Source organism: Hibiscus syriacus, unplaced genomic scaffold (assembly GCF_006381635.1).
Source record: "Hibiscus syriacus cultivar Baekdansim isolate YM2019G1 unplaced genomic scaffold, ASM638163v2 tig00016066_pilon, whole genome shotgun sequence".
Classification (NCBI taxonomy): Eukaryota; Viridiplantae; Streptophyta; class Magnoliopsida; order Malvales; family Malvaceae; genus Hibiscus; species Hibiscus syriacus.
The window spans coordinates 411,196-483,284 of record NW_024062381.1 but is presented as its reverse complement, the minus strand read 5'-3'; the positions used below and the strand labels follow the sequence as shown (position 1 = coordinate 483,284).

General features: G+C 34.8%; 1 protein-coding gene across 1 annotated transcript; it reads right to left on the bottom strand.

Annotated features, from left to right (window-relative positions):
* Positions 1 to 30,204: 30,204 nt before the first annotated feature.
* On the bottom strand, positions 30,205 to 30,663 carry LOC120208233. Its single transcript, XM_039207553.1, has one exon. The coding sequence runs from the start codon at positions 30,661 to 30,663 to the stop codon at positions 30,205 to 30,207; it is 459 nt and encodes a 152-aa protein (XP_039063484.1).
* Positions 30,664 to 72,089: the final 41,426 nt, after the last annotated feature.

The following is a 72,089-nucleotide window of genomic DNA, read 5'->3' as shown; positions in this document are numbered from 1 at the left end:
TTATAACACTAAAACATTTAATCTACCATGAAAACAACTCAACATACTTCAACACAACTCTTAAGCTAATGTTGCATTTCTAATGACCCACAAAGGGTATGAAAGAGTTGTATATGTGTTACCTTGTGTCTTAGCTGCTGAAATTTCTCCCGAAATCAACCAATGGTTAATTTCTCATTTCCTCTAGCTTTAGAGCTTTTCCCCACCCTCCTTCTCTAATCAAGAAAAGAAATGAATTACCAACTAAACTAGGTGCTTGGATTTAAAATAAAAACACTCTCTATAACACAAATCCATAAAAAATTGCTAGAATCACTTGATTATCACAACTTTTCCTAAAACCCATTTTGTGAAACTATGAGTAAAACTTGACATATAAGGCTTAAATTGAAGCTTGATGGGTAGGGATTAATATTCTTACCTTGCTTAAGCCAACTAAACTTGAAATCCTTAAAGCTTCTACCTTTTCCCCTTAAACTTCAGAGAATAAAAAGAGAGAAAGATGAAGAGAAAGAAAGAGTGTTTGATAAGCTTAAGGCAATGGTTCACGTGAAAATCTCCTAAAATAAGGGGTTTTCATCCTTTGACTTGTGCAATGGGGTAATTGCACTTTTGGTTTCTCTTCTTATGTCTCATATTAAAATCATCATCAAACTCAAATTCTTGAGCCCAACACAAGCCCAATCCAAACACAATTTGGTGCAAACTATTCAAAGATGTCTATTGGGCTCGACTTATGGGTCTCGAGTTGACCCAAACTACTGACCGGGTTCGTGCGTTACAACTCTCCCACCTAATAAGAAATTTCATCCTCAAAATTTACCTAGATATAAGATATGCAGATACTGCAGTTTCATGTCTTTCTCAGTTTCCCATGTAGCTTCCTCTACTCCATAGTTCTTCCACAAAACCTTCTCTAGTGGAATCCTCTTATTCCTTAACTCCATCACATCCTTGGCTAAGATTTGGATATGCTCCTCCTCATAGGTCATATATGGGCTCAACTCAACTTGCTCTAAGGGTATGACGTGCTAAGGGTTGGAACGATGCCTCTTAAGTAAGGATACGAGAAATACACATTAGATGCGCTCAAACTCTAGGGTAAGGCTAAGCGATAGGCTACGGGTTTGATTATTTTAAGCACTTCATATGAACATATGAAATACGGGGCCAAATTTTCTATACACCCAAAATATAGTACTTTCTTCCACGAGGACACCCTGATAAATACATTGTCGCCCACTGCCAGCTTGTTACCCTTGAGTTACAAGTTCTCATATGATCTCAATCTTTTCGATGCCTATTTGAATCAACTTGATCTTCTTATCTGTTTCCTTAATCAAAACTGGGCCCACTAACTTCTCCTCACCAAGCTTGGTCCAACAAGGAGGAATCCCATACTTGCTCCCATATAAAGCTTCATACGGGGCCATATGGATACTCGATTGATAACTATTCTTGTATGCGAACTCTACTTAAGGTGGATAATCTTCCCAAATACCCTGAAGGTCCAAAATGTCACACCTAAGCATGTCCTCAATAACCCAAATGAAGCGCTTAGACTGACCATCGGTCTGAGGATAAAACGCGGTGATAAAATTGAGCTTAGTGACTAAAGATTCATAGAGAGCTTTCTAAAATCGGGAGGTGAATCTAGGGTTTCTGTCTAAAATGATTGAAGTTGAGACTCCATGCAACCTCAATATCTCGCAAATGTAGAGTTGTAATAACCTCTCTAAGGTAAATTCCATCCTGACAAGCAAGAAGGGAGAGGACTTGGTCTACCTATCTACTATTTTTGAAACTGAATCATGCTTGTATCTTGTCATCGGTAACTCTGTTACAAAATCCATAGTCACTCTGTCCAACTTCCCCTATAGTATCTTAATCGAATGAAGTAGTCCTGAAAGAACTTGGTGTTCCGCCTTGACTTGCTTATAAACTAGGCATTTTGCACAACTCAAACACCTATCTCTTCATGCTTCACCAAAAGTATATGGGTCTAAGCTTGCAGTACATCTTATTGCTACCCGGATGGACTGAAAGTGTGATGCAATGGGCTTCATGAAGGATTTCACTACACAAGTTCTAGATTACTATTACACATAAATGTCCCCTAAAGAACAACACGTCTCCATTTCGCATCTCAAACCTAGGGCCTCACCTCGGTGGACCTACTCCACGTGATCCTTCAAAAGATTGTCTAAACCTTGTAATATCTTAACCTCACTCACTAACTCAAGTTCTACACTGAGTTCAGCCAATAATCCTTCATCTCTAGAAAGACTTATGTGATCTAATAAGGCTCTCAGCTCTGACATCCACTTTTGGCTCAATGCATCAGCAACAACGTTTGTTTTCCTTGGATAATAGTCGATCAAAAAATTGTAGTCCTTTAAAAATTCAATCCATCTACGTTGCCTCAGTTCAACTCTTTATGCATCTGTCGATAATTTAAGCTCTTGTAGTCAGTAAATATGTGACATTTGTTACCAAACAGGTAGTGCCTCCAAATCTTGAGCGTAAAAACTATGACTGCAAGCTCTAGATCGTGAGTAAGATAATTACCCTCACGAGGCTTAAGTTGGTAGGATGCATAGGCTACCACTTTTCCTTCTTGCATCAACACACACCCAAGGCCAATTAGCAAGGCATCGCTTAACACGGTGAACTCTTTTCCCCACTCAAGTTAGGTTAAGATTGGGGCTTGAATCAAAAGGGTTTTCAATTGCTCAAAGCTAATATAATGTTCTCTCCCCACATAAATGATACTCCCTTTTGAAGCAACTTAGTCATCAGGCTACTATCATCGAGAAACCCTTTACGAAATAATGATAAAAGCCATCAAGACCTAAGAAACTATGCACCTCAGTTACGCTCTTTGGTGACTCCTACTAAAGAATTGCTTATATTTTTTGATGATTAACTCGGATGCTATCCACTTCCATGACATGCCTAAAAATAAAACCTCTGAAAATGAAAACTCATACTTTCTAAACTTGGCAAACAATTACCTGTCTCTGAGAGTTTGAAGAACTATGTGGAGGTACTGGTTGTACCCTTCCTCTGATCGCGAGTTCACCAAAATATCGTCTATGAACACTACCATGTACTGATCCAAGTATGGGTGGAACACTCGGTTCTTAAGGTCCATGAATGTCAATGGGTGTTAGTGAGTTCAAACGACATTACAAGGAACTCAAAATGGCCATATCTTGTTTTGTATGTTGTTTTTACTATATCTGTATTTTTAACCTTTAAATGGTATTAACCGGATCGCAGATCTATCTTGGAAAATACGCACGCTCCCTTGAGTTGGTCAAAGAGGTCATCAATCCTAGGGAGGGTATAACTATTCTGGATGGTCAAATTGTTAGACTAGCGGTAATCGATGCATAACCAAATCGATCCATCCTTTTTCCTAACGAAGATAATTGATGCTCCACAAGGAGAAATACTTGGTCGGATGAAGTCTCTATCCAACAACTCTTGAATCTGAGCCTTAAACTCTTTTAATTTCGTTGGTGCTTTTCGGTAAGAAGTAATGGACTCTAGAGCGGATCCTGGCATTACCTCTATGCTGAAATCTAGTACTCAATCCGGCAATAGTCCTGTCAACTCTTCTGGGAAAACATATGGAAAGTCTCTAGCGGTATGGATGTCTTCTAATATCGAAATTTTGACTCTAGAGTCGACTACGTGGGCCAAAAAGGCTTTAAAACCTAGCTCCAATATCTTTTACGCCCCAACGGCTGACACAATCCTTGAACCCTTGGCTTATCACCAAATATCACAATCTTGATTCTATCTTCTTTCCTAAGTTTAAGGATTTAAAGCTTATATCTAAAAATCTCATCATGCCCAGTTAACTAATCCATACCCAAAATCAAATGAAACACTCTAAAAGGTAACTCCATGAGATCGTCCGTAAAGGTCTCACCTCGATTTTTACTGGGCATCTACGATGGACCTTGTCCACCAGAACATATAATCCTAGGGGTTAAACACTCGAACCCCTTTCTTAAGATCATCGGCTGGGATATCTATCTTGTTGCATGATTTGAGTGCTTCACAGTTGGTGCAAGTATACACATCACAAGTTATAAGTTATATTATAGAATAGATATCGTCTCCACAGAGATTGGTGTAACTCTGTGTTCTAGGTCCATGCACTGTAAGAAGGAATAAATCGATGATAATAGAAGTTGAATTAACGAGTAAAATAAATATGCAAGTAAATAAAAGAAGATTATGATCAAATAAAAGAGCAAGCCGAGCTATCATGAGTTGTGATGTGTTGACTGTATCAATAGTTTGAGCACTTGATTACCGAGGCAACTCTTTTGCTGTGACAATGATTCAGTCGTTGTAGAAACTGTGTTCCTCCCTTTAAAGCTCAACGAAGCATTTTTCAATGCCTTTTCGTTTTCCCTAACCTGAAGAGCTGATTAATGCATGCCTTGGTGATACATCCATGTGTTAACCATGGGTGAACAACAACCTCTCCTAATTCACTCGAAAATCAAATTAAGAACCAAGAATGAACAATCTTTGAGTTAAAACTGCAATCAATGAACTTAAACAAATCCAATTGTTTTCACAACCATAAAAACCCAGTAACTCAAGCCAATTTAGTTTATTTCATGGATGGGTGCAAAAGAAACATAAGAATAAAATTCCTAGACATGAATTGAAAAGAAAACAAGGAAGAATACGTATGATCAATTCTTAGATTTTCTCTCTAGTCGACCACCTCTTGTAGATTAAGATTTGATTGATATTTATAGGAGATGATTAGGTCAAATTGGTTGTTGATGAGGATGAGTTTTATACACTTAACACACCCCCAAACTTAAAATATTTCTTGTCCTCAATACAATAAGAAATCTCTCAAATCAACCTTAGCAATTTTCTGCCAATCACCTTTAAACCTCAAGACAACAAGAAATGACTCAAATCAACCTATGATGCTTGTGTAAGTGTGTGCTCTTAGTCGAGAATGTTCACCATCATGTGTATTTGCATAGAATATCATAATTATCAAATTAATTCATAAGGAAAACTGTAACACCCATTTCTCGTATACGTTTCCATACACAAGTCACAGATGTCACATAACTTTTAAAACATTCAAATTTTGGAAAACCGGAAAAATTTTGTTTCTATTCATAAAACATTTAAATTTATTAACAATAAAATGTTCATTAACTTTTAGTATGTAAACAAATCTTAAAGTTCGAACATATTAAATATTACATCATCATAAGTCAAACACTTTTCACAGTATTATCATAAGTTTATTACATTCCAACTAATAACATCAAAAGTAGACATAGTTTTCGTACAGTTACTGATGAGGTGACCCTTGATTAATGATGTCAGTTGTACTTCTTGCTCCATTTGTACTAATACCTACGCATGAAATCAACAAAAGCTACGCAATCACTCAGTGAGGCATAATAATAATGAGGTGAAATTAAAACTTAAGTATACCATAACTATCAAAATACGAATTAAATATTTCAATTCATTATAAATTTTATGGTTTTCGCACATATAGTGTCGATACGGTAATTCATAAACTCATTTTGAATTACGTGGCTTGCACACATGGTGCCAATAAGGTAATTCACAAACTTATTATGAATTATGTGGGTTGCACACATAGGCCGATACGGTAATTCACAAACTCATTATAAATTACGTGGGTTGCACACATAGTGTCGATACGGTAATTCACAAATTTATTATGAATTACATGGCTTGCATATATAGTGTTGATACAGTAATTCACAAACTGATTATAAATTACGTGGGTTGCACACATAGTGTCGATACGATAATTCACAAACTTATTATGAATTACATGGCTTGCATATATAGTGTTGATACAGTAATTCACAAACTCATTATAAATTACGTGGGTTGCACACATAGTGCCAATACGGTAATTCACAAACTCATTAAGAATTATGTGGGTTGAACACATAGTGCCGACACTATAATTCACAAACTCATTATGAATTACGTGGGTTGCACACATAGTGCACATACGATAATTCACTAACTCATTATGAATTACGTGAGTTACACACATAGTGCCGATACGGTAAATCACAAACTCATTATGAATTACATGGGTTGTACACATAGTGCCGATACGGTAATTCACGAACTCATTATGAATTTCGTGGATTACACATATAGTGCCCATACGGTAATTCACAAACTCATTATGAATTACGTGGGTTTCACACATAGTGCCGATACGATAATTCACAAACTCATTATGAATTATGTGGGTTGCACACGTAGTGCCCATATGGTAATTCACAAACTCAGTATGAATTATGTGGGTTGCACACATAGTGCCAATACGGTAATTCACAAATTCATTATGAATTACGTGGGTTGCACACATAGTGCCGATACGGTAATTCACAAACTCTTTATGAATTACGTGGGTTGCATATATAGTGACGATATGATAATTCACAAACTCATTATGAATTACATGGGTTGCACACATAGTGCCGATACGGTAATTCATGAACTTATTATGAATTATGTGGGTTGCACACGTAGTGCCCATATGGTAATTCACAAACTCATTATGAATTATGTGGGTTGCACACATAGTGCCAATACGGTAATTTACTAACTCATTATGAATTACGTGGGTTACACACATAGTGTCGAAACGGTACTTCACAAACTCATTAAGAATTACGTGGGTTGCACACATAGTGCATATACGGTAATTCACAAACTCATTATGAATTACGTGGGTTGCACACATATTGCCCATACGGTAATTCACAAACTTATTATTAATTACGTGGGTTGCACACATAGTGTCGATACGGTAAAATTTTGTTTCCGTACATAAGTCACATATGTCACAAAACTTTTAAAACATTCCGTTTTTGGAAAACCAGTAAAATTTTGTTTCTATTCATCAAACATTTTAATTTAATAACGTTAAAATGTTCACTAACTTTTTATATGTAGAAAAATCTTAAATTTCGAACATATTAAATATTACATCATCATAAGTCAAATACTTTTCAGAGCATTATCATAAGTCTATTACATGCCAGCTAATAACATCAAAAGTAGACATAGCTATCTTACAGTTACTGATGAGGCGACCCTTAATTGACAATGTCAGCTGCACTCCTTACTCCACTCGCTCTAATACCTACCCGTGTAATCAACACACGCTAAGTAATCAATTATTGAGGCATAATAATAATGAGGTGAAATTAAAACATAAGTGTATCATAACTATCAAAATACGAATTGAATATTTCAACTCATTATAAATTTCATGGTTTTTGCACACATAATGCTGATAAGGTAATTCACAAACTCATTATGATTACGTGGGTTGCACACATATTGTCGTTACGGTAATTCACAAACTCATTATGAATTATGTGGGTTGCACACATAGTGCCGCTACGATAATTCACAAACACATTATGAATTATGGGGATTGAACACATAGTGCCGATACGGTAATTCACAAACTCATTACTAATTATGTGGGTTACACATATAGGGTCGATACGGTAAGTAGTGAACTCATTATAAATTTCGTGGATTACACAATAGTGCACATACTGTAATTCAAAAACTCATTATAAATTACGTGGGTTGCACACATAGTGTCGATATGGTAATTCACAAACTCATTATGAATTACCTGGGTTGTACACATAGTGCCGACACGGTAATTCAGAAACTCATTATGAATTACGTGGGTTGCACACGTAGTGCCCATACGGTAATTCACAAACTCATTATGAATTATGTGGGTTGTACACATAGTATCAATACGGTAATTCACAAACTCATTATGAATTACGTGGCTTGCACACATAGTGCTGATATAGTAATTCACAAACTCATTATGAATTACGTGGGTTGCACACATAGTGCAGATACGATAATTCACAAACTCATTATAAATTACGTGGGTTGCACACATAATACCCATACGGTAATTCAAAAACTTATTATTAATTTTATGGGTTGCACACATAGTATCGATACGGTAATTCACAAACTCATTATGAATTACATGGGTTGCACACGTAGTGCCGATGCGGTAATTCATGAACTCATTATGAATTTCGTGGATTGCACACATAGTGCCCATACGGTAATTCAAAAACTCATTATAAATTGTGTGGGTTGCACACGTAGTGCTGATACAGTAATTCACAAACTCATTATGAATTATGTAGGTTGCACACATATTGCCGATACAATAATTCATAAACTCATTATGAATTACGTGGGTTGCACACATAGTGTCGATATGGTAATTCCCAAACTCATTATGAATTACGTGGGTTCCACACATAGTGTAGATACGGTAATTCACAAACTCATTATGAATTATATGGGTTGCACACATAGTGCCGATATGGTAATTCATAAACTCATTATGAATTACGTGGGTTGCACACATAGTGCCGATATGGTAATTCACAAACTCATTATGAATTACGTGGGTTGCACATATAGTGTCGATATGGTAATTCACAAACTCATTATGAATTATGTGGGTTGCACACATGTGCATTAAACAAAATAAATCTATAACTATCATAACATATAAATACATAAAAAATGCACTCACCTGGTTTGCCTCATTATTATGCCCAAAATGTAATCCGATTATTCGGTGACTTTATCCTTGCCTTTCTGCTTGCTTGACTCAGGAGCTTGATTACGATCTACACAAGTATCCATAATCACACATTCAAATATGATGTTAGTATACTTACTAATATTTATCGAAAGTAATAATACTCAAAAGTACTATAAATTTTGAATTCTATTAAAATTCACCCTAACTTGACATTTCAGTCTGAGTAGTATCGATACCCCTCCTATGATATCAATTCTTCTCTTCTATGGTACCGATACCCACTTCGGTATCGATAACATTTTAGCATTCTAGAATTTCATTTATGATTACGGTATCGATACCTTTCTCTTGGTATCGATACCTACACCTCAGTATCGATACTTTTTTAAATTGGTATCGATATTGTTCATCCTAATCCTCTAATTTAACATTATAGTATTGGTACTGTTCTTCTAGTACTGATACCCTTGCCCAGATTTTACCTCTTTTACTTCAAATTTTATACCAATTTCACCTAAATCTCTTACTCTTATCTCTAACCATACCATTAAACTCATTATCACTTGTCCCAACTAACTTACTTTAATAAATCTCTTTATAACATCCAAAATATCCAAAGAACACTCAAAACTAAGAATCACACCCAAATTTCAAACATGTATTCAAATACTTCTAAGGCTCCAAATCTGTTATTTACCTCTTTGACAAGTCAAATATGCCTTTAAACTTAACTGGCCCTATTTCATCAAATCACTTAAAACCCATTTTATTAAATCTTTAATAAATCACTAATCTCTTAGTTTTATTCACATTTAAACTTTCCTTAAGCTTTTATATCACTTAAGGTTTCAAAAGCAAACCATAACCGAAAGGAAAAAACCAACTTGAAGGAAATCTTATCTTTGCTATGGAAGGCACGGGGATGACAAAAAGATGAAGAAGATCAAAGAACCCATTTTTTTAGGTTTTCCCTTTTTAACCCTTAATAAATATCCCAAATAAAATGAATATTAAATTATTTTCCTTCTAAAAGATCATAATGTCCATGTATTCTTTTATTCTTACAAATAAGTCTTAAACACAATCTCTTAAATAAATCCTTGTACTTTTCATTTTATTCAAATTAACCCACTAAATTTTAAATCCTTTCACTATAGTAACTGACCTGATGATTGGGGTATAAAAATTCTACCCGTTAAGAAAATTCATCTTTGAATTTTAAAACGTACCTGATGTAAAGAGGTGTGGATACTGCATCTTCATGTCCTTCTCTCTTTCCCAAGTAATTTCCTCTTCTTTATGATTTTGCTAAAGTACTTTAACTAGAGGAATATTCTTGTTACGTAGTTTTTTTTATTTCTTTAGCCAAAATCAGCACTGGTTATTCTTCATAAGTCAATTCTGGTTGGATCTCTATTTCCTCTAGTGTGATGATATGTGATGGATTGATCGGTACTTCCTGATTATCGAAATGTGAAAAATATTGTAGATCTTGTCCATATCGAGAGGCAAAACTAACTGATAAGCTACTGGTCTGACCCTTTTTAAAATCTCATCAGGTCCAATAAATCTCAGACTCAGCTTTCCTTTGCACCCAAACCGCAATACTTTCTTCCAAGGCGATACTTTCAGAAATACCTTATCTCCCACTTGATATTCAATCTCTTTTCCCTTTAAATCAACATAAGACTTTTATCGATCGGAAGTTATCTTAAGATTATCTTGGATAACTTTCACTTTATCTTCCATTTCTTTTATTAAATCATGGCAAACTAGATCTCGATCTTTTAGCTCAAACCAATTTAATGGTGTTTTGCACTTCCTCGCATACAAGGCTTCATACGAGGCCATCTTAATACTCTATTAGTAACTGTTATTATAAGCAAATTCTGCTAAAGCTAAATATCATTCCCATGATCCTTTGAATTCTATCACACATTCCCTTAGCATATCCTCCAAAACCTGAATAGTTCGCTCTGACTGCTCATTTGTATGCGGATGAAAAGCCATGCTGAAATTCAATCGAGTACCTAATGCCTCGTGTAAGGACTTCCAGAATCTTAAAGTAAACCTTGGGTCTCGGTCAGATACTATTGATACAGGTTCTTCATGCAGTCGAATTATCTCTTTTATATGCAACTTCGCATATTTATCCATCGAGTAATCTACCCAAACTAGAATAAAGTGAGTTGTCTTTGTCAATTTGTCCATAATTACCCATATTGAGTCTTTTTTACTGTGTTAAATGTAGCCCTGAAACAAAATCCATAGTAATTTGTTCCCACTTCCACTTATGAATGAATATCGGTTGTAGTAATCCGGAAGACACTTATGTTAGAGTATGTCCAAAGACCAATCATATGATGATTGTAATAATACTTTCATTTACCGATTTTATTGAATAAAGGCATTGTCGCTATTATTTTTAGTTATATATATATGTGTTTAACATAAAATGGAAGATAATAATATCTATATAATGACATAATTGTTATTATTAAAAGATCCCTAGTCATGTATTATTATGGGGATGGACAATAATAATACTCTTAAGACTAACATGTTATTGATTGATGACAACGAGTTGTCATTGACATAGAGATGTCAGAATTGATACATGATTACATTGTTAGAGAACAATGTATTGGATTGACCCACTATAAGCATGTCTTGGATTATTATGTGACAGTCATAACATTGCTCATACTGATGACTATATGTATGATCCTCAAACTTGAGATCAATACTATCCCAACATATATTGTTGTATGTTTTGATACAGCTAAACAAGCTCCGTAACAAGTTTCTCTATAAAGACTATTATTGAATATATCTCAATATATGTAGCGGGTGTGTATGATTAAGATATGATTTGGCCTTCATGCATAATAGGAAATATATCACAGGCCACTTGATTGAGTGAGACTAAAAATGCATGTCCATTCTCGAATAAGTTGATATGAGATATCACAAACTATTCATTAATTAAAGTCTACTCTAGATATCAAGAAATAATAGATGGACTATACAAGTGTGACTATTCCAAGACTTGTGCCCATTCTAGATATAAAGGACATAAGGATGTAATATATAAAAGAGTTAATCACAAAGATGATATGTTGAATCATATTTTCTTGTAACTTAGGTGACAATGATATATTGCTAGATGTCACTTATTGTTTGTAATATTAGAATTGTTCTAATAATTACTACTAACATTACAAGAACCTACAAGGTCACACCCTAGGATTGAAACGAGCAAAGATGTATAATTGTTGTACGTTACTGAAATATATCTAGAGTTAATATATGTATGTTTGATATACATATGTTTTAATAATCCTGAATATTTAATTCCAATTAATTAAATAAAGATTTAATTAATTTAAAATAATAAAAATCCCTAATATGATTAGGGTAACTCGAATATAAAGGATGTGTTAGGTCTAGCAGTTGTTTAGAACACACAAAATCTTCAGCCGTTTTTCTCAAAAATAGTTTTGGGGAAACAAATATTGCTCTCAATCGGGTGAACTGAGTAGAGGTTGAGACGTGATTTCATGGTGGCTTATGATTCGAACCGATCGATGCCGCTGCTATCCTTGCTGTTTTTCAAGGAACCCACTGTAAGTATTCGTATCCCTTTCTCCCGATTTCGATTTTACGTACTTGGATCGCTGGTGAGACCATCGAGTTTTGTTTCCGCTACGCCGTGGGGTGCGCCGACGGTTCCAATAACTTGATGTTCAACTTTCACTTGCTGACATGTCAGGCATTTTGCAACAAACTCTGATATAGATTTTTTCATGCCAGGCCACCAATAACGACTCTTTATATCCTGATACATCTTATTTATGCCTGGATGCATAGTCAAAGGACTATAATGTGCCTTGGAGAGAATATCTTTCCTCAATTCTTCATTTTTTGGAATACAAAGTCTTCCACGATAATATAAACATCCATCGGTCCTGATTTCGAAATCTTTGGTCTCACCTTTTTCTACTTGTGTAATTCTTTCCAAACATTTTACATCTTTTCCTTACAATTTTTTATCTGATCCAATAGCATCAGCTTCAACTTAAGCTCAAAAATCAAGGCTCCATCTTTCTTTAATGATATACGTGCATCCAAAGCTCATAAAACTACAAAAGTCTTTCGGGTAAGTGCATCAACTACCACATTAGCCTTCCCTAAATGATCATTGATGATCACATCATAATCTTTTAAAATTTCGATCCATCTTCTCTACCTCAAGTTTAGTTATTTTTGAGTCAACAAGTACTTTAGACTTTTGTGATCTGTATAAATATGACATCGCTCACAGTACAAATAATGACGCCAAATGTTTAAAGCAAACACGATCTCTGCCAATTTTAAGTCATCTGTCGGGTAATTTCTCTCATTAGTCTTCACCTGTCTCAAGGCATAGGACACAACTTTCCCTTCTTGCATAAGCACACATCCCAAACCATTATGAGATGCATCACTAAAAACTACATAATCTTTACCCGACTCTGGTTGTACAAGAACTGGTGCCTCTATTACAATCCTCTTTAACATTTCAAAACTTTCTTGACATTTCTCTAACCAAGCAAAAGGCACATCTTTCCTCAACAATTTAGTTAGCGGTGAAGCTAACATCGAAAAATTCTTCACGAACCTTCGATAATAGCCAGCAAGCCCCAAGAAACTCTGAACTTCATAAACATTCATTGGGGTTTTCCAATCCACTATAGCCTGAATCTTTTTGGGATCTACTCTTATGCCTTCTTCAAAGACTATATGGCCAAGAAAATCAATCTCTGCTATCCAGAATTCACATTTGGATAGTTTTCCATACAACTTCTCCTCTCGAAGAGTCTGAAGAACAATATGAAGATAAGCATCATGCTCCTTTCTTGACTTTGAATACACCAAAATATCATCGATAAATACCACCACAAATTGATCAAAGTAGGGTTGGAATACTCGGTTCATCAAATCCATAAATGTCGCATGAGCATTAGTCAATCCGAATGGCATCACCAAAAATTCGTAATGTCTATACCAAGTCCAAAAAGCCATCTTTGAAATATTCTCCTCTTTAATCATTAATTGTTCGTATCTTGACCGAAGGTCCATCTTAGAGAACACTACTGAGCCTTTTAATTGATCAAACAGATAATCAATCCTTGAAATAGGATATTTATTCTTTATTGTTACTATATTTAACTGTCGATAATCTATGCAAAATCGAATAGATCCATCCTTATTTTTCACAAAAAGCACTGGTGCTCCCCAAGGTGAAACATTGGGTTTGATAAATCCCTTATAAAGCAGCTCCTGCAATTGGGCCTTTAATTCTCTTAACTCAGTTGAAGCCATTCGATACGGAGCCATAGAAAAAGGTTCAGTACCCTGGTAAACTTCAATTTGAAATTCAACCTCACGATCTTGAGGTAAACCCGATAATTCTTCTAGAAAAACATCTGGAAACTCTCGAACTATTGGGATATCACCTAATCTCACTTCCAATATTTGAGTGTCTATGACATTAGCCAGAAAAGTTATATACCCTTTTGACAACATTTTCCTTGCAGTCATTGTTGAAATCAAATTGGATGGTGATTTCGTTTTTTTCACCGATTACTATGACTTCTTACAGACTAGGCAAGTTTAAAGCCAACATCATCTCTTTCAACTTAGGCCTCAAACCCTTGATGAACCAATCACGTCGAGCCTTATCATTAGGAACTACCTTAATATCAAAATGAATCAGCTTGTTATACTCAGCCTCGTATTCATGTACTACTCGATCACCTTGTTTCAGATTAAGAAACTTCAGCAGCATCGCCCGTATAAAATGCTCATCGATGTACTTTTTCTTAAATTCAACCTAAAAGAACTGTCATGTCACTTACTCAGATGGTGCATACATCATAGTGTTTGTCCACCACATTCGAGCTGATCCTCGAAGTAAAGATACAGTTCCTCCCAACTTTTCAGAATCTGAGCATTGAAGACTTTCCAGCATCATCATAACATCTTTTAACCATAAATCAGCATCCATAGGACCTTAATCCTCTTCTCCCCGAAACTCAAGAGCTCCCAAACTTTTCAATTCTTTTGGGATTAACATCTGTGGTGTTAAAGGAGTATAGGGAGGCGTTGGAGGTTGACATTGAGTCAATATTGCATCGAGAGCCTGCATAAAAGCTCCAAACTCTGGTACTGGCATACCCTGATATACCAGTGCACTAGCATTTTCAGACGGAATCGGATGCTTACTATTAGCTTCATAGCTCTCGCTACCCGACCCTTCTCTATCTTCTTGATTAGTCACTCTACGCAAATTCGTAGATTCCGGCATCTAATAGAGCATACATAATAATAACAACTCAAGTTAGTAAGGAGTGACATCAATCATATTCTAACGACACCATATCAGTAACCTTGACATCTTAATGGCATTTAAACCCATTTTAAAAGTAAAATACACTCAGTTTTGACCGCAAAACGGTTAAACCTGTAGCTCTGATACCAATAAATGTAACACCTATTTCCCATATATGTTTACGTACATAAGTCACAGATGTCACATAACTTTTAAAACATTCCGCTTTTGGAAAACCAGTAAAATTTGTTTCTATTCATAAAACATTTTAATTTAATAACGTTAAAATGTTCAATAACTTTTAGTATGTAGAAAAATCTTAAAGCTCGAACATATTAAATATTACATCATCATAAGTAAAATACTTTTTAGAGCATTATCATAAGTCTATTACATGCCAGCTAATAACATAAAAAGTACACATAGTTGTCGTACAGTTACTGATGAGGCGACCCTTGATTGACGATGTCAGCTTCACTCCTTACTCCACTCACACTAATACCTACCCGTGAAATCAACACACGCTAAGTAATCACTTAGTGAGACATAATAATAACGAGGTGAAATTAAAACATATGTATATCATAACTATCAAAATACGAATTGAATATTTCAACTCATTCTAAATTTCATGGTTTTTACACACATAGTGTTGATAAGGTAATTCACAATCTCATTATGAATTACGTGGGTTGCACATATATTGTCAATACGGTAATTCACAAACTTATTATGAATTATGTGGGTTGCACACATAGTGTCGATATGGTAATTCATAAACTCATTATAAATTACGTGGGTTGAACACATAGTACCGATACGGTAATTCACAAACTCATTATTAATTACGTGGGTTGCATACATAGTGCCGATACGGTAATTCACGACTCATTATGAATTTGTGGATTGTACACATAGTGCCCATACGGTAATTCACAAACTCATTATGAATTACGTGGGTTGCACACATAGTGCCGATATGGTAATTCACAAACTCATTATGATTTACGTGGGTTGCATACATGGAGCCGATACGGTAATTCACAAACTCATTATGAATTATGTGGGTTGCACACATAGTGTCGATACGGTAAATCACAAACTCATGAAATACGTGGGTTGCACACATAGTGACGATATGGTAATTCACAAACTCATTATGAATTATGTGGGTTGCACACATATACATTAAACAAAATACATCTATGACTATCATAACATATAAATACATAAAAAATGAACTTACCTGGTTTGCCTCATTATTATGCCCAAAATGTAGTCCGATTATTCGTCGACTTTATCCTTGTATTTCTGCTTGTTTGACTCAAGAACTTGATTACGATCTACACAAGCATTCATAATCAGACATTCAAATATGATGTTAGTATACTTACTAACATTTATCCAATGTAATAATACTCAAAAGTACTATAAATTTTGAATTCTATTAAAATTCACCCTAAATTAATATTTCAGATTGAATAGTATCGATACCCCTCCTATGATATCGATACTTCTCTTCTATGGTATCGATACCCACTTCAGTGTCAATACCATTTTAGCATTCTAGAATTTCATTTATGATTACGATATCGATACCTTCATCTTGGTATTGATACATACACCTCAATATCGATACTTTTTTAAATCGGTATCGATATTGTTCATCCTAATCCTCCAATTTAACCTTATAGTATCGGTACTATTCTTCCAGTATCGATACCCTTGCCCAGATTTTACCTCTTTTACTTCAAATTTTACACCAATTTCACCTAAATCTCTTACTCCTATCTCCAACAATACGTTTAAACTCACTATCACTTGTCCCAACTAACTTACTTTCATAAATCTCTTTATAACATCCAAAATCTCCAAAGAACACTCAAAACTAAGAATCACACCCAAATTTCAAATATTTTTTCAAACACTTCTAAGGCTCCAAATCTCTTATTTACCTCTTTGACAAGTTAACTATGCCTTTAAACTCCAATAACTGGCCCTATTTTATTAAATCACTTAAAACCCCATTTTATTAAATCTCTAATAAACCAATAATCTTTTAGTTTTATTCACTTTTAAGCTTTCCTTAAGCTTCTATATCACTTATGGTTTTAAAACCAAACCATAACCGAAATAAAAAACCAACTTGAAGGAAATCTTACCTTTCTTATGAGGGCACAGGGACGACGGGAAGAAAAAGAATAGAGAACCCATTTTTTTATGCTTTTTCCCCTTTTTAACCCTTAATAAATATCCCAAATAAAATGAATATGAAATTCATTGCCTTCTAAAGGACCATAATACCCCTTCATTCTTCTATTTTTACGAATAAGTCTTAAACATAATTTCTTAAATAAATCCTTGTGCTTTTCAATTTATTCAAATTAACACACTAAATTTTAAATCCTTTCACTATAGTCATTGACTCGATGATTGGGGTATGAAAAAAAAAGATGCCACATCAATTACTATGTATCTTAATTAGAGCTTCAGCTTATCACAACTACCTGCGAGTCTTGAGTAGTAAGATGATGTCAACAACGAACCCCCAGCCTTTTAGGTAGAGTTATCCCGTGAAGGCTTTCATTAACTCATGATATTCACAACTATCTTTCCTACTTATTATTCACTAAGCATATCGAATTTGGTTTAGTAGCAGAGTGTTCTAGATCTGAAAAATTCTTTTGGTAATTTATTCGGCTAGAGCCAGTTGGGTACCTCTAGCAATTCATATATAATTTAACTAAAAACATGCAGGATAATTAAGTATTCACTAAAGTTCCCACAAGTCAACCAAACACGACATTTGATAAATAGTTATAGCATTACAAGAATCATTAAGGCAATTTTAAAATAATCTCTAAGTCCAAAGATTCTCGACATTAAAATTTTATCGACAATTATCTCATTATAGGTAAATACAAAGTCTCGGTAATTGTTTGTATGTCTAATTGTCATGAAAAACAAATGTCATGGGAAACTTCATTAAACAACATTAATAATGCAAACATAGAGCATAACATAGCAAATGCAATATGACAAAATAAATAACAACCACCTAAACTCAAGATGCAACTATATTAGATGACTAAATAAATGCAACTAATTATAAAACAACCCCCAAACTCGAGATGAGCATTTTCTTCAATACATGCAAAGTGAATGGGTTAATCAGAAAGGTCGTCACCTTGATTGATGAGTGTCCTTCGAGCCATGTGCTTGATTCGTTTTCTAGCTCGTGGTGGAAGGAAGTGTATTGATGGTGTTGCATTCCGAACACTTATGTCCTCAATCTCATCACTTGTTGCATTCTCTTGTTCGGCCTCCTCGATGGTCGAATCTTTTTGCTTTGCTAGTGCGATCGGTTGCGATGTCATTATTTCAGAGATAAACTGGTTCGAATATGATGATCCATGGAAAGATTTAGTTTGAGTGGGTTCAGTCATAGGTGCTTTGGCTTTGTGCTGCACAACAGTTGCAGTGGCATCTTCAGACGTCGAGGCAAGTAATTTCGCAGGGAAAATCGAAATGGGTACCATACTATTGGGGGAATTTTGTAACATAACCCGTGTGATGGATGCATTGTGATCCTTCATATACCGCATTGTGATCCATGGAAAGATTTAGTTTGAGTGGGCTCCAAATGTTGCGAAAGAGGGTGAAGTAGTTCTGCTATTTGATCCATTCTAGTAGAAGCATATTCACTGGCTGGGGTATTGGAACATGCCGTAACATTTTTATTTGTCGGGGCAATTGCTGGATTAGGGGATTTCTTTGACAGAGTTGGTTCTTTTGCTGGCACTTCACGCATTATCCGCAAGTATTGAGTCTGATTCCATCTCTTCTTTTCAGGCATTGTCGCATATGTAGCTTCACTGGGCACGCGTTGGTTCTCGCATAATCATGATATCAAGTTCGGGAAGAAAAGTGCCCCTACATCTTTTTTACTACAAGCAAAGATCTCATCACATATAATCTATCCAATATTTATAGCCCTCTTGTTCAAAATAGAGTGAAAATAAGAGATAAGAGTAAGAAATTGTGGTGTTGTGAGTAGTGGGCATTAAACAAGTTTTAATGAATTGGTTCCACAATTTAGCCTCAAATGTTACATAATTCGATTTACCATTCCCTTCAAAGCTCCTTGGTTCCACTCGGATCCTTGAATCGTGAGACTCTTCAATACTGTTTCAACTTCGGCTAAGATGTTCTCAAAAAAAAGCTTTATGCTCATTGTTCTCCAAGATACATTGTCGGGCTTCGGTTGTTGGCAAAGAGTTTTCCATTTGTAATGTTCGATAAGTTGAAAGATTGAAGCATTGAGGCCAAAATTCTTACGGGAGATGTTGTAATCGGATCCTTGTTCTCCCCATACCTTCTAGCTCACCATTTTTTTGAGATATTGTTTTTCGACAGAATGGATGATCAGTTTCACTCGGATGAGCCATGGTTTTGAATTTTGCTATCATAGGTTCTTGTGAAGATGAAAAAATAAAGAAATTTGAAGAAAAAATTAGAGTTCAAAGAAGATGAAAGAGTTAAAAGAAGATGAAAGTGGATGGGAGATAATGGAGTGAAAGTGAAAAGAAGAACACGTAGAGAGATCGGTGAGAATTACGACAAAGAGTTTTAAAGGGAGATAAGGGGTGAGTGGCTAGGGTTTAAATGAATTAAATAAGGGTAAAAATTTGGGGTAAACTCCCCCTTGAATCAAACTCCTCCTTTTCTTGAACTCTTATCCTACAAAAATCAAGCAAAAAAAAAATATTAAAAAAATAAAAATAAATTAAAAATATAAAAACTAAAATAATCATTAATGTAAAATGAAACATAAAAATAATATGAAAATAAAATAAAATCAAATAATTAAAATCAATTCAAATAAAAAAAGTTTACAATTAAAAACAAATAAAAAAAGTATGAAGGAGATCATATTCATGCTTCTTATCGCAACCGTCTTTCGGTTGGGCCCCGGAATTGGGCTTCGACTTAGGAAAATGGATTGGAGTCGCCACCGATCATTTATTTAAAAATAAATGGGTTGATCGGATACCCTATTTCTTACCTGATCTGCGTCTTACCAGAAATATGCCGGGCTCGGGAGTCGGTTACGGTCAAAGAAGGATTAGCATCCTTGAACCGCCCTTTCGGTACTACGTAATTTCCAGTTGTCTTAATTAAAAAAATTGTAATTTTAAATTGGAAAGTAAAATTTGATCATGAATTACTTATCTCTGATTAATTGACGAAAATACCCTTAAAAAGTCATAAGATGTGTTAGAGGGAAAAAATGAATAAATGAAAAAATGAAGAATAAAATAAAAAAAAAAAAAAAAAATAAATAAATAAATAAATAAATGAAATATTAAATATATATATATATATATATATATATATATATAATGAGTAAAATAGAAAAATAATAATCATAACAATAATAATAGTAATATGAAAATATAATATAATATAAATAAAAAACCAAAACTAAAATAAATAAATATATAAACCAAATATAAAAGTATACATATAATGATAATTGGCTTATAAATAAACTATTAAAAACATACATATACGTATATGACAAAGTAAAAAAAACTAAATAAAGATAATAACAATATATATATAGTAAAATACGCTTATAAGTAAAATATTTATATATATATATATATATATATAAATAATAACATAGTATTAAAAATAACCAAATGAATATAAATAAATAAAAAATATATGTATATATATTCATAATATATAGTGTAAAAAAATCAATTGAAAATCATTTAAAAAAACATACGTATATATATTTATATAATGACAATAATGTAAATAATAAATAAATAAAAATATCTATACAATAAATAAAATGACTAATATAAAGAAAAATAAAGATTGAGGCCAAATTTAAAAGACAATTAACGTTGATATTACGCATTAGGGGGATAAAAAATGAACACGCCTCGGAGTAGATCTAGGTTCGAAACTTCAAAACCCCACCCATTTTTGGTCATCGGCGCAACCCATGTTTTGGGTTATTCGAACCAAATCTCAAGAAAAATAACGTGCATATGCGAGAAATGAACGAATCAAAAAAATGCTACCTTTTATTTCCTTTTCGAATCGTTTACAATAGCTTTGCCTTTGTATTTTCCGTGCTTTCCTCTGTATTTTGTCTGTAAATCGTGTGTTACAATAGTGAGTTACAATGGCTATTTATAGTGCTTGTGGATCCTATCTTTAGGAGTTTAAATCATAGTAGAACTCTATCCTATTTTTAGGAGTTTGAATCCTAGCAAAATTTTATCCTATTTTTAGGAGTTTGAATCCTAGTAGGACGAAAAGGTGTGTTGACAGCTGCCCTTCTTTGCCCATAGTCGTGTAACGGGGATAGGGCGAAGATTAAAAGACACACTTTTCGTTCGGTGGAGTTGAAAATTGACTCTGATATTTCAATAACTCCCTGTCGAATTGAGTTACGGATGACTCCTCCATCGTGAAGTCGAGTTCATCTTGAAATGATATGAAATTGAAGCCGTAGTTCAGAATTTGAATCAGCACGTGGCTTATCGTTGCCCTTCGGTCTTCTTCTCGATTTAAAGACCTTGGATCAGAATCGAACTCAGAAATCTTCATTGACATATAGCTTTTGCTTGAAAATGGTTGCTTGTCACTAAAGCACGGTTAACCCAGGTCCTCTTCTTGACTTGAAAACCTCGACTGCAACCGGAAAGTAGTGAGATTGATGTGTCATCGAGCTGAATGGAATCGAACTCGATAATTTTGATGGCAGATAACCCTTCTAGCCTTGAGTTATGCTGTAAATGATGTGCCTTGGAGCTGAGCGTAGTCGAACTCGAAGGTCTTTGTTGACAGATACTCCTTCTTTGAGTTGGATATCCTTCGTCGTGAAGTTGAAATCCAATCTAAAGATGGATGATGCTTGTGTGCACGATTCCCTTCGTCGTGAAGTTGAAATTGGCTCTGAAATTGGGAAATTGTTTATTGACAACCAGAGGTCCCTTCGTCGTGAAGTTGAACTTGCGTTGTCTAGAGTCCAATATCCTTCGTTGTGAAGTTGAAATTGGCTCTGAAATTGGGAAATTGTTTGTTGACAACCAGCGGTCCCTTCGTTGTGAAGTTGAGCTTGTGTTGTCTTGGGTCCAAGATCCTTCGCTGAGAAGTTGAAATTGGCTCTGAAATTGGGAAGTTGTTTATTGACAACCAACGGTCCCTTCGTCGTGAAGTTGAACTTGCGTTGTCTTGAGTCCTATATCTTATGCTGTGAAGTTGAAATTGGCTCTGAATTGGGAAATTATTTATTGACAACCAGCGGTCCCTTCGTCGTGAAGTTGAACTTGCATTGTCTGGAGTTCAATATCCTTCGTTGTGAAGTTGAAATTGGCTCTAAAATTGAGAAGTTGTTTGTTGACAACCAGCGGTCCCTTCGTCGTGAAGTTGAACTTGCGTTGTCTGTAGTCCAATATCCTTCGCTGTAAAGTTGAAATTGGCTCTGAAATTGGGAAGTTGTTTATTGACAACCAGCGGTCCCTTCGTCATGAAGTTGAACTTGCGTTGTCTTGAGTCCAATATCTTTCGATGTGAAGTTGAAATTGGCTCTGAAATTGGGAAATTGTTTGTTGACAACCAGTGGTCCCTTTGTCGTGAAGTTGGACTTGCGTTGTCTGGAGTCCAATATCATTCGTTGTGAAGTTGAAATTGGCTCTGAAATTGAGAAGTTGTTTGTTGACAACCAGCGGTCCCTTCGTCGTGAAGTTGAACTTGCATTGTCTGGAGTCCAATATCCTTCGCTGTGAAGTTGAAATTGGCTCTGAAATTGGGAAATTGTTTATTGCAACCAGCGGTCCCTTCGTCGTGAAGTTGAACTTGCATTGTCTTGAGTCCAATATCCTACGCTGTGAAGTTGAATTTGGCTTTGAAATTAGGAAATTATTTTTTGACAACCAACGGTCCCTTCGTCGTGAAGTTGAACTTGCGTGGTCTGGAGTCCAATATCCTTCGTCGTAAAGTTGAAATTGGCTCTCGAGCAAATTGTGTTGTTTCGAGAGAAACTTTCAATCTGTCGAGTTGGTCGAAGTGTAGCTTCTTGCTGTTGAGTTAAGCAATCAACATGAATATTTAAAGGTGCTTTTGAATAGAGTATCCTTCGTCTTGAAGTCGAAACTTGACTCTAAAAGCTGCAAAAAATTATGTATGTGGAAAATGATAAATATGATGCTCTAAAATGTATGCATAAGATGCATGTTATCTCCTGAAAAAGGTATAATAATTTGCATTAGGATGTTGAATCCCCAAATGATGCCCCAATATCCAAAAATGCCCCAATATTTGATGTTGAATCTTCAAAGATGCCCTAAATGTTCCTCATTTCTTGCTTCAGCATTGATTCTAAGCATGAGTTTTGTGTCTAAGAGTCACACGTCATTTACCAAGATCCACTCTAGAGAGACTGTCTTGTTTGAAAAAAAATGTTTTTCTTTCTTTTTTTATTTTCAAAGTTTTGAAAATATCAATAAAGAGTTTCGAAAGATGTTTAATCAAGAGTTTTGAAAGATGTTTAATTAAAAGTTTTGAAAATATTGTCCCTTTCACGATTTTATAATTGAGACGAATCATAAAACTAGAGTTCTTCGGATATCAAAGAATTAATTATACTGTTAATCCTTCAATGAACTATAGCTATTTGACAAGTGCCAAGATCAAAGCTATTTTTGGGAAGTGGTTAAGTAAGGAAAGGATAAAAAAGTCTCAGGTTATTGTTTTTGGTCAAAGGTTTGGCATTTGATGCTCAAAGGTTTGATGGGGTATCTTACATGCTCCTCTACTAGAAGTGTTCTCTGACTCCTAACCTTAGTGGTCACACTTGGATTGTGCAATGCCATATCAAGGAACTTGTGTGATCGCCTCAATTGCACAATTTTTATATTCGAGCCGCCTTTTCAGGTTTTCAACTCGAACCCTCCTTTGGTTTCAAGACGTTATTCAGGATTTACGTCTTGAACCCCCTTTGTTATTTTTCTATACCATGCATTAATTACATTGTTTTTTTGCAAACAAAGATTAATCCTGATGGGCGGGATGAAATATGAAGATAGTCTCTTCTGTTTAGAAATCCATGTATGATTAGAAGGACTTTTAAGACACGTAATGTAGGTCAGGGCTCATGGTTATGAAAGAAAATGATAAATAGGCCCAAACAAGTGTTACAGGGTTTTGAACCAAGGATCAATTCATTTTGATGCCTTCAATCTTGTCTTGCTCAAAATGTCTCTTTCTCTTGATGCTCTATGATCTTCGAGTGAAGTGATTCAGTGATTCGGGAATGATTGTGCTTGATCAATCTCATAGTTTGAAGCTTGATGTGCCATTTGTCTTTAGGGAATCTTTGCATGTGCTTTTTGTCCCTTTTTCTTTTTGATTTTTATTCTTTCTTTTTTCTTTTGTTTCTCTTTTTTCTTTGTTTTTTTGCTTCTTTTCTTTTTTGTTCTTGATTGGATCTTCGCACTTGCCATTTGGTCCACCTTTGGATCGATGTCTTCACTCATGTGACCAGATTTCTTCCACCTTACCTCCCAGTGTGGAGGGTGATCCTTGGTTAGGGTTGAATCAGAAGAAAAAATATTATAGGCTCAAAATGGGACACAAGGGATATATATATTTTCTCCTGTTGTGAAGGGATAAAGAAAGAAAACCATTCAACATTTCATACATGTAAGTCTTCACAGAAGAGGTAACCCCAAGGGGATAGATTTTCAGGATTAGTTCTATTCACATGAAAACATTGTAGTTAATGCATGATAGAATTATTTCGGATGAATTCTTCTTCTTTTTTCCCCAGATGTCTCAATGTTCAAGCTCCCCGCGAGATGCCCCAAGTTGTGTCTTTAGAATAATGCTCATGTTCAGATGAACAACTCAATGCCTTGGATTTTAATGATATTAAAATGTCAATTTTGAGTCCAAAAAGACAGTGGTGTGATTTTATTGACTCAAAGAAAGGTATGGGTGTATCGAAAAGATAAAGGCAACGTTCAAGAATTTGGTCTTTATGGTAATGACAATGAGTTATTTTGGGTAAAGAATCGAGGTATTTTATTTTGGGGTTTGAGTCAGGATAAGAAAGGTCTAATCTTGTCACATGTCAAAAATCTATAACTCTTGAAGAATTAAAAGAATCCTTAATTCATTTAATATTCGAAGAACTAAAGATTAAAATTTATTCAATTGCTCCACCTTAGAAAGTAGCATAAATTCAATCCTTTAAAAGATTAAGCAAACATGAAAGATCAAAGATGTGTTCAAACAAAACAATCCTCTAAGTGCAAATGGTATATACCATGCCCCATTCTTTGGCAAGCGCCTTACAGTTTTCAGAGGAATGTTTGGGGCTTCTTATGTGGTAACAGCTAACAGCTTCAACATCGTAGGCCTTAGAATATGGGGATTCTTTTCTTAGATCATCTTGGCAGGCTTTGTCCTACCATCAGCTAATCAAGCTCTTTAATGTTACAATCTTGCTTCCATGTGGTTAAATCCACTTCATCGAGTCCTTCATGACTTAATTTCATGTTTGTGAAAATGCTTAAAAATGTAGATGAAGATACAAAAAGGAAAAAATGCAAGAATGCATGAAATGTTCGAGGCATTGATCCAGAAAAGTGTCCATTATTATAAATAATCTTTACTTAGACAAAAATGTTTTATCTTGTAAGAGACATAAAAACGATCAAAGGTACATTCGGACTAAATCCTCTAGACCCCGAACAGCTTCTAGTAGGTTGACAAGTCTTCTGTCTTCATCTGTCACTGGTTGTATGTCTTGTCAGACCATTCCAGTTTCCCTTGCCAGGCCGTGTAGATGACGAGCTGCCTTCTGTACTTGATCCAGGAAGTCTCGGATGACTGCATCTCTGGCCTTCACCCTTTGTTGTGCTTGCTCCCAACAGAAACACCACTGTAAACATCCGTCGAAGGGCACTATCTGAAGCTTGCTTACTTGCTTCTTGAACCCATCTACAATAGCTTCTAACTCAGCTATTGTTTTGCCATCTCTCTCATGTTGTTTCTCCAGATCAGCCATCCGGATTCTCAAGCATTGGTTTTGATGCTGACTGCCTGCTAAGCGCCTCTGGGCAGTCTTCATCTGTTCCTTCCAAGCTCTCTCATTCCATTATTTAGAAGCCACTTTCAATTTGGAGCTATCCTTGACTTTATCTTGATACTCCTTTCTCAAGTCTTCGAGCTCTAAACGGACTCTTTTTTGTTCTCTTTCTAGTTTGTCTGCTCAATCTTTCTAAGAGTCGGCATCTAGATTCCACTAATAGCGCTCAGCCTCAAGTTCCTTTATCCTCTTCCCCAGCTCATTGTTCACAGTTTTAAACTTTGTTTTGGCTATCTCAAGTCCAGAAGAGACATGCATGAGATGCTCCTCCATGGTCCGTGTTTCATCACAGTTTGACACCGGGGTATTGTTGTTTTTTTGCAATCTTCGCCACTTAAATAGTCTGGGGTAAGCATGTCTTTAGCAGCCACAATATCCATTCGTAACACTTTCTTCCCTGAATTGACAATCTCTTTGATCCTCTTCTTATAATTGTCACCGTGATACTCAAACTCTGATTTAGCTATTCCGCATGTTGCTGGGAAAAACTGACGTGCCCCATATTGTCTAAGTGCTAACAATGGATCATACCCAACTGCACCCCAAAGTCCAAGTAAGGTCATAGTGTCGGAGTCCCCACATCGAAAAATAACGTCACTAAGGAACAACCAGGGGGCTCTCCAGGTAATATCCTGGTCTTGGAGATGAGTGAATACTTTCATCCACTTCTCTTTTGAAGCATCTTCGTGCCATTTCATGGTGATGAACTTTCTCAAAGGTGAATACGTAGTGCTAAATCGGCGGTAGGCAACCCCATTATTCTTCCAGAAGTGGCTGTGAATCCAGACTTGAAGGAGTTGAACACATTCAATGAATCAACCTCCGCCAGCTCTTCGAAAATGGTTGAGAAACCGAAAGGTCTCAGCTAAGATGATTGGTACTAGGTTGACCCGTTTCGGAAGTTGCTCAAACAGTTCCACCACGGCTACGTCAATACATCCCAAAATCTTCAGAAAGATGATCAAGCCATACATATCTAGTGCAAAAAAGGTTTATAGTCTTCCATTCATCAGGGTGGTCATTCATTAGTTTCCTTATGTGGATCCACTCAATTCCCTGCCCGTTACCTTTGTTTCAGAGTCGGTCAGTCACCCACTTTTCATCAACTCCTGCAATCTTAGCAGTCTGTTCTTGAAAGACTGACTCTTGATGTGTTTGATGTAGGCTCGCTCCAGTTTAATGCTTTCACAGTGCAATAGTGTAGTATACTCCTCGATGGTAGGTACCATGTCCTCCTGGTTAAAAGTGAAGCAACTGTATCCCGGGTTCCAGAATCGAACCAAGGCTCTGATTAAGGGCTCATCAGTCTTAACATGAAGAAAAAGTGCAATGTCACCATATCGCTGACTGAACTTCTGTTTCCAATCATTCTTCAACTGCCCCAGATGTCCCAAAGCTCTTGCATGTCGTTCTGCTTTAGGCTAATAGAGGCGTAGCTAACCAGTTCTGACACATAGCTTCCTTGAAGACTGTCTCCCTTTTCCTTCTGAGTCTTCTCGGACCATAGTCGTACCTCGGGGTTTTTAATCTCTTGTATTACAACACCTTTATCCATTAATTCAGATTATTTTGTGTAACAAACACCTTTTTAGGGATCAATGGCCTCTTGTTATGATGCAAATGATGAAAACAAAATAAAAGAGGACAAAATAAAAAAAATTAGTGAGGTAAATTAAAATAATAAAATGAAAAATCCTACCCCACATGATATCTACCCGAACATGCTTAGTATTCCTACTCGGACATGATCGCTATCCCGCATGCTAATTTCAAACAAATCCTAACCGCGTATTTGTCTAGTTCGCATGCTTTGAACAGAAAGTGAAGCATGAAATAATTCTGGCATCCTAGGGTTTGAAATGAGGTTTTAGGGTAGGCTCTAATTCTTCAAAGTCTCCCCGGTTTAGGTGCTAAAAAACGGTACCCGAGTTCTCCTTGCTGGTGCCCCCTTGGGCTTGCCAGACCCTTAGTCCTAAACCCATCACAGGCTTGTGTGGACTAAGTTAAACTCGAGAGGACACATTCCCTTATTTCTATGCGGAGAATAAATTCACACGAAGACATAAGATATATGAATCCCGAAGGCTACTTGCTAGGCATATGCAGTGAATAAATTCACACGAATGCATCTCTTTTACCCCCACTTAAAATGGGTTCAGAGCTCGGGTTTAGAGCCTTAGATGAAAAAAGACTTTAAGGGCTGAAATCATTGAGAAAACGGTTAGTACAACTATTTACTCGAAAAAATATAATCAAAAGTAAGCAATAAGGATCGAAATGTTACCTTAAAATTTAAACTTACCCTTTTCGTTAAAAAGATAACTGAAAATTACCTTAGCCTGACTCACTTGAGAATCCCCAGCGGAGTCGCCAAGCTGTCGCAACCGTCTTTCGGTTGGGCCCCGGAATTGGGCTTCGACTTAGGAAAATGGATTGGAGTCGCCACCGATCATTTATTTAAAAATAAATGGGTTGATCGGATACCCTATTTCTTACCTGATCTGCGTCTTACCAGAAATATGCCGGGCTCGGGAGTCGGTTACGGTCAAGGAAGGATTAGCACCCTTGAACCGCCCTTTCGGTACTACATAATTTCCAGTTGTCTTAATTAAAAAAATTGTAATTTTAAATTGAAAGGTAAAATTTGATCATGAATTACTTACCTCTGATTAATTGACGAAAATACCCTTAAAAAGTCATAAGATGTGTTAGAGGGAAAAAATGAATAAATGAAAAATTGAAGAATAAAAATAAGTAAAAAAAATAAAAGGAAAAATAAATAAATAAATAAATGAAATATTAAAATATATATATATATATATATATAAATGAGTAAAATAGAAAAATAATAATCATAACAATAATAATAGTAATATGAAAATATAATATAATATAAATAAAAAAACCAAAAACTAAAATAAATAAATAAATATATAAACCAAATATAAAAGTATACATATAATGATAATTGGCTTATAAATAAACTATTAAAAACATACATATATACGTATATGACAAAGTAAAAAAAATTAAATAAAGATAATTACAATATATATATAGTAATAATACGCTTATAAGTAAAATATTTAAATATATATATATATATATATATATATATATATAAATAATAAATAATATTAATAAATAAAAATGAATAAAAATAAATAAAAAATATACGTATATATATTTATATAATGACAATAATGTAAATAATAAATAAATAAAAATATCTATACAATAAATAAAATGACTAATATAAAGAAAAATAAAGATTGAGGCCAAATTTGAAAGACAATTAACGTTGATATTACGCATTAGGGGGATAAAAAATGAACACGCCTTAGGGTAGATCTAGGTTCGAAACTTCAAAACCCCACCCATTTTTGGTCATCGGCGTAACCCACGTTTTGGGTTATTCGAACCAAATCTCAAGAAAAATAACGTGCACATGCGAGAAATGAACGAATCAAAAAAATGCTACCTTTTATTTCCTTTTCGAATCGTTTACAATAGCTTTGCCTTTGTATTTTCCGTGCTTTCCTCTGTATTTTGTCTGTAAATCGTGTGTTACAATAGTGAGTTACAATGGCTATTTATAGTGCTTGTGGATCCTATCTTTAGGATTTTAAATCATAGTAGAACTCTATCCTATTTTTAGGAGTTTGAATCCTAGTAAAATTTTATCCTATTTTTAGGAGTTTGAATCCTAGTAGGACGAAAAGGTGTGTTGACACTTCTCCAAGGGTAATCACTTCCTTATTGTGCTCAACATGGGTGCCTACGTAGTGCTTTAATCGTTGTCCATTAACTATAAACTCATGTTCGTCAGTGGTGGTCTTGATTACTACGGCTCCATGGGAGAAAGGTTTTACTAACTTCGAACGGCCAGATCCATCTCAATTTCAGTTTTCTCGGAAAAAGTTTTAATCGAGAATTGAAAAGAAGTATTAATTTCCCTGGCAAGAATTATCGCGACAGTATCTTCTTAACATGTCAATGTTTTGTTTTCTCTTTATAAGTCATCGCATTGTCATAAGCTAATGCATGGAATTCATCTATCTCGTTGAAGTCCAATAAACATTTTTGCCCTGCACTCTCCCAATCCATATTCACAATCTTGATGGCCCAAAATGTCTTATGCTCGATTTCCATCGAAAGGTGGTAAGCCTTTCCATAGAAAAATCTATAAGGAGATATGCCTAGGGGTATCTTGAATGTTGTGCGGTAAGCACAAAGTGCATCATCAATTCTTAGAGACCAATCTTTTTTAGATGGATTAACAAACTTCTCAAGGATAATCTTCAATTCATGGTTGGATATTTTGGCTTGCTTGTTTGTCTGTGGGTGATATGTTGTGGCAAATTTATGCGTCACTCTCAAGAGTTGCAACATCTTGGCAATTAGTTGGTTTTGGAAATGCTTGCCTTCATCACTAATGATTGCCCTTGGCATCCCAATCTGTGTGAACATATTTTTCTACAAGAACCTTTGTACGATTTTGGAATCATTTTCCTCAACCCATTTAGATACATAGTCGATGGCAAGTAAGATGTATAAATTGTCGAATGAGGATGGAAATGGGCCCATGAAATCAATACCCTACACATCAAACAACTCGACTTCAAGAATATTCTACAATGGCATCTCATGTTGTCTTGAAATATTGCCCGTGCGTTGACAACGATCACACTGCTTGTGAAATTCTTGGGAATCTTTATAAAGAGTGGACCAATATAAACCAGATTGTAAGACTTTGGCCGCAGTGCATGTTCCACCAAAATGGCCTCCATAAGGTGAAGAATGGCATTGTTGAAGCACATTTTGCTGCTCATTTTCTGGAACACATCGTCTTATTACATGATCTGCACATTGTTTAAACAAAAGAGGCTCGTCTGAATAATAATGCTTAGCATCATGTCGGAACCGTTTCTTCCATTGGTGATTAAGACCATGAGGTAAAATACCATAAACTTATAAATCAACTAGGTCAGCATACCATGGTGTTGTTGTAGCAACTAATATATGCTCATCCGAGAATACATCATGAATTTCCAATGAACCATTATGTTTATTGTTTCCTTCCAAACATGGCAAGTGATCAGCTACTTGATTTTTCGATCCTTTCTTATCCTTGATCTCAATGTCAATCTCTTGTAAAAGTAATATCCAACGAATTAAAAGAGGTTTGGCATATTTTTTAGTAAATAAATACTTAATTGTTGAATGGTTTGTATGGACGATTACCTTTGTCCCAATCAAATAGAAACAAAATTTGTCAAAAGCAAAAACTAGTGTTAGTAATTCTTTTTCTGTTGTGGTGTAGTTTAACTGAGCAATATTAAGAGTTTTACTAGTATAGTAAATCACATGTAAAATTTTACCTTTCATTTGACCTAAAATAGCTCCTATCAAAAAATTGCTAGAATCCCACATGAGTTCAAAAGGCAGCCACTAATCAAGTGAATGACAATGGGTGTTGTGGCAAGTTCCTTTTTTAAGGTTTTAAATGTGGCACATGAATTATCAAAGTCAAAGGCTTTATCATGTTCAACCAAATTACACAAGGGTTTAGTAATCTCAGAAAAATTATAAATAAACCTTCTGTAAAAACCTACATATCCAAGAAAACTTTGGATTCCTTTGACAAAATTGGGTGGCGGTAATCTCTCAACCACGTCCACATTGGCTCTATCCACTTCAATTCCCTTGGATGATATTTTATGGCTAAGCACAATTCTTTCATCTACCATTAAATGACATTTCTCCAAGTTTAAAACCAGGTCGGATCCTTCACATCGCTCTAACACCTTTAAATTGCCGAGAAAATTGTCAAAATTGTTCCTGAAAACCGAATAATCATCCATAAAGATTTCAAGGAAATCTTCCACCAAGTCGGACAATATCGCCACCATGCATCTTTGGAAAGTTGTCGGGCCATTACATAATCTAAACAACATCATTCGGAATACATATGTTCCATACGAGCATGTGAAGTCGTCTTTTCCTGATCATAAGGTGATATGGCAATTTGGTTTTAACCTGAGTAACCGTCAAGAAAATAATAAAAAGGTTTACCTATAAGTCGATCAAGCATTTGGTCAATAACGGGTAAAGGAAAATGATATTTCCTAGTGGCTTTATTTAACATATGATAATCCATACAAACCCTCCAACCAGTAACAATTCTAGTTGGAATGATTTCATTGCTTTCATTTCTTACCATGGTTATCTCCATTTTTCGATGCACGTTGTATCGGAATTACCCATGTATTGTCAGACATAGGATATATGATACTGACATCAAGCCACTTGATGATTTATTTCATCACAACCTCCCTCATGGCTGGGTTAAGTCTCATTTGTTCTTCAATTAAAGGTTTAGCATCATCTTCCAATAAAATTTTATGCATGCATACCACCAGACTAATTCCCTTTATGTCAAAAATTGTTCATCCTATTGCCTTTTTGTGCAGCGTCAACATATCAACAACCTCTTCTCATGTTTCGGACTATAACTTAGAAGAAATAATTATGAGCAGTGTGTCATTGGCTCCCAAATAAGCATATTTTAATTGCTCTGGCAATGGTTTTCAATTCTAGAACACGTGGTTGCTCAATATAAGGTTTTTCGATTTTACCTTTCTTACCTGAGTATTTCATTGGTTTAAAATATTTACTCGATCGACTTATTATCCATTTTGACTCTTCTTGCTCTCCATCGTTTGATTCTTTAATTTCCTCTGGTTCGGTAATAGAATTGTCGTGGCAATTCTCCTATACTTCAAAATTGAATTCGGTGGTGGGGTAAATGAATTAGCATTCTTCTGGATGATCAACATGCTTTAAGGTTTGGAAGACATTTAGTTTGACTTGCTAGTCATTCACTCTCATATTGATTTCTCCTTTTTCGACATCAATTAGGGTTATTCCTGTCGCTAGAATGGTCTTCCAAGGATAATAGGTGCTAACTCGTCTGCTTCACAATCTAGAACAATGAAGTCAAAGGGAAAAATAAATTTATCAACTCTTACCAATATATCATCAATTTTTCCTTATAGATGCATATAGGATCTCTGGAAAATAGATTTAGGCATAAGATTTATGCTTGCTCCAAGATTGCATAACACCTTCCTGACGTAGTGATTTCTGTAACACCCCAAAATATTGTTTAGTGGCCAAAAAGTAAATTTTGAAAGTTTAGTAACCAAAATATAATGTTTAGAAAATTTTAGGGACCAAAAGGGTCATTTTCAAAGTTTTTGGATCAAAAGTGTAATTTTCAAAAGTTAGGCATTTGACTCCATAAATGAATAGTTCGTCATCAAGAATGACATTTTTTTGGGAATCAGATTTTAATCCAAAATGTGTTAAAAGCTATAAAGTGTTAAAGTCTGGTAAAAATTCGATAAATTGAATCGAATAGAAATTTGAGAAAATTTTAAAGGATATTAAATTAAACTTAGAAATATTATTTTCACGTTTTAAAATCATGGAAATTAATATAGAGAATTGGATTTGAAAATTTTTCCATGTTCATTATGGATCGTTGGATGAGAAATGACAATAATGAATTTTTTGAAAAGTGCACGGGAATAGTTCTAAAGGGAAAAATAATTTTTTACATCTGACTTTGGAGGATGATAATTATCATGTATTAAGGTATGGTTGTAATTATCAAGTTTCATTAAGGACAAATTTGTCATTTCCTATTAAATGAATTTTAAGTTCATTTAAGCTTAAATAAATGAAAAATCAACATAAAATTAACTAGAAATTTATGTCATCTCTTCCTTTATTCTTCTTCAAGTCGTGAGCTTCCCTAAGGTATGGAGAAAATTTTTATTTTTCATTTTCAAGCAATTTCCTTTGGTTTTTGAATTAAGACGTGAAATAGAAAATTATTCTATTCGAAGAGCTCTATCATTTGGTACTATTATTGCATTCTAATCATGCTTGAATGCTAAGTTCCCAAATTTTAGGGTTTATGAACATGTTAGTGTTTTTATGAATTGATAATGGAATTTGAGGTTATTGATATTGTAGAATCATTTCCAAGCTTGTTTGATGTTTAAAATCACCTAGAAATACCTCTAATGGTTTTCGTCAAACCCTAAGTTTTGGGGAAATTAGTGATTTGGTTAAATTAAGTTAGGCGTTTAATTGTAGAAACTTGGAAATTTTGATTTGAGGTTAATTTAATGCTTGAATAAATTTAAATCAAGTGAAAATCATGCCACCCTAACCTTGAAGTATTCGACCTAATTTTTTGAAAGAGAGAAAAATTATGGAAAAATTATGTAAGAGTTGAAAATGATGTAGGACTGATTCTAAAAGCCTTAGAAAGTTATAAGGACCCTCATGTAATTTTTGAAAGTTAGGGGACCTATTTAGAAATTATGGAAAAGTATTGAGGTTGATGTTTAATTGCTCAATAGTTGTTGTATCATGTTAGAAATTAATGTTACACTGTGAAATTGGGCCATTTTGGAAAGTTGGTAAAAGTTGAGGATCAAATTGCAAATATGGAAAAGTTGGGAACTTAAGTGGAAATGTTCTGTGAAGTTTGGATAAAAGGAACTTGAATAGTCAACATTTATGTTGTGACATGAAACTAGTATCGAATGAGCACCGAAAGATTTTTAAGAATTTATTTTCTATTGTGTGCCTATGTTAGTAAGATTCTAATATGTGGTTTGAATTGATATGTTTTATAAATGGTGTTCATTTCGATTATGATTGAAACCAAGACCAAACAATATTAAAGCTAAGGAGAAGATAAAGGATGAAATGTGAATTTCCAACGAAGGTTGAATTCTAAGGACATCGAGTGAGTGCATATTTAATTTGTACTTATGTTATCGAACAAATATTGGCTTACGATGAGCCAGTGGAGAGTTACTATGGTAAGAAGTGACTCTTAATGTTGTGTGACATTATGATTCATGCATATATGTTCATTTGGTAAGCTAATTGAATAAGTGAATAAACTAAAGATGCAAAATAGGGAAAGCTGCCTAAAATTTATGGTTCGAATGGTAAGTTTAGAAAATCACCATAAATTCTACATATTTTTATACCGTTGGATTACTATATCAATCTAGTTTTGTTTAAAATAAATGGCTATTGGTTTGAAGGTGTATACAAAAAAAAAATATGAATTTTTAATCGAGGATAAGTTAGAAAACAGGGCAACAGATTCTGCTCAAAACAACTTATGTAAGTCAGCTTTGAAAATTCATTATAAATTGTACAAATTGAAATAGAAGAAGTGCCTTATATGGTTAGATTTGTATCTGAGTCTACTTTCCAGTGGTATAAACAGAATAATTTTTAAGTGTGTATATTAATACACAATAATATTTCTTTAAAGGTACTGCAAACTGCCATAATATGAAATTATGATAAATTTCATGATCAAAGCGAATCGAAAGCAAAGGATCAAGTTAAATCTTAGTGAGGCTTATATTTTGACTTGTATATAAAGTTTCAATGAGTGCAATGCATGCATGACATTATACATGGATGTTTTATACATCATTAGGAAGACTTATGACGAGTCTATCTTGATTATATTGGCATGATATTTATGTCATTTATCATATATTTAACATGTTTTAAATATGTCAAAAGTTAAATATAAAATGAATTGATCACTAAGTTTATATATGATGTTTTTCCATGGATGTTATTCGGGTATGAACTAGCCAAATGCTAAATTATATTGATATACATTGCCATGGATGGAATAAAAATAGACTATATGCCCAAGTAAGTCATTGGGGGACATGGTGAAGTTGGCATGCCGTAGAGTCCAACAGCAGTTGCATATCTGGTTTAGCACTAGAGTGTATACCCAAGACACTTAGTGCAGGTGGTGGGCACGACCTTATGTGTCATATTTGGTTTAGCACTAGAGTATATACCCAAGACACTTAGTGTGTATGTTGTGTATGTTGGGCACGACCTTATGTGTATTCTCACTACAGTGCATAAATTTGACTTGCATACCCAGGGTCCTCAAGTTTAAATTAGGTTATGGTTTATTGGTTAATAAATGAAAAAAAGGTGAATAAGCTTATGAGCTTTTGCAATGAATGGCAAGTATATTGGTAAAAAAAATTATATGTGGTTCATATCATGTTAATATTAGTAGCATGATAGAAATTACAGGTAAAGTGATCATAATGCATATGATACTATTACTCATTTACATTTATGTGTTGCATTACCTTGAATATTTCTATCGATAGCCTCACTAAGTATATACTTAGCGTACGATGATTTTCGCACGTAGGTCAAAGAAATCAGTAAGAGTGAGGAGATAAGTTTGGCATCAATCACCAAGGATTATGTAAGGTAACCGTAATGACATCCTATTGTGTTATAAATTTTCTAGCTGGCATGTACACAAGTAAGAAATGACTGCAAATTATTAATATAGTGAGTATCAAATATGATTAATAGTATGAATAAATATTATAGTATTAAATTATGTTTTGAATATTAGTTAATTGGATTTTGAATCAGATAGTTTTTAGACAATTTTATTTATTTTATGAAATAGAGCAAAACTTTTTGTTACTACCTAAAATCGGATTTGAATTAGAAATTAAAATATTATATTTTGATTTTCTCTGATAAATTATTTTATAATAAGTGTTCATAATTGGAAATTTTTTAAAGGAACAAAATTTTACCAATTTTGAGTTAAGAAATATTTTTAATAATTGATGTGACATCTTTAACTCGTAATAGTAAATGTTTACGGGTTAAGGGTGTTACATTTATTGGTATCAGAACTGCAGGTTTAGCGGATTTTAAGAATAAATCGAGCTTGTTTTGAGTCAAAATGTGTATATATGCCACTAGGATGTCTTTGTTACTGATATGGTGTTTATAAGGTTTGATTGGTGCCACTCCTTACTCATGAAGATGAATAAATATAGCGTATGTATTAGATGTGTATAATCAAGGGTTTGAAGGAAGTGACTGAGTAGGAGGTTCAAGAATAAGTCAATAGTGATAATAATGCAGCTAGCACAATTCTCCTGTTTAGGCTAACTAAGATGATGGATCGATACAGTATGAAGTGCCAACGTAAGTTTAAGGAAACCCTCATTCATACATAAGTATATTATGGATTAAAGAATGGAACATTCTAGTAGAATTGATCCTAAGTGTCATGTGTACGACTAACCCTTTAGGCCATAATGCGAGGGTGAGTCGTATTTGCAGATAGTAACTGTCTGTTAAAGATTCAGAGTGTTGAGTTTTAATGGAATTGATAGAATTACCTTTCAAAGATAATTTTTAGATTGGATTGATTACCCTTACCATGCCACAATGAATTATCGATTAAAGTGATTGATCTTAAAGAATTTGAAAAGTTTTGAGATAATAATGGTAGCGAAAAATAGTAAATCTATTTCCTAATGTGATCTTAATAGTAATTGTTATGAAGTTATTACTTCAAGGTTGACATGCCTTCTTAGTAAATTAGGTGGATACTCAAACTTTCATAGTTAAAATGGAAGATATTTCAACCGTTCGAGAGTATCCAAATGTGTATCCGCAAAAATTACCTCATATTGATTAGCTCCGACTAAGCTCTGAGAATTAAAGGCGTAGTTATTAGAATTTTTAAGATCCAATATTTACAAGACCATGCATCTCATCTGGGACACACCAGTGTTATTTGAGAAAAAGAAAGACAAGTCTATGCAGTCATGTATATATTATTGTCAGTCAAAATAAGATAACAATGAAGAATAAGTATCCTCTTATGAGGATTAATGATCTTTTGATCAGTTAAAAGCTGCATTGATTTATTCCAATATTGATCTCCAATTTGGATATTATCAATTAAAGATTAAGGAAGACGATCTTCCTAAGATAATTTACAAGATTCGGTATGGACATTACGACTTTGTGATAATGTCAATTGGTTTAACAAATGTTCCTGAGACATTTATGGATTTGATAAACCGAATATTTCAGTTATACTTGGATTAATTTGTGGTGGTTTTCTTTGAAGATATTTTGATATATTGTAAGACCAAAGAAGAACATGATTCATATCTTTATATAACTCTTCGGGGGGAAAGTTGTATGCTAAATTGACAAAGTGAAAATGTTGGTTGTCTAAGGTTGTATTCCTTGGCCATGTAGTCTCAGATGAGAGGATAAGAATATATATCAAGGAAGCACGAGCTATAGTCGAATGATAAAGTCCAAAGAATGTTTTCGAATTTTGAATTTTCTTGGGATTTGTTGGTTACTATCAAAGGTTCATTAAGAACTTTTCGATAATTGTTTCCCCTCTGATCAAGCTATTAAAAAAGGTGCGTACCATTTATTTGGACTGATTAGTGCGAATGAAACTTCGACGTTAAAAAGAATACTGCATAAGTTTCAGGGTCAATGTGAACAAAATATGGAAAAGAATATGTGATTTATAGTAATGCGTCTCTTAATGGTCTGGAATACGTACTCATGCAAGAGGAAAAGCTAGGGCTTATATTTCAAAGCAACAAAAGAATCATGAAATAAATTATCTGAATCATGTTCTCAAGATGTAACAGTTGTGTTTACTTTATTGATATAACGCCACTATCTATATGGTGAGTGGGGATATATCTATGTGGATCTCAAAAGTAAAAAGTATGTGTTAACTCAAAAGAGTGAAAATGAAAAAATGGATTCAATTCCTTAAATAATGATGATGTGCTTATCGACTATAATCAGGAAAAACTAATGTGGTGGCTGATACGATAAATCTTAAAGACATTTATGTTCCGAAGTTTTGAATACGTGATTGTTTTTAAAGAAAAATGGTGTTTTAATCGTAGAATTAATTTTAAAGTCTATGCTACTAGATCAAGTAAAGGATCTTCAAAGAAAAGATGACAATTGTTGTACTTGTCAAATATAGAACAAGTGAAAAAATATGAAACCAAAGACCTTGAAGTTGAGTCTGATGGATGCTTGTATTATCGAGGAAAGAGTCGATATTAATAGCAGGTATGAAAAGAGCTATCATCGAATTTGTTTCTAAATGTATGATATGTTAACGAGTTAAAGTAGAGGATCTAGTGTCTTCTAGATTGTTGTAATCGATTGCTATCCCTTAGAGGGAATGGGAACAAGTTATAATGGACTTTGTAATAGGTAAATAGTATTTAATATAATCTCAAGATAGTTGTCGATCAACAAAAGTTTTATTCAGATTTGAAAAGAAAAGAGATATTTTATTAAAGTGGTGATAAGTGTTCTTAAAGTATTGACCAGATCTTACTCATGTTATCACATCAGAGGATATTAAGATTCAATCAGATTTGACTTATGAAACTAGTATGTATTAAAGTTAGTTCAAGAATTCGAATGTTGGAAAAGCTAATTAGAACGAAGAATAAGATATGAAAAAGCAATACATTCATCTATTTACACCTTGTGCGTATTGAAAATTCGAGGATGCATTTTCATAAGGGGAAGAATTGTAACACCCCAAAATTTTGGTTAGTGAGCAAAATGTAAATTTGAAAATTTAGTATCTAAAGTATAAAATTTGGAACAGTTTAGGGACCAAAGGGATAATTTTCAAATGTTTGGGTACCAAAAGTATAATTTTCAAAAGTTTAGGTACCAAAAGTGTAATTTTCAAAAGTTAAGTATTTTGACTCCTTAAATGAATAGTTCACCCTCATGAATGACGTTTTCGTGGGAATCAAATTTTAATCCAAAATTTGTGTTAAAAGCGATAAAGTGTTAAAGTCTGGTAAAAATTCGGTAAATCAGATCGAATAGAAATTTAAGAAAAATTTGAAGGATATTAAATTAAGCTTGGAAATATTATTTCCATATTTTAAAATGATGGAAATTAATATGGAGCATTGGATTTGAGAATTTATTTCCACGTTCATTATGGATCGTTGGATGAGAAATTTCAAGATTGAAATTTTTGAAAAAAGTGCATGGCCAAAGTTTTAAAGCGCAAAATAAATATATATATGACTTTGGAAGATGAAATTATTATGTATTAAGGTATAGTTGTAATTATCAAGTTTCATTAAGGATAAATTTGTCATTTCCCATTAAATAAATTTTAAATTCATTTAACCTTAAATAAATCATACATCAACATGAAATTAGCTAGAAATTTCATGTCATCTCTTCCTTTATTCTTCTTCAAGCCGTGAGCCTCCCTAAGGTATGGAGAAAAATTTTATTTTTCATTTTCGAACAATTTCCTTTGGTTATTGGATTAAGACATGAAATAAAAAATTGTTTTATTCGAGGAGCTCTGTCATTTGGTACCATTATTGAATGTTAATCATGCTTGAATACTAGGTTCCCAAATTTTAGGGTTTATGAACATGTTAGTTTTTTATGAATTGATGATGGAATTTAAGGTTATTGATGTCATAGAATCATTTCTAAGCATGTTTGATGTTTAAAATCATCTGGAAATGCCTTTAATGGTTTTAGCCAAACCCTAGGTATTGGGGAAATCGGTGATTTGATTAAATTAAGTTAGGGGTTTGATTGTAGAATCTTGGAATATTGATTTGAGGTTAATTTCATGCTTGAATCAATTGAAATCACATAAAATCATATGACCCTAATCTTGAAGTATTCGGCCTAAGCTTTTGAAAGTGAGAAAAATTATTGAAGGGTTAGAAATGATGTAGGAAGGATTTTATATGCCTTAGAAAGTTATAGGGACCCTTATGTAATTTTGTGAAAATTAGGGACCTATTTGATAATTATGGAAAATTATTGGGATTGATGTATAATTTTTCAATAGTTGTTGTACCATGCTGGAAATTAATTTTATAATGTTAAAATTGATGTTAGGGTGTGAAATTGGGCCATTTTGGAAATTTGGCAAAAGTTGAGGATCAAATAACAAATATGAAAAAGTTGAGAACTTAAGTGAAAATGTTATGTGAAGTTTGGATAAATTTGGATAAAAGGAACTTGAATAGTCAACATTTATGTTGTGCTATGAAACTAGTATCGAATGAGTACCGAAAGATTTTTAGGAATTTATTTTCTATTTTGTGCCTATGTTAGTAAGATTCTAATATGTGGTTTGAATTGTATATGTTTTTTAAATGGTGTTCATTTAGATTATGATTGAAATTAAGATCAAACAATATTAAAGCTAAGAAGAAGCTAAATGATGAAATGTGAATTTCTTAGGAAGGTTGAAAGCTAAGGACACCAGGCGAGTGCATATTTAATTTGTACTTACGTTATCGAACAAATATTGGTTTGCGATGATCCAGTGGTGGAGTTACTATGGTAAGAAGTGACTCCTATTGTTGTTTGACTTTGTAATTCATTCATATATGTTCATTTGGTAAGCTAATCGAATTAGTGAATAAGCTAAAGGTGCAAAATACGTAAATCTGTCTAGAATTTATGGTCCAAATGGTAAGTTTAGAAAATCACCATCAATTCTAAAGAAATGATTATAGAATGATTTTTATATAGTTGGATTAGTATATCAGTATAGTTTTGTTTGTAACAAACTTCTACTGATTTCAAGGAGTATACAAAAAGATATGAATTTTTAATCGAGGATATGTCAGAAAACAGGGCAGCAGATTCTTCTCAAAACAGCTTCTGTAAGTCAGCTTTGAACTAGAAGAAGTTCCTTATATGGTTAGATTTTTATTCGAGTATAGTTTCCATTTCTATAAACAAAATAATTTTTAAGTGTGTATAATAATACAAAATAATATTTCTTTAAAGGTAGTGCAAATTGCCATAATATGAAATTATGATAAATTTCATGATCGAAGCGAATTAAAAGCAGAGGATCAAGTTAAAGCTTAGTGAGGCTTATATTTTTACTTGTATATAAAGTGTCAATGTGAGTGCAATGCATGCATGAAATTATACATGGATGTTTTATACATCATTAGGAAGACTTACAGTGAGTCTACCTTGGTTATATTGGCATGATATTAATGTCATTTATCATATATTTAACATGTTTTAAATTTTTCAAAAGTTGAATATAAAATGAATTAATCACTGAGTTTATATATGATGTATTTCCATGGATGTTATTTCGGGTATGAACTTCCCAAATGCAAAATTATATTGATATAAATTGTGATGGATAGAATAAAATATACTATATGCCCAAGCAAGTCATTGGGGGACAGTGTATTGCTGGCATGCCATAGAGTCAAGTAGCATGCTGCATATCCGGTTTAACACTAGAGTGTATACCCAAGACACTTAGTACAGGTGGTGGATTGGACCTTATGTGTCATATTTGGTTTAGAACTAGAGTGTATACCTAAGACACTTAGTGTGTATGGTGGGCACGACCCTATGCGTATTCTCACTACGGTGCATATATTTGACTCGCATACCCAGGGTCCTCAAGGTTTAAATTGGGTTATGGTTTATTGGTTAATAAATTGATAAACAGGTAAATAAGCTTATGAGCTTTTGGGATGAATAGCAAGTGTATTGGTAAAAAATTTATATTAGTTCATATCATGTCAAAGAAATCGATAAGAGTAAGGAGATGAGTTTGGCACCAATCACCAAGGATTTTTTACAGGTAACTGTAATGACATCCTATTGTGTTCTAAATTTTCTAGCTTGCATGCATACAAGTAAAACATGTCTACAAATTGTTAATATAGTGAGTATTAAATATGATTAATAGTATGAATAAATATTATAGTATAAAACTATGTTTTAAATATTAGTTAATTGGATTTTGAATCGGATAGTTTTTAGACAATTTTATTTATTATATGAAATATAACAAAGCTAGTTGTTACTGCCTGAAACCATATTTGAATTAGAAATCAAAATATTATATTTTGATTTTCTCTGATAAATTATTTTGTAATAAATATTAAGAATTGGAAATATTTTGAAAGGAACAAAATTTTACCTATTTTGAATTAAGAAATGTTTTTAATAATTGATGTGACATCTTTAATTTGTAATAGTTCACATTATGGGTTAAGAGTGTTACATTTATTGGTATCAGAGTTGCAGGTTTAGCCAATTCTAGGACTAAACCGAGTTTGTTTTGAGTCAAATAGTGTATACATGCCACTAGGATGTCTTTGTTACTGATATGGTGTTTATAAGGTTCGATTGGTGACACCCGTTACTCATGAACGTGAATAAATGTAGTGTATGTATTAGATGTGTATAACCGAGAGTTTGAAGGAAGTGACTGAGCAGGCGGTTCAAGAATAAGCCAATAGTGATAGTAATGCAGTTAGCCACAATTCTCTTGTTTAGTCTAAATAAGATGATGCATCGGCATAGTATGAAATGTCAATGTAAGTTTAAGGAAACCTTCGTTCATACATAAGTATAGTGTGCATTAAAGAATGGAACATTCTGTTAGAATTGATCCTAAGTGTCATGTGTATGACTAACCCTTTAGGATAGAATACGAGGGTGAGTCGTATTTGTGGACATTAATTGTTTGTTAAAGATTCAAAGTGTTGAGTTTTAAAGGGCTTGATAAAGGTAGTTTTTAAAATGGATTGATTACCCCTACCATGCCACAATGAATTATAGCTTAAAGCAATTGATCTTAAATATTTTGAAAAGTTACATCTTGGTTTTGTATTCTCATCTTGGTCCTTTTAATGAAAGTGTTTGTCCTTTTCATGAAACTACTATTCTCAACCATGTAAGATTTAGTTTTTGACATAAAAGATTTGAGAGAATTTTCAAAAGAACTAGATGGTGTTGGTTGTTACTATGGCATCTGTTTCCTTGGCACGTTCTGTTGGAATCCTGAGGCTTGTGTATCCTGATTGTTTTGATTGAGGGCATTTTTCAGGTTACCTCATAAGAAATTTGGGTACTTCCTCCAAGATAGAGTGTACACGTAGGACATCACGTTGTTGTTCCGGTTATATTTTCCAACATAGAAGCTAGATTTTGAGTTCTGTGGAGACTCAAAAGAATCATGGTTACCATTACATAACTCGTAAAATGAATTTTTACCTTGATCTCTTGTGGATTGCTTGGTTGCTTCATATTTTTAACCAAATTGGTTAAAGTAGCCAACTGTGTAAAAATAGTGTCCAATGAATCAAGTTCATTGATCGTGGCATTATGTTAGACTCCTCCTCCTCTAGTAGATGGGAACTAATAACCATTATTAGCAAGACGGTTTAGAATCTACATTCCTTCCTCTGGTGACTTGTCAAGGAGTATGCCATTTGTCGAAGCATCTAGAATCATCCTTGTCGGTGTATTCACTAAGTTGTAGCAAATTGTCACTTGTGTCCATGCTGGGAATCCGAGTATGGGAAATTTGCGTAAAAGCTCCCTATATCACTTTTAAGCCTCGTACATAGATTCATCATCTACATGATGAAAAAAAGTAATATCGTTATGCAATTTATCAATCATATCTGTAAACCTAAATCTAGTGAGAAAATCAGACATAAATCCAACCAAAATTCAAGAGATTCAAATGGGCTACTATTCAACCACGATTTTGCCCTATCCCTCAGTGAATAAGGGAATAATTTTAGCCTTAGGACATCCTCGTAGACTCCTTGTTTCTTGAATGAGTTACAAATTTCCCAGAATGATTTGAGATGTTGTCTGGCATATTTGGTTGTCGATCCACCAAATTGACCATTTGTGTTGATCATATTGAACATTACTGGTTTTAATTCAAAGTAGGTGACTTCTATTTCAGGTGTGACAACTCTTGGATTGAGACATTTGAGATCTTCCTCTAAGTAGTCTCTAATGGGTATATTCCTCACTTGAACAGGTCATTCTACTAAAGCTCCTCCTCCCCTTGCTTCGGCTATTAGGTTGTCAATAGCATTAGGGTAACCAATTGGATTAATAAATGGATATGCCATCGTTGCTCATTGTACGTGTCTTTTTCTATGAAAAGCTCATTCGATTTCTGGTTCAAATAGATATTTTGGTGATGTTGGCCTCGACCTGGTCATACCCAAATGCAAAATCACAAATTGTAAGCTCATTGAATCCGAAAAAAAATTAATACTACTAATTAAGGTGTAAGAAATAAAAACCGAAGTCAATATTGCCAATCCCCGGTAACAGTGCCAAAAACTTGTTGTGTGATTTGAGTGCTTCGTAATTGGTGCAAGTAAACACATTGAAAGTTATAGTATAGAATATATATCATATCCATAGGGATTGATGTAACTTTGTGTTATAACTCCTTGCACTGTTAAAAGGAATAAATCAATGATAATGAAAGTTAAATTAACGAGTAAAACAAATATGCAAGTAAATAAAAGAAGATTGTGATCAAATAAGAGAGCAGGAAGGGTTATCGTGGGTTGTTGTTGTTGGGACTGTTGGCACAACCCATGGCGCAGCGGAAACAAAACTCGACCGTCTCACCAGTGATCCAAGTACGAAAAACTAAAATTGGGAGGAAGAGATACAAATACTTACAGTGGGTTCCTTGAAAAACAGTAAGAACAACAATGAATATTGGTGGTATAGATTGGTTCGAATCTTAAGCCTCCACGAAATCACATCTCGGCCTCTACTCAGTTCACCTGATTGAGAGCAATCTTTGTTTTCCCCAAAACTCTTTTTGAGAGAAAACGGCTGAAGGTTTTGAGTGTGTTGTGTAAAACGGCTGCTAGACCTAACACACCCTTTTATAGCCAAGTTACCCTAATCATATTAGGGTTTTATTATTTCAAATTAATTAAATCTATATTTAATTAATTGAAATTTAATAATCCTCTTATATCCAAGTTACCCTAATCATATTAGGGATTTTATTATTTGAAATTAATTAAATCTATATTTAATTAGTTGAAATTAAATATTCAGGATTATTAAAACATATATTTAATTAACTCTAGATATATATTTTAGTAACGTACAACAAATTGTACATCTTTGCTCATTTTAATCCTAGGGTGTGACCTTGTAGGTTATTGTAATGTTAGTAGTAATTATTAGAACAATTCTAATATTACATACAATGAGTGACATCTAGAAATATATCATTGTCACCTAAGTTACAAGAAAATATGATTCGACATATCATCTTGGTGATTACTCTTTTGTGTATTACATTCTTATGTCCTTTATATCTAGAATAGGCACAAGTCTTGGAATAGTCACACTTGTATAGCCCATCTATTGTTTCTTGATATATAGAGTAGACTTTAATTAATGAATAGTTTATGATATCTCAGATCAACTTATTCGAGCATGGCCATGCGTTTATAGTCTTACTCAATCATGTGGCCTATGATATATTTCCTATTATGTAGGAAGGACAAATCCTATCTTAATCATACACACCCACTACATATATTGAGATATATTCAATAACAGTCTTTATAGAGCAGCCAATTATGGAGCTTGTTTAGTTGCATCAAAACATACAACAATATATGTTGGGATAGTATTGATCTCAAGTCTGAGGATCATACATATAGTCATCACCATGAGCAATGTTATGACTGTCACATAATAATCCAAGACATATGCTCATGGTTGGTCAATCCAATACATTGTTCTCTAACAATATAATCATGTATCAATTCTGACAACTCATTGTCATCAATCAATAACATGTTAGTCTTAAGCGTATTATTATTGTCCATGCCCATAATAATACTTGACTAGGGATCTTTTAATAATAACAATTATGTCATTATATGGGATGAAAGCGCCTAAGAATATGTTTGGATCATTGATGAGATCTTGGTTCCTTTTCTTGTGCAATGGCTCCATTATTCTCACAACAGAGTTCTACAACATCTGATATGCTGAGAACAACCCCTAATTCCGATATGAACTTCTTGATCCAAACAACCTCTTTTGCTGCTTCACTAGCTGCAATGTATTCAGCCTCTGTTATAGAATCAGCTATTGTGTCTTGCTTCAAACTTTTCCAGCTCACAGCACCTCCATTAAGACAAAACACAAAACCCGATTGTGATCGTGAGTCATCCTTATCAGTTTGGAAGCTGGCATCAATATAACCTTTTATACTAAGCTCTTCTTCCCCTCTATAGACAAGAAATTTATCCTTAGTTCTTCTTAAGTACTTAAGGATATTTTTAACCGCAACCCAGTGATTTTCACCAGGGTTTGCTTGATACCGACTCGTCATGATTAGAGCATACGATACATCTGGTCGAGTACATATCATGGCATACATTATAGAACCAATAGCCGAAGCATATGGAATCTTATTCATCTGTTCTCTTTCTAGTGGTGTTGAATGACACATTTCCTTAGAAAGAGAAATGCCATGTATCATTGGCAAAATTCCTTTCTTGGATTCTTCCATACTGAACCTTTTCAGCACTTTGTCTATATATGTACTTTGACTCAGACCTAGAAGTCATCTTGATCTATCTCAATAGATCTTAACTCCTAAGATATACACTGTCTCACCCAAATCTTTCATAGAAAAACAACTACTTAACCAAGTCTTAACAAACTGTAAAGTATGTATATCATTTTCTATGATGAGTATGTCATCTACATACAAGATTAGGAAAGAAACAATGCTCCCACTAGCCTTCTTATAAACACAAGGCTCATCTTCATTTCTGATAAAACCAAACTCTTTGATTGCATCATTGAAATGAAGATTCCACTTCGAGAAGCTTACTTTAGTCCATAAATAGACCTCTGTAGCTTACAAACATTTCCAGTATTTCCTGGAAAGTCAAAACCTTCTGGTTGTGTCATATACACATCCTCTTCAAGTTTTCCATTAAGGAAGGCAGTTTTGACATCCATTTGCCAGATTTCATAATCATGGAATTCAGCTATTGCGAGCAGGATCAGGATGGACTTAAACATAGCTACAGGGGAGAATGTTTCGTCATAGTCTACACCATGAACTTGTCGAAAACCTTTAGCAAATAATCGCCCCTTGTATGTTTGTATATTACCATCTATGTCATTTTTCTTCTTGAAAACCCATTTAAACCCTATAGGTTTGACCCCTTCAGGTGGTTCAACCAAAGTCCATTCTTGGTTTACTGACATGGAATTCATCTCATATCTCATGGCTTTAAGCCATTTCTCAGAGTCTACGTTAGACACTGCCTCTTGATAAGTCCTGGGCTCATCTTGATCCATAAAAAGAACAGCTCCATGTATCGTAACGAGAAATCCAAATCTCTCAGGTGCACGATGTTCTCTTATGGATCTACGCAGTAATTGTGTTTCTAAATCTATTGAATGCTCCTTAACAACTTGTGAAACATGCTCAACTTCAGGTTCATTTTTTTGTTGTTCTTGAACTTCTCCAAGTTCAATATTTCTACCATTCCCTTTCTTTGAGAGAAATTCTCTTTCGAGAAAAACTCTTGTTCGAGCAACAAACACTTTGTTCTCATTAGGGTTCAAGAAATAGTATCCCTTAGTTTCTTTAGGATATCCAACAAATATACACTTATGAGATTTAGGTTCGAGCTTTGTAGACATCTGATGTTTTACATAAGCTTCACAACCCCAAATCTTCATAAAAGACATACTGGGACGTTTCCCAGTCCATATCTCGTATGGTGTCTTTTGAACCGATTTAGATGGAACACGATTTAGTGTGAAAGTGGCTGTTTCAAGTGTATGTCCCCAAAAAGAAGTCAGAAGATCACTATGACTCATCATCGATCGAACCATGTCTAACAGTGTTCGATTCCTTCTTTCAGAAACTCCATTCCACTATGGTGTACTAGGTGGTGTAAGCTGTGAGACAATCCCACATTCTTTTAGGAGTTCATCAAACTCTATGCTTAAGTATTCTCCACCTCGATCTGATCAGGCGCATAATATAAATATACCTATACCGACTGAAGTCATTGGCAAAAGTAATGAAGTAATGGAATCCACCTCTGGCTTGTGTATTCATTGGTCCACACATCACTATGTATTAACCCCAATAAATCACTTTCTCGCTCACCTTTACTATTAAAAGGAGTTTTAGTATTTTTTCTAACAAGCAAGATTCGCATACATCATATTGTTCGAAAACAAATGAATCTAAGAATCCATCTTTATGAAGTTTTAAGATGCATTTCTCACTTATATGGCCTAAACGACAATTCCAAAGATAAGTTTGATTCGAGTCATTTGTTTTTGATCTCTTAGTATTTATGTTATTAATGGTGTTATCTTGATCCAAAATATAGAGACCATTAACCAATTGTGTCGAACCATAAAAACACTATCGAGATAAAAAGAACAACAATTATTCTTAATAATAATCTCAAAGCCAACTTGTCCAAACAAGAAATAGAAATAATGTTCTTAGTCAAACTAGGCACATAATAACAATCCTCTAAATTTAAATCAAGTCCACTAGGCAAAGATAAAACATATGTAGATAATGTAGCAACTCTTGCTCCATTTCCCACTCGTAGGTCCACGTCTCTTTAGCCATATTCCTTCTCTTTTGCAGTCCCTGTACAAAAGTACAAATATGAGAACCACAACCGGTATCTAATACCCAAGAAGTATATGTTGACAAATTAACATCAATAACATAAATACCTGAAACAAACGTTCCGTTTGCTTTTGCCTTCTTGACCTCTTCATGGTAAACATGGCAGTTTCTCTTCTAGTGTCCAGTCTTATAGCAATGGAAACATTTTCCTTCTTTGCTAACTCCCCCTTTGGGTTTCAATGTATTTTTCCCTTTTGGTTTTGTCTTACCATTTCCCTTAGACTTTGCCACTACCTTTTTCTTTCCCTTTCCTTTATCCTTGTGGACCATCAGAATGGGCTTAGGTCTAACCTTTTCCATGTTACTTTCAGCAGTTCGTAACATGCCAAGTAACTGTGGCAAAGTTTTGTTAATTTCATTCATGTTGAAATTAAGGACAAATTGGCTAAAGCTATCTGGCAACGATTGCAGGATAACATCGGTAGCCAATTAATCTTTGAGAGGAAATCCCAGCTTTTCCAACGTTTGGATGTAGCCCATCATCTTGATGACATGAGCTCCTACAGGAGTTCCCTCTGCCATTTTGCATTGAAATAGAGCTTTAGAGGTCTCATATCTCTCTTTATGTGGTTGCCCTTCATATATTTCTTTGAGATTTTGAATCATCTCATATGTAACCATGTCCTCATGTTGCTTTTGAAGCTCAAGAGTCATGGTGGCAAGCACTAGACATCCAACATCTAACATATCATCCATATGTTTCTTGAATTTGTCTTTGTCAGCTTTTGAAGCATTAGCTGCCGGTTCATCAGCAACAGGTTCTTCGATGACATATTCTTTCCTTTCCTGTTTAAGAATAATTCTCAAATTACGAAACCAGTCAAGGAAGTTTATGCCATTAAGTGTATCCTTCTCAAGGAGTGATCGCAGTGATAAAGTGTTGTTTACCATTAAATCTACAACAATGGAAATATTAAAGTAAGTAAATTTACTAAATTAAAATTTATAAATAGGACTTTATTTACAAATTACTCCCGTTATTTTATTCAAAATTAAAAACCCTCTTTGTTTTAATTTCGGAAAATTTCAAAAAAAAAAATTTCTAGTGGGTGAGGATCCATAATACATCAATTTCCTAAATCAGCTTTGGCTTTTCTTTTAGGATAATGATTATTTAAGTAAGTAACACTTGACTAGTTACATCTCATGTAACTCCTCATTTTGGTGAACAACTTTTGTTCAAGTCATCTCATGACTTATCCAAATATTTAACCTCTAGGTTTCTAATCCTATTAGAATAACCTAGCTAAGTTATTACCAATATTTCAACCGGTGAATATCACTTGCTTATTCTTCGCATTTAACCAAGATAGATTTATGTACCAATGCTTTGGCAAAGCCCACACAATATCGATCAAAGCCTTAACGAGGGTAAATATTGAACGGTTAAGTTAACTTAGATTATAAAGAGGGATTTGCATAATTATCTCATCATTGTTCGTTTTAATATTAGGCCCTTATTGATCCATCAATATTTATTCTTATTATATCATTTGATGCATTGCATACATAACAAATATAGCAATAAATAAGATGCAATGGTTATAGCCTAAACCAATGACTAAGGTGGCCCACCCCAAGCCAATGGGAGAACCAAGAACCCTAAAGCCTAAGACTGCTCTCTAGGCATCTTCTCGCCATTCTTCTGCTCCTTGTGAATTTTCATAGATTTACAATTTTAAAAGAAACTCGTTTTACATACGAGGGAGTAAGATGAGAAGAGAAATACAACAGAGATATAGAAAGGCATGGCTCGCAGACTGTAACACCCCAATTTAGGGGCTAAAATTTAGAAATTATAAAGTGATGGATTTAATTTGGTATTTTAAAAGAAACAGGGGATTAAATTGTAAGATTTCAAAGTTGGCAGACCATTTTAAGAAGTGTAGAAAATTCAGTGGCTAAACCCATGATTTAACCATTTTTATTTTGGAGAGAATTATAAATCTCTCCACCCCGTATGTTTTCTGGAAATTTTCCAGATTTCCCTTCTCCAGCAACCCAACTTCCAACTCCGATCTACTCGCCGTCCGACCTCCAAACGACGAGCCGAAACAACCATCGTGTTCGTTGTCAACCGGGGAACAAAACCCCTCAAACATTTCATCGTGAATCATCGCCATTCGTCGTGAATTTCAGTCGGAAGTATCGTCAGTAATAACTCGGTTTTAGTTGGTTTTTCATCAATTCACGACGATCGGGTCATCCGTTTACGACACCTCCCGCACCATAGTGTTCGTTGCATCGTTCCGAGTTTGCCGGTGTCATCCTTGGTCTTCGTCGACGGCGGCGCGTGAGGAGGTGAAGCGGTCAAAGTTTTCGATTTATTGAAATCGAGCTCTCCGCCGTTCAAAATTATGAACCGAGCTTTGTAAGTATCTCGAAATCGCTCAAAATAATTTTTAGAAATTTTTCCGGGATTTTAGCACTGTTCACGTGCTCCCACGCGCCGCAACTGCGCGTGGGGAAGAAAAAAATGATCGGTTTGACCGGTTTTGGTGCATAGTTGACCGGTTTGACCGGTGACAACCCGACCCGACCCGTTGACCCGACCCGTTGACCGTTGACCCGTTGACCGTTGACCAGCGTTGACCACTATTGACTGGCTTTGACCGAGCATTAAACGACCTTTGTTTTTGATCGAGTATACCTATCCTGACATTTTTCGACGTTCCAAATCCGATTCCGCTGTCTGTTTTTCGAAATTCAAACCCGAAGACCTCGAAATTACCGGTCAAACCCGTTGACTTTGATTTTGACCAAAAATTCCAAATTTCTGAAAAGTCATATTTTATGCTTTCGACGTCCTGAATCCGAATCCGAAGTTCGTTTCTCCAAATTTGAACCCGGTAAGCCGTCTTTCACTGATTTATCACCCGATTCGATCTGTTTATCGCAATTAAGCTCCGTTTCTGATATAATTTATGTTGATATGTATCTGAGGTATTATTGGAAGTTGAATTGAAGATCAAAGGCATTCGAATGGAATTTTTATGGTCGGTCAGTATTGCACAAAAATCGAGGTAATACTTTACTACCTCTTTATGCATTATGGAACATGTGAATATTGGTAAATGCATGATTAAGATAATGTTGGTCTCATTTGTGTAGTTAATTAGTTTCTACACTCGATCTGAAAACGGTAAAAGGGTTCAGTAATTGATTATGGTTCAGATGAATTTTACAAGAAATTGAGGGATTGTTAGAATTAAATTACAAGTTCTGTGCTTAGTGATAAAGAAATCAACATGGGTTTGTAACTTATAGTTTATTTCATCAAAGGTTAAAGGTTAAAGGTACTTGGATGGGAAATTATGATAATACTCCGGTAGGGTAAAATTACGAAAATACCCTTAAGTTGGAAAATGACAAGAATTGTCTCTGGAAGTGGATTAATAAATCTGAAAAGAATTATTGATCTGCTAAAACTATTGATGTGCATAAGAAATGTTAGTTTTACTTGGAAATTATGGATAACCGGTTTTTAACCCCAAGAAGGTTTATGCTAGATACTATAAGCCTTTTAAGGAATTATTTCAAGATCAAAGAATGTTCGAGGAAGCAATTAATCATAGGATCTCTATATTATATTATTTTCGTTAAGAGATAATATCGAAATTATCTGGTTAAGAAATTACGAAAATGCCCTTGAGAGGTAAAATAGTCAGAGTTGACCCTGAAGGAGAAAGTACTTTGAGGATTTGTACTTAACTCGATTAAGTACAAATTTAATTATTAATATTCTGTCTTTGTAAAGAAAAATTCATAATATTGCGTTTGTAAAATCCGAGAAGGCACTTGACCCGAAAATATCTGAGTTATGAGTAAATACCTGAAGAACAATTTATCGGAGGGTGCTCTTTTTTCATTATTGTTCAAATGGGCTGAAATAGATGATAAATTAGAATTAAATAATAAGACCGGATGAAGGAAAAAGATTGAAATACTGTGGATCTATAAAATGACCAAAATACCCCTGTAATGGAAATGACCCAAGAATATCACCAAGCTCAGGAATGATTGAATATCCTCGAGCTCTTAAATGAATGGAATAAAATTGAACATCAAAATTACCAAAATACCCTTATGGCCTAAATTAAGTAAATGTATTGGATTAATTAAGGAATCCAAGTAAGCATGGGTATTGGACTACCTTTAAAGGTAATGGAAAATAATTTAAGTGAGTAGATCAACCCTAAAGCTATATCAATACCTGAATGACATAGATATTACTGGAACATGTGTTCGTCTTCTCAAGTTTGGCTCGATGACAAATTTTGGAAGTATTCAGATCTAGATCGTATTCAGTACTAGGAATTGGACGTTTGTTCGACAAATCAACCACGAAGACCAAATTGAATGGAATTGAAGTACAACATGTATCTGAAATTCAGGAACGTTTAAATTATTCTGGAAAATCCCGAAGTAACTGGATTGGACTTGAATGTTAAATGAACTAAGTAACCTCAATAACTGAGGATTAAGTAAGAGATTGGAATAAGTTTGAAAACTCGGATGAACTTATATGATGTATCATCCTTATGGATTATGAACCACAAATCAAGTACGTCAGCATTTCATGGTATAGTTGAAACATGGAAATAAAATAAAGACCATTAGAATATTTGCTTGTCTCCTTAAGATCTATTCAGTGATGACTCAGATGATGATTTGTGGATAAGAATATTTGGTATTAAAGAGTAAATACCCTGAAAGGTTAATGAATTGACAAGTTGGTAAGTATTGGTTCTAAAAGCTATTCATCTGGAGTTGTTCGATAATCGGATTAATCGTCATAGATTGTAAAGATTCTGAATACCTTCAAATCTCGTAGAGCTTCAGAAAAGTGTACGAATAAGATGATCCCGATGAATCATATCCTGAATAACCGATGATTTTGTCAGTTAACAAACTCTTCTAATAGTGATTCTAATTTCCGGCATTCTATTGGTAAACTGAAGATTTGCGTTTCTCTGCCCGATAAGATTATCCTGTATCTCTAAATAATATCTGGAAACTCTAGTGTGTTCCCTACTTATATGAATATTTTATCTGATTTCTGATTTGAATTCTGTTTTGACATCTGATCTGAAATATGTTCTGATTCCTAATCTGGATTCTGTTATGATATCTGATCTGAATTATGTTTTGATTTTTTATATCTCCGTTTACCGACGGAGAAATGTTTTAAATGGGGGGTATTGTTGAAGGAAGAAGTTCCGCAGGTTCCTCGGCTTTGTGCTCAGGGCCTTATATGTTGTGTTGGGTTGGGTGTATGGTTCTGGGGAACCTACACATTATGTTGTGTTGGGATGGGGGTATATATATATATATATATGTTTTGAAAAGATCTGAAAAGTTACATGGTTTTTGGGAATACACTAGAAAACCTATTCTGATCTCCTGAACTCAGTCATCCGAAATATTTCTCTGAACTGAAAGCTCATTGCTCGTTACTACCTGAAATATCCGTAGAATCTCTGCTCAGTATAAAGATCTGTAAATGTCTGAATCGATAAGAAAAATATGTTTATCTGTATCTGCACGTTCTTCAGCATCATTTGGTAGTTCTGTATTACTGAGCTTTCCAAAGCTTACTATATTACTCACCTTTTCAGGTTAAAAGAATTGTACCAGTGCATCTATCGACTTCAGTAAGGGAGTTCTTCCGGCATTGTTGCAGAGAATGGTACATGTGATTAGGGGGCATGTAATTGTATTTTGATTTATATACGAGTCTGGAAATCTGTTTTATTTTTAAATAGTGAAAAATGATTTTATAAGTTTGCATGTTCTGATAAAAAGTTTTAAATTTTCTGCTATTTTTACAGTGGGTCGCTCCGGTGGCCCTAATGTGACACCCCGGATCGGATTTGGTTACCCTTATCGGTCTGTGGGGGTTACATTTAGTGGTATCAGAGCTATGGTTTGAGTTAAAATTTTTCAAGATAGACCAGCCGGTCGAATGTCAAAATATGTCTGATCAGTACATGCCTCTAGACTGCAATCGTACCTCTCTGAGCTGGATCTCCAAGGCTGAGTCCCTATCTGTAACGAGTAAACCAAAGTTTCTATCCGTTAAGGCTATACTTGTAAAAAAAGGAATACCAGTAACATCTGTCTAAACGCTGTGAAGTACCTCACGAGCCATGTGAGGGTTATTCATCTGAGAAATTCTGACTCGACTCTGGAAATAAAATTGGGATATGCTACTACTCTATGAGCCTATTCACGTAGCCAAGGCTGAATTGATTTCACAAGGATAAAGTTGTTTTGATTATTTACTTGGACTGAGGGAGAATTCTGAAGAGATTGATTACTCGAGAAAATTTCGTTCAGATTCTTTTATTGAAATGAGGAAAAATTCTGATAAGAATGTATACTCAACTGGTTAAGGATTAGTGAAGGATCTGTGTTTCTATAAAAGCAACATGAAAGATATGAAAGAACTGATGGAAGTTTCATTTCTGCAATTATGTGACATTAATGAATTTCGAGGACGAAATTCTTTTAAGGAGGGGAGAATTGTAACACCCCAATTTAGGGGCTAAAATTTAGAAATTATAAAGTGATGGATTTAATTTGGTATTTTAAAAGAAACAGGGGATTAAATTGTAAGATTTCAAAGTTGGCAGACCGTTTTAAGAAGTGTAGGAAATTCAGTGGCTAAACCCATGATTTAACCATTTTTATTTTGGAGAGAATTATAAATCTCTCCACCCCGTATGTTTTCTGGAAATTTTCCAGATTTCCCTTCTCCAGCAACCCAACTTCCAACTCCGATCTACTCGCCGTCCGACCTCCAAACGACGAGCCGAAACAACCATCGTGTTCGTTATCATCCGGGGAACAAAACCCCTCAAACCTTTCGTCGTGAATCATCGCCGTTCGTCGTGAATTTCAGTCGGAAGTATCGTCGGTAATAACTCAGTTTTAGTTGGTTGTTCATCGATTCACGACGATCGGGTCATCCGTTTACGACACCTCCCGCACCATCGTGTTCGTTGCATCGTTCCGAGTTTGCCGTTGTCATCCTTGGTCTCCGTCGACGACGGCGCGTGAGGAGGTGAAGCGGTCAAAGTTTTCGATTTGTTGAAATCGAGCTCTCCGTCGTTCAAAATTATGAACCGAGCTTTGTAAGTATCTCGAAATCGCTCAAAATAATTTTTTGGAAATTTTTCCGAGATTTTAGCACTGTTCACGCGCCCCCACGCTCCGCCACTGCGCGTGGGGAAGAAAAAAATGACCGGTTTGACCGGTTTTGGTGCATAGTTGACCGGTTTGACCGAACACAACCCGACCCGACCCGTTGACCCGACCCGACCCGTTTACCCGACCCGTTGACTCGACCCGACCCGTTGACCCGACCCGTTGACCGTTGACCGGCGTTGACCACTGTTGACCAAAACTTTGACTGGCTTTGACCGAGCATTAAACGACCTTTGTTTTTGATCGAGTATACCTATCCTGACATTTTTCGACGTTCCAAATCCGATTCTGCTATCCGTTTTTTTGAAATTCGAACCCGAAGACCTCGAAATTACCGGTCAAACCCGTTGACTTTGATTTTGACCAAAAATTCCAAATTTCTGAAAAGTCATATTTTATGCTTTCGACGTTCTGAATTCGAATCCGAAGTCTGTTTCTCCAAATTTGAAACCGGTAAGCCATCTATCACTGATTTGTCACCCGATTCGATCCGTTTATCGCAATTAAGCTCCGTTTCTGATATAATTTATGTTGATATGTATCTGAGGTATTATTGGAAATTGAATTGAAGATCAAAGGCATTCGAATGGAATTTTTATGGTCGATCAGTATTGCACGAAAATCGAGGTAATACTTTACTACCTCTTTATGCTTTATGGAACATGTGAATATTGGTAATGCATGATTAAGATAATGTTGGTCTCATTTGTGTAGTTAATTAGTTTCTGCACTCGATCTGAAAACGGTAAAAGGGGTCAGTAATTGATTATGGTTCAGATGATTTTTATAAGAAATTGAGGGATTGTTAGAATTAAATTACAAGTTCTGTGCTTAGTGATAAAGAAATCAACATGGGTTTGTAACATATGTTCTGATTCCTAATCTGGATTCTGTTCTGATCTGAATTATGTTTTGATTTTTTATATCTCCGTTTACCGACGGAGAAATGTTTTAAATGGGGGGTATTGTTGAAGGAAGAAGTTCCGCAGGTTCCTCGGCTTTGTGCTCAGGGCCTTATATGTTTTGTTGGGTTGGGTGTATGGTTCTGGGGAACCTACACATTATGTTGTGTTGGGATGGGGGTATATATATATATATATATATGTTTTAAAAAGATCTGAAAAGTTACATGGTTTTTGGGAATACACTAGAAAACCTATTCTGATCTCCTGAACTCAGTCATCCGAAATATTTCTCTGAACTGAAAGCTCATTGTTCGTTACTACCTGAAATATCCGTAGAATCTCTGCTCAGTATAAAGATCTGTAAATGTCTGAATCGATAAGGAAAAATATGTTTATCTGTATATGCACGTTCTTCAGCATCATCTGGTAGTTCTGTATTACTGAGCTTTCCAAAGCTCACTCTATTACTCACCTTTTCAGGTTAAAAGAATTGTACCAGTGCATCTATCGATTTCACTAAGGGAGTTCTTCCGGCGTTGTTGTAGAGAATGGTACATGTGATTAGGGGGCATGTAATTGTATTTTGATTTATATACGAGTCTGGAAATCTGTTTTATTTTTAAATAGTGACAAATGATTTTATAAGTTTGCATGTTCTGATAAAAAGTTTTAAATTTTCTGTTATTTTTACAATGGGTCGCTCTGGTGGCCCTAATGTGACACCCCGGATCGGATTTGGTTACCCTTATCGGTCTGTGGGGGTTACACAGACCGTATTTCAAAATAAACCATTGTGAATTGAACAAGGGCTATAACCATGCATATCAAACACCGTGCAAAACAAACATATCATATATATATACACGTTGTTACGCCTTTGTTAAAAATATTAATATGGGCCTTCAATTTGTACTGATGATAAGGGGTCAATGGGCAAAACCCCTTGCGGGGTCTAGGGGCAGAGCCCCTACCGGCCGTTCCGCGACGGCTGGTAGGATTTTTTTGAAAAACAGTACTTCTGTTTCCATGGATAAACATCATGATTTGATAACAATTATCAACAGAATCGGTTTTTTGGGATTTTCAATCCCGAAGGTTTTCTACATCGAAACAACCATTGTTCCACTACTAAACGCGATCTGCTATCGCACTCCCATAGATCATCCAACCACAAATTGATTGAAAAACATATTAACAAATTAACATATTAATCGTTGTGGATATCGATTCGAACAATGATATCAACATATTTACTGAAATCGATAAAACTAGAACATGCATCTCATATATATTGCATCAACCAAAAATTTAACCCAAAATCAGATCGTACAAGTGGCTCTGATGCCACTGTTGGGGCCGTCGGCGCACCCCATGGAGCAGCGTAAATAAAACTCGACGGTCTCACCAGCGATCCAAGTTTGAAAAACTGAAATCGGGAGGAAGAGATGTGAATACTTACAGTGGGTTCCTTGAAAAACAGCAAGGACAACAGTGAATACTGGTGGTATAGATCGGTTCGAATCTTAAGCCTCCACGAAATCACGTCTCGGCCTCTACTCAGCTCACCCGATTGAGAGCAATCTTTGTTTTCCCCAAAACTCTTTTTGAGAGAAAACGGCTGAAGGTTTTGAGTGTGTTGTGTAAAACGGCTGCTAGACCTAACACACCCTTTTATAGCCAAGTTACCCTAATCATAACAGGGTTTTATTATTTCAAATTAATTAAATCTATATTTAATTAATTAAAATTAAATATTCAGGATTATTAAAAAATATATTTAATTAACTCTAGATATATATTTTAGTAACGTACAACAAATTGTACATCTTTGCTCATTTCAATCCTAGGTGTGACCTTGTAGGTTATTGTAACGTTAGCAGTAATTATTAGAACAATTCTAATATTACATACAATGAGTGACATCTAGCAATATATCATTGTCACCTAAGTTACAAGAAAATATGATTCGACATATCATCTTGGTGATTACTCTTTTATGTATTACATCCTTATGTCCTTTATATCTAGAATAGGCACAAGTCTTGGAATAGTCACACTTGTATAGCCCATCTATTGTTTCTTGATATCTAGAGTAGACTTTAATTAACGAATAGTTTATGATATCTCATATCAACTTATTCGAGCATGGCCATGCGTTTATAGTCTTACTCAATCAAGTGGCCTATGATATATTTCCTATTATGCAGGAAGGACAAATCATATCCTAATCATACACACCCGCTACATATATTGAGATATATTTAATAACAGTCTTTATAGAGAAACCAATTACGGAGCTTGTTTAGCTGTATCAAAACATACAACAATATATGTTGGGATATTATTTATCCCAAGTCTGAGGATCATACATATAGTCATCACCATGAGCAATGTTATGACTGTCACATAATAATCCAAGACATATGCTCATGGTTGGTCAATCCAATACATTGTTCTCTAACAATATAATCATGTATCAATTCTGATATCTCTATGTCAATGACAACTCATTGTCATCAATCAATAACATGTTAGTCTTAAGTGTATTATTATTGTCCATGCCCATAATAATACTTGACTATGGATCTTTTAATAATAACAATTATGTCATTATATGGACTTATTATCTTCTAGTTTATGTTAAACACATATATATAAATGAAAATAATAGCGGCAATGCCTTTATTCAATAAAATCGGTAAATAAAAGTATTATTACAGTCATCATATGATTGGTCTTTGGGCATACTCTAACAGTTTTTTGTGACTGTATGAATGGTTTGAGCACCTGATTGCCGAGGTAACTCGTTTATCGTGACAATGATTCAATTGTCGTAGCAACTGTGATCCTCCCTTCAAAGCTCGACGAAGTATTCTTCAATGTCTTTTTATTATCCCTAACCCAAAGAACCAATTAATTGTGCATGCCTTGGTGATACATCATTGCGTTAACCATGGGTGAACAACAACTGATCTTACGCTCCTTTTAGCCGTTGAAATTTGAATCTTATCCCTAAGATGGATCAACCTTCATCAATATTCATTAGAATGAAGATCATGCTCATTCGTTTCTTGAATCTAACTCTCCTGATATTAGATAAATGGATAATTTCTGAGATCCTATCCTAATTCACTCGAAAATCAAATTAAGAACCAAGAATAAACAAACTTTGAATTCAATGAACTTAAACAAATCCAACTATTTTCACACAACCACAAAAACCCAATAACCCAAGCTAATTTAGTTTAGTTCATGGCTGGGTGCAAATGAAATACAAGAATAATTGCCAAACATGAATTGAAAAGAAAACAAGGAAGAATATGTGCGATCAACTCTCAGATTTTCTTGCTAGTCGGACACCCCTTGTATATTGTGATTTGATTGATATTTATAGGAGATGATTAGGTCAAATTGGTTATTGATGAGGATGAGTTTTAATTGGAATAAAAGAGGTAATAAATCTCTTTTATCTTTATCTTCAAATTCTTTGCAAATCAGACTTCTTTATCTCCTTAAATTATGCGTGGATATCCAAATTTTTAGGGTTTTTCCTTGTTTTTCGTGCGGTAATCAACTCTGCAAACCCTCTATAAGTTAGCTTCCAATGCCACGACAATTCCTTCTTGCCAAGGTAATCCCAAACCTACACAAATTAACACCCATCAGCAGTGTCTTTTCCACAAAAACCAACCAAAATATAATATAAACTTAACGGTGAAGGAAACTATGAAATCATGCATGAATGACTAATTATAAAAGTAAAATGGGCTTATGTCTAACAATAATTATGATTAAAAGGGTAGAAAATATAGTATATACACTTAACATCTATTTCGAACTGAAATCATGTCGGTGGCATTGAAATCCCCCTAAGAACATTCTATATTATTTTTGTCTACGGACTAACTCGACGAACACTCTCATCGAGTCGGTAGCCAGATAGGTCAGAATATCCAATGTAAGCCCTCCATGAACCTTCTGTAGCGATGATACTCCGAAGAGACTAACTCTGGCATGTATCAACTTATTATGAGGAACTCTACCTCATACTTAAATGCATATCGATTCGCCTAGGTTAGATGCACAAACTGATCCCTCAAATCGTCCATGTGAGCCTATCCCAAATAATTCAGGTGAAACTCCTCCAAGAAATGATCTTAGGTTGGTCGCTCAAGCTCTAACGACATTTTGACTATCTCCCTCTAATCAATGGCATCACTCTTCAGAAGGTAGGAGACACACTCCAGCATACCCCCAAGGGTGAGGTGTAGCTGAAAAAGGGTTCTAAAGGTCTCTCTCTCAGACACTAGTCGACCGCTACCTGGCTATCATCTCATGAGTCAAAGAAGTTCGTGGTTCGGTATCTCCGAAGCCTCTCAGCTAGGGACTCCTGCGGTGCTACGGTGAGAAGGGCTAACAGAGTTAACTGGGTAGATAGGGTAACAGGTGTTCTGAGAATGACTCTAGCTATACGTCTCAGGGTTGAAGTCAGATCTCTAAAAAAGGTTGCCTCATCAACCCCCACGCCCCCAAGCTCTCTAAACTAGGTATCTCGTACAAACTCATCCATGGAATTGCCTACTAAGGAAGCTCTACTCTCATGCTTACCCTCATGACTATGTCATGGGCCCCTATCCACGTCTAAACTCTGAAATTAGAACAATACAAGGATTCACTATCACTATTTTAAACGTAGAAGTACTCTTAACTCCCTATAGCCATGTATACTCATATACTCTTACTGACTCTGACTCGCGAGTCCTAGGAACATCTAAACCCATCATTTGATACCACTGAATATAACACCCTAAACTAGTACGACACACAATCAACCGATTAGAATATCACACGAAACCACTAAAGTGGCTATCCCAAATCTTTCTTAATTTCTTAATGAAAAACAACCATTTTAACAATCATTTTGATAAAGAAATACATCCATAAAATATAAATAAATTTTTGCATCGGGGAGCTCCCAAAAATAAATATATCAAAATATACATACCACTTTCCAAATAAGGTTACTACTTGAATATACAACAGGGTCTATAAATAATATATGCCCTCTAAAGAAATAACTCGAGATGTACTATGTTCTGAACTCGGTCGGGATCTTGGTTGCTCAAAAGGTTCATTGAATTCTCCTCCTGCTAATCTGGTAAGGAAACGAATTCCAAACGTTGAGCTCACTAGCCTAGTACCACACTAACAACTAAACCATACTAAATGTGTTCATCGAATGTTCAAGCTATCAAGCAAAATATAATAGTGAGTATACTCGTATATTCACTCTCTTCTTTATGGTAGACATCATGGTACAGCTGAGGGTTCTGTATCTTGGAGCTCAAGCACCCCTCTAGTCTACCGAGGATGTGGGTCATATTCTCTATATCGGACACTACACCCTCAACTAACCCATCCCTCGCGAGTGTCGGGACTTGAATCCTAGTTAATCAGTTTAAAGTGCCTCGTGCACTACCTAAGGATATCTGGACTGAAACTATTTTCTCGATACTAATATCATTTGCTAAAGTGATTAAGGTGTCCACATCGTTTCTCGAGTGTTCAAACAAGGCTAGTTTTATCTCCTCTAATTAATCTTGTTTCTAATGTAATTAGACATTATTTTTGTTCTCACTTGAAGTCTTATTAGAGAGAAATTATGGAGTTCTTGGGAAATCTTATTGCCCTCTTATAATCTCTTGAAATTAATTCCTCAAAATGTTTGTTGGTACCCATATTAACCCCTCGGTATTGGTATTAACCCTTAAGTATTTATACTCCCCCTTGGGTACCGATATTTTACTTCTAATTTCAACTAAAAAGAAAAAGGGTGGTGCCTTTATTCTCTGACATTATCGATACTTATAAACTAAGATATTGATACTACCCAGGATATCGATATCAATTTTTGGTTCGATGTTTTGAAAATAAACTCTATATCGATACTCCTATGGAGAATATTGATACTCCCTTATGTACTGATACCAAAAATGTCCTCTGTTAAATTGGTCTCGATGCCAAGCCATGGGTTTCAAAAGCAATACCCCAGTATCAATACTCATATAATGAGTATCGATACTCCTTTTTAAACTTAAACTAATTTTACACTAATTAAAGAGAAGTATCGATACTATTCTTATAGTACTAATAACCCCACTCGAAAATGCCATACTTGGGCTTAAAAACATCACTCAAACTTGCCCAAATTGTTCTATTAGAGTTCTAAATAATTATTAGTGTTTTATGTGATACTAATGGGTCACAAATAAGGCTTTGAAACTTATTATAACACTAAAACATTTAATCTACCATGAAAATAACTCAACATGCTTCAACTCAACTCTTAAGTTAATGTTTCATTTCTAATGACCCACAAAGGGTATGAAAGAGTTGTAAATATGTTAGCTTGGGTCTAAGCTACTGAAATTTCTCTCTAAATTAGCCAATTGTTAATTTCTCATTTCTTCTAACTTTAGAGCTTTCCCCTACCTCCTTCTCTAATCAAGGAAAGAAATGAATTACCAACTAAACTAGGTGCTTAGATTTAAAAAAAAAAATCACTCTCTATAACTTAAGTCCACCAAAAATGGCTAGAATCACTTGATTCTCATAACTTTTCTTAAAACCCTTTTTGTGAAAATATAACTAAAACTTGAGATATGGGGCTTAAATTGAAGCTTGATGGATAGGGATTAATATTCTTACCTTGGTTAAGCCAAACCAAACTTGAAATCCTTAAAGCTTCTACCTTTTCTCCTTAAACTTACGAGAAGAAAAAGAGAGAAAGATAAAGAGAAAGGAATAGTGTTTGGTAAGCTTAGGAGAGTGGTTTACATGAAAATCTTCTAAAATAAGGGGTTTTCATCCTTTGACTTAAGCAATGAGATAATTGCAGTTTGGTCCCTCTTTTTTATCTCATATTAAAATCATCATCAAACTCAAATTCTTGAGCCCAACACAAGCCCAATTCCAACTCAATTTAGTGTAAACAATTCAAAGAGGTCTACTAGGCTCGACTTATGAGTCTCAGGTTGACCTAAACTACTTACTTGAGTTTTAGGGTATTACAGTTCGGGCGAGCCCTAGTCTCTCTCTGTCATGATAATGGAAGATGATAATTGGCTTTCTTCTCGAAAGACACTAAACACGTTTGATATGTTCTCTTAGCCCTTAGATGAAGCCACATTAGACAGATCACTGAGGAAATAATGATTCTTCCTCCCATCTTATATGCAAGAACGAGAGAACAAAAACAAGAGATTAAAATATTATCATTCTGAAATCTACGAGGGAATATGTAGATGAGAGAGAAAAGAAAAATGAAAAGGGGGCTAGCAATTTTCAGAGATAAACAAAGAGAAAGAATAGAAACTAAGTAAAGCAAGGAAAAACTTTTATTTAGTTCAAAGGTAAATTAATATATCAAAGATTTTTGAAGGTATATTTTGGCCTTTTATCTTCTTTTTTGTGTTTAAGCTCTTTAAAAAATACTAGGTTAGTGGCTAGAAAACCCAAAATCAAATAAGAAACCTTAGGATTTATGGAGTGTTTTGAATGGATCTCTTAGGGTCTCTGAGGATCGAAAATCAATGAGGAAATTTATATAGAGGAAGTAAAGAGGATCGAAAAATAATGTATTTTCTTCATTTTTACTATCAACAATGATAGTCGATGTTATTACCATGATATTCGGCACAACAAAGCTTCTTCAACGAATGGATTTTTTACTCAGAGGCGAAGAACATGAACAACACTTTGATTTTCTTCATAGTATTTTCAAAATAACATTATCTCTTATGATCCCTTCTGGGGTAGTAACCAATTACATCATGATTTTACCGAGAAGCAGTTCGATGAGTGGTGGCTTCAGATTAGTTTCCCAACACGAGATGGGGCAATCAACGTACTTAGAACTTTATGTGTATCCTCCGGTGAGAGAACTCTCCTTGTCTTACCTTCATCTCGTATTGGTTCCCCGGGAAGCATGGAATCTGAGCATTTAATAGGGTTATTAACGTTGTCGACATAGGAGTTTATCCAACAAATTGGGGAGGAGTCCTTTAAAGTATCTTCAAATAACCTTGTATGATCGTCGAAACCTACTATCCAGAAGAAACCTTCTTTATGAGCCTTATTGACTTTGAAGATGCTAGCCCATACATGGGATGTCTGATCTTCGAGTTTGGCATTAATGAGACCTTGATTTGGGAAATATTTTTCCTTCAAAACTTTCTCTACTAAAGGGTTAGGATCATGAATAATCCTCCAGATTTGATTACCAAGCAAAGCAACGTAGAAAATTTAAGGTCTCCGAAGCCTAAACCAATTTCCCTCTTGGCTCTGCAAATTTTCTCCCATGACACCATTGCCCAACCTCTCTTGTCTTGCTTTCTAGACCACCAGAAAGAACGAATCCGTGAGATGATGTCCTCAATGATGCTTTTTGAGAGTAAATAACATGACAAGTAATAAGTGGGGAGGGCTTACGTTACTGACTTGAGGAAAACCTATTGGCCTCCAAAGGAGAGCAGATTCTTAGTCCAACCCTGGACACGTTTAGCGATTTTGTTTCTCACAAAACTGAATGTATTGATCTTCCCTTTACCCATCACCAAAGACAGACCAAGATAGTCGCCTGGTTATTCTTTCTCAGCAACTGCAAAGATCCTGAGATAGTTGTCCCAGTGCTCCTAGGGTGTGATTTTGCGAAAGTAAATTCTTGACTTATCATAGTTAATATTTTTTTCTGGAGGCTTTCTTATATATGCTAAGAAGACTTTTGATCTTTTGGGCTTACCCCTTCGAGTTCTTGAAGAAGATGAGGCTATCATCAGCATAAAAGAGGTGAGTGAGTTACGGGCCTCTGATGTTGGCATGAACCCTTTTAATCACCCCTTTGTGGTGAGCGTCGTTCAGTAAAATTAATAATCCCTATGCACAAAAGAGATACAAATATGGGGAGAGAAAGTTTCCTTGTCTGATTCCCCTCTCCGGGTGAAGGAATTTAAGAGTTGGCAATTAATCCTAACTTGAGATGAAACTGAGCAAATGCACTTGTTAATGATTGCAATGAAAGGCTCATTAAAGCCTAATCGTTCCATAATTGCAAACAAAAAGTTTTATTCAAATCTATCATAAGCTTTCTGCATATCTAATTTGAGAGCGACCCATTTTTAGGTCTGTTTTTTAAGACATTAAGATAATGGATGAGCTCATGAGCAACAAGTAAGCTGTAAGAGATTCTCCTTCATGGAACGAATGCACATTTGTTGATCACAATACACTTAGACATAAAGGTTTAAGACGATTGACTATCATTTTGACATTATCTTAAATATAATTGTGCAAAGACTAATAGGCTTAATGTGTTTCATGGTTCTAGGATTGTTTTTTTTTCTATAAGGACAATGATCATTTTATTAACCGTTTCAAAATCAATTAGACCATTTAACAAGTCAAGGCAAAGTGAAATAAGATCAGAACCAACAATATCCCAAAAAGAGTTATAAAAGGAACTAGAGAGACTACCAATACCTGAAGCTTTGGTTGGGTTCATTTGAGAGAAGGAAATGAGAACTTCCTCTGCAGTGAACTCCCACATAAGGATTGTGTTGTCATCTATTGAGAAACATCTCTCCATGACATTGAGGATTGTACTAGGAGGTTTTACCCTTGAAGAGTTGATGAGCAAGGTGAAGTACTTAGTGGCAATGTCGAAGAACTTACCTTGTTGTTCCATCCATCGCCTTTCATTATCTTCCAACCCCACAATTCTATTCTTTTTCCTCCTGTTGTTAGCTTGGGCATGAAAAAAAGAAGTATTCATATCTCCATCCTTGAGGCAAACAACTCTTGATCTTTGCATCTAGTAGGTCTCGTCTTTATCAATTAAGGCTTTTAGTTCTTGTTTGACTTGCAAAAGCTTTTCAATTGAGTGGTCCATGATTATTTGTTCTTCAAGAGCTTTGATATGTGATCAGGTCTTCCTTTCCTCCTTTTTGCCTTAGATTAATGATTTTTCCTAAGGTTCCAATCTTTGACCAATTACCATAATTTTGTTAGTTGTTGGCCCTATCGTGTCCTTTCAAGTCTCACTCACCATCTTTTTGCAACTATCCTCTATTTCCCAGAACGGATCAAACTTGAAGTAATCTTCATGTTGTCAGTAGGAATTCAGGGTATGGACGTTGAAAGGATCAATAACAATAACATGATCGGAATAGCATGAGACTTCAGTGGTCACCCTACAATCTTTAAAAGTTTGGAGCTAACTTTGATTAGCCACAAAGCGATCAATTCTTTCTCGAATGTGTTTCCTCCTAGTTTTCCTTCCTAGTGAATCATCCAGATTTGGGCTTGACATCCCAAAGGTCGACTCAATAAAGTGTTTCCCTGAACTCATCGATATCTACTTAGTCTTCTAGGTGCTCCCATTTTTTGTCGGGGGTGAAGGGTTTCATTAAAATCACCTCTTATTATCCATGGAATCGTAAAAGTGCATGATAAATGGCTAATAAGTTCCCAATTATCTTTTTTTCTTCCCCTAACACAACTACCATAAAACCCAGTGAAACGAAAGTGAGAAGAATTCTAAAAGACCTCAACATCAATACACGTATGTGAGTAACCAAAAAGGGAGACATTAATATCATCCTTTCATAACAAAAGTAGGCCAGTATAAGAGTCTGATTTTCCACAACAAAACAACTTGACATTCCTAGCCTAATCATAAGCCTCTCTGTTTTATGCTTGTAAACTCTTGATTAAGAAATAAAAATAAGCTTTAGGTTTTTTGTGGAGACTAACATTCTAAGTTCATGAACTGTCGATGGATTCCCAAACCCTCAACAATTCCAGCAAAAGATACACATGGAGATCGACAAGGTTGCTTCAAAGCCTCCACCGCAGGTAGAATGTTATCACCTTTCTCACTAAGGGCTTCAAACGTGTCCCCCTCATCTTCGACTAGAACGACTCTACAACTCAGTTCCCACCGTGTATGATTTACCATGCATCTTCTTGGTCCTCTTCTTCCACTATGTTTTTCTCCATTCTTCCTCTTGACATTGATTGAGGAAACGAAGTCAACCACCGTAAGATATTGTTGTTGCTCCCCTTGCCCGATTGCTCTAGGGTCGGCCACATATAAGATTTGATTCGGTATGGCTTTCTTTTCCTCTATGGCCCTCTTTTCGTTCTTGGCAACATTCTCAGCCAGCTGTTTGAGGCATAGCTCGGGTCATCGGTAACTTGTAACGACAGCGTCTGAGGAGTCCTATGAGTGTTACCCAAGGTAAAACTTTTCAAAGGTCGATTCTTGCTCCACATAGAAAAGCCCCCTTCTCCTCGAGTTGTTATTGATCGCTTGTTCTTTGGGCTTGTAGACTCGCAGGCAATCCATGTATTGTAGGACCTCTTAACGGTTAGCAATGTAGGTCAGCATTCAATGATCGTGTGCCCAATAATGTTGCACCAGTTGTAAAAGTTTGGTAAACTCTTGTATTTTAAGAGGCAACTTCTCGGTTGTCCATCTGTTCGCACTCAAATGTTCAAGCATCTCCTTAACGGGTGTTTGATGTCGATCTCAGCCCAGGTGTGCAAGTGTGCTCCCATTCTGTCATCCCCATTACGGAGATCAACGGCCATCGCTGTACCAATAGTGGAGACGACCTTAATACCAAAGGCTTGTTTCATTAGCCCAAGAGGGAGGTCGAAAATCCTGATCCAGATAGGAAACGTCGAGAAATCATACTCTTTAATGCTAAAAGTAGGGTCATAGATGCAAATGGCCATGAGATCACCGTCGAAACTCCATTGAGACCTACGAATAGTCACTTGCTTGTCCGACAAAGAAACAAATTTGAAAAGGAATATGTTTGAGAACAAAAAAGTAGCTTCTATGAGCTTGGAAGGCCCCTAAACCGAACGAAAAATCAACACACTTGGAGGTGATGACTTCGGCCACAATCCATAACCTCAAGGTCTTCATGGCGGATGACACGAGGGGTCTCGAACACAGCAGCCTCCTCCTCAGTGAAGGAGAGTTGGCCCATTAGGTGGAGAACTTCTTCGGCCATTGATGAAGGGGAAAGGAAAACGCTAGCCAGACAAAAGAGAATAAAAATGTAGATGAAGAGATAATACCAATTCAGTTGAGGGATGCGGTGGACTAAGTTGAGAGAAAAAATGAAGAAATAAAAGGTTAGCATGGGGGTGGCCGAGAGAGATCAAGGGTGGGGTAACCGAGAAAAAATGGGGATTAACCAATGGACAAAAGCAAGGAAGTGAATGATCAAATCCAAAATCAAAAAGAAACCTTTATACAACACCTATTGGATGGGGGTCTTGTCACAAAAGCAAACTTAACCGGTTTTGGGAGGTAATGATACCACCTTAAAGCTTTAGGTATAAACCAAAGAGGAAAGGAAGAGGGATCTTGTATCTTTTGTAAGTGATCAATCATAAGTCATAGGTCAAAGACCATACCTTTAACATACCAAGGGCTCCCCAAAAATTTCCCTTTTACAAGAGTAGGATCCCCAACAATCGCCCAAAGAAAGAAAAAGGCAAATCAGTCTTGGTTCCCGCATATTACGAAAATCGGTAATCTGATGCAGCCAGCTGTTTCCCTTAAAAATCTTGTGGTCTAGCCTTTTCGGTAGTCGTGTTTAATACTCTCTTAAAAGTGTCCGATGGATAAGGATAAAGCATCACTGCATCATTTCAACCCTTCCATTGTTTCATTTTAGACACATTTTCCTTTTGATTTTGGCTCATCGTTTATGCTTTGATTCTATTTTGGTCCTCTTAGAGTTTATGATTTTTATTTGACAAATTTTATCAAATCCATAATATTTGTTTTCACTTCGATCTTGCCCTCGTTTTGTTTTAACTCGATTTAATCTTGTTTTGTGTCGCGACGACCTTTATTCTATTGTTGCGAAAATCAGGATAAAAAAAACGAATTTGTTGAAAATTTTAAAATGTTTGGAGTCATCATCAACTTTTGGAATTAGGTAGGTTGAAAACCCGGGTTACTTCTTTTTAAATAAAAAAATTTAAAAAATACAATTTGGTCTGCGATTCAGAGATTATGGATTCGAGAGTCGATTATACTTGGTGAATGATTAACACCCCACAACACCAAAAATTGATACCTCCAATTATTAAAAATTAAGAAATTTGAATATTTATTAAATTAATGATCCTTTTCCTTAAAATATTTTAAAAATTTTAAAAATTTTAAAATAGATGCACAATATTTATTATTTCCAATTAAAGAAGAAACTAACCCCCTAATCGGAATTAAAGCGGTTATTTCTTATTGTTTAATCGAAATAATGAAATATTACCAACCCTAAAAGAATTTAAAAAGAATTAATCAATTATTAAAATCTAAAAGAGAAAATTAATGTGATAAAGTTAGACAAATTATTATTAAAAGAATAAGGATGTTCTTTGATTTAAAGAACGAAGGTCAAGCCTTTGATGTTAATCAAACAACTTATCCTCAGCAATTTAAATGTAGGAATGAACCTCTACCCTTTTATTTAAAATTAATGAACCTATTTAATTTTTTGGGGTGATGACTGGATAGAATATTTATTTATTTGAAAAATATTGAACATGAATGTCTAGTTATTTTAAGACTATCCCTTTCAATATTTAGGAATAAAAGAATATCCTTTTTAATCAATTATGAATTTATATTTATTTATTTGTAATTAATTTTATTAAATAAATTAAACCTAAAAAGCATTGCTAAGCTTATTGATTACTAATTAAGAAACTTAAACCAAGGCTTTAATTAAGAACTAAAGCACCTAAAATCTAAGGATTAATTAAAGAACTAATTAATACTTAGTGATCAAATTAAAAGATTAGGAAAAATAAAGGTTTTATTTTACAATTAAACAAGTGACCAATTTAAAAGATTCACAAATTAACAATATTAAGAATTAAACACTTTTAAGCAAGCAATCAATACAATTGAAATGAAACTAATGATTAAATTGAACTCAGTTAACATTCGGGGAATGAATTACAAGCATTTGGGTACTAAATAACATAAATAAAAAGCTACATCCCAAAACAAAAACACGTATACAATGGGGGTGATTTAATGAAGCAATTAATCCCAAAAGTCATCTAATATAAAAGCCAAAAAATTAGATGAATTCTCATTTTAGCCATTAAAAAAACCCTTCATCCTCCAAAACTATCTCAACCGAAAATTCACCCAAACAAAACCCCAAACACTTCAAATGTGTTATTCC

Excerpts from the sequence above, each read along its gene's own strand:
- LOC120208233 (XM_039207553.1), bottom strand. The coding sequence starts at position 30,663 with ATGCCAAGGGCAATCATTAGTGATGAAGGCAAGCATTTCCAAAACCAA.